Source organism: the organism of the source record quoted next, unplaced genomic scaffold (assembly GCF_019419815.1).
Source record: "Pyrus x bretschneideri cultivar Hongxiangsu unplaced genomic scaffold, Pyrus_bretschneideri_v1 Contig17, whole genome shotgun sequence".
NCBI lineage: Eukaryota > Viridiplantae > Streptophyta > Magnoliopsida > Rosales > Rosaceae > Pyrus > Pyrus x bretschneideri.
Window position 1 is genome coordinate 4,884,680 of NW_025999468.1, and position 63,454 is coordinate 4,948,133.

General features: G+C 36.1%; 7 protein-coding genes across 9 annotated transcripts; 4 read left to right on the forward strand and 3 right to left on the reverse strand.

Annotated features, from left to right (window-relative positions):
- Positions 1 to 14,010: 14,010 nt before the first annotated feature.
- LOC103928201 (SKP1-like protein 11) lies at positions 14,011 to 14,812 on the reverse strand. Its single transcript, XM_009337211.3, has one exon. The coding sequence runs from the start codon at positions 14,673 to 14,675 to the stop codon at positions 14,103 to 14,105; it is 573 nt and encodes a 190-aa protein (XP_009335486.2). The 5' UTR covers positions 14,676 to 14,812; the 3' UTR covers positions 14,011 to 14,102.
- A 2,788-nt stretch (positions 14,813 to 17,600) lies between these two features.
- LOC103928200 (receptor protein-tyrosine kinase CEPR1-like) lies at positions 17,601 to 21,472 on the forward strand. Its single transcript, XM_009337210.3, has 2 exons — positions 17,601 to 20,395; positions 20,779 to 21,472. Exons 1-2 carry the CDS (start codon positions 17,896 to 17,898, stop codon positions 21,171 to 21,173), a joined length of 2,895 nt encoding a protein of 964 aa, XP_009335485.2. The 5' UTR covers positions 17,601 to 17,895; the 3' UTR covers positions 21,174 to 21,472.
- Positions 21,473 to 37,353: 15,881 nt separating this feature from the next.
- On the forward strand, positions 37,354 to 39,089 carry LOC103928197 (tubulin alpha chain). The gene is made up of 2 exons (XM_009337206.3): positions 37,354 to 38,184; positions 38,278 to 39,089. The coding sequence occupies exons 1-2, from the start codon at positions 37,486 to 37,488 to the stop codon at positions 38,932 to 38,934; spliced, it is 1,356 nt and encodes a 451-aa protein (XP_009335481.1). The 5' UTR covers positions 37,354 to 37,485; the 3' UTR covers positions 38,935 to 39,089.
- A 25-nt stretch (positions 39,090 to 39,114) lies between these two features.
- On the reverse strand, positions 39,115 to 43,643 carry LOC103928198 (xylulose kinase 2-like). 2 transcript variants are annotated; one of them, XM_048581550.1, is made up of 11 exons: positions 43,410 to 43,643; positions 42,410 to 43,054; positions 42,161 to 42,249; positions 41,428 to 41,492; positions 41,184 to 41,239; positions 40,932 to 41,052; positions 40,771 to 40,845; positions 40,236 to 40,289; positions 39,774 to 39,871; positions 39,511 to 39,682; positions 39,115 to 39,426 (listed from the first exon to the last, which is right to left on the reverse strand). In XM_048581550.1, the coding sequence occupies exons 2-11, from the start codon at positions 42,914 to 42,916 to the stop codon at positions 39,197 to 39,199; spliced, it is 1,467 nt and encodes a 488-aa protein (XP_048437507.1). In that variant the 5' UTR covers positions 42,917 to 43,054; positions 43,410 to 43,643; the 3' UTR covers positions 39,115 to 39,196. The 2 variants fall into 2 exon arrangements, with proteins under 2 accessions (XP_048437507.1, XP_009335482.2); XM_009337207.3 differs by having other exon boundaries at positions 42,410 to 43,064.
- Positions 43,644 to 45,705: 2,062 nt separating this feature from the next.
- Positions 45,706 to 46,728, forward strand: LOC103928218 (probable protein phosphatase 2C 55). The gene is made up of 2 exons (XM_048581752.1): positions 45,706 to 46,235; positions 46,323 to 46,728. Exons 1-2 carry the CDS (start codon positions 45,706 to 45,708, stop codon positions 46,726 to 46,728), a joined length of 936 nt encoding a protein of 311 aa, XP_048437709.1.
- Positions 46,729 to 48,203: 1,475 nt separating this feature from the next.
- LOC103928217 (probable protein phosphatase 2C 55) lies at positions 48,204 to 49,238 on the forward strand. Its single transcript, XM_009337224.2, has one exon. The coding sequence runs from the start codon at positions 48,204 to 48,206 to the stop codon at positions 49,236 to 49,238; it is 1,035 nt and encodes a 344-aa protein (XP_009335499.2).
- A 1,420-nt stretch (positions 49,239 to 50,658) lies between these two features.
- Positions 50,659 to 60,677, reverse strand: LOC103928199 (protein FAM135B). 2 transcript variants are annotated; one of them, XM_009337208.3, is made up of 15 exons: positions 60,106 to 60,677; positions 59,817 to 59,902; positions 58,743 to 58,897; positions 58,286 to 58,350; positions 58,000 to 58,194; positions 57,813 to 57,867; positions 56,202 to 56,441; positions 55,947 to 56,080; positions 54,737 to 54,929; positions 54,515 to 54,574; positions 54,178 to 54,432; positions 52,965 to 53,223; positions 52,687 to 52,892; positions 52,390 to 52,440; positions 50,659 to 51,517 (listed from the first exon to the last, which is right to left on the reverse strand). In XM_009337208.3, the coding sequence occupies exons 1-15, from the start codon at positions 60,279 to 60,281 to the stop codon at positions 51,227 to 51,229; spliced, it is 2,421 nt and encodes an 806-aa protein (XP_009335483.2). In that variant the 5' UTR covers positions 60,282 to 60,677; the 3' UTR covers positions 50,659 to 51,226. The 2 variants fall into 2 exon arrangements, with proteins under 2 accessions (XP_009335483.2, XP_009335484.2); XM_009337209.3 differs by having other exon boundaries at positions 56,202 to 56,429; positions 60,106 to 60,673.
- Between the last annotated feature and the right edge of the window lie 2,777 nt (positions 60,678 to 63,454).

Here is a 63,454-nt window from a genome sequence, read left to right on the forward strand (position 1 = left end):
GGGGGAGTGGGAGGTTTTTTATTTTATATTTCATATTTTTTTATTTTTAATATTGAAGGTATTTTAACATCACTTGTAGGTGAGGCTTAAAAACAAGAGGAAAATTTGGACCTATGAAATTACATTATTGCCCATCATTTTTTTTTTGTGTGATAGAAGACTAATTTGTTATTTCACCCTCTTTTGGTTGACAAAGAGGGTTTCATTAATTAATAGAGATAAGAAATCCTAAAATAGCCAAGACTTTGTTTATACAACGAAATTCTAATTGTATGGGAGGGATTTATTATTCATAGAATACATTACTCAACTAAAATCCAAGAGAATTTCGAAATGAAGATATTTTTCATTTCTATTTCAATTTAAAAATAAAATTTTAAATTGAAATAGTGAAATTTTAAATAAAAAAAACTTTGCCGACTTTGCCGAACAATCTTGGTTTAAACGAAGAGCCAATCATAACTAGGTATCAGACACAACATTAACAATAAATTTTATCATCATTTATGTGAGTCGAACCCACAACTAATTTTATTTTTTCTTTTGATACAATGCTAACAAGCTATTATAATAGAAAACTTCATTTTAATCCCTATATAAGATTGTTTTTTCAATAATACCGTATGTAAGATTAAAAACTAAAAATAATCCTCCATGTCACATTTAATCATTTTTTTTTATAAATTTATTGCATTTTCAATTTCCCTATTTACCCTCATTACTCTCTTAAAACCAGTTAGAGAAACAAATATATAATTAATTTTCAAGAGTACTTAATTAACTAGATCCATAAATAACATGTTCCTTATAACAATAACATTACCATAAACCTCCATGTGTTATTCCAATCAAAGAACCCAGAAAACTCAGAAATCATTATCAAACAAAAAAAATCCAGATAATTCAGAAACCAAATTCTCATTGTATTCGGAAGAAAGAAGAAAAAAGGGGCGCTTTTAGATGCCAAATTGACGGTGAATCCAAAGATAAATGGAAAAAAAAATACAAATAGAGAAAATGGAATGTGAAATCACAACCTCATTGACCATACCGAATTCATCAAACCTACACATAGTACCTAACCAACCGTACCGAATGTTAGGACCCAATTGACAGTACCCAAATGAACAATTTTGTATGTAGAACAATATAGTGTACCTATATTCTCAATGCATTTTTTTTTTTATAGTTTTGGATTCAATAAATTAAAAATGAATCTAGAGATAAATGAAAAGAACAATTTTGTATGTAGAGAAAATAGAATGTGAAATCACAACCTAATTGACCATACCGAATTGATTGGACCTAAACTATATAACGTACCTAATTTATCAGACCTAGTGAACTAAAACATAAAAATACAAACTGTATCAAATCTATTGGACCTAAACTATATAATGTACTTATTTGACCGTACCTAAACTATCGGACATAAATAGTGCATTCTCCAATCAATATAAAATTTGAATAAGTATAAAATAAAAAAAACACAAAAATTAGGTAGTTATAGACAATAAAGATGACATTTTTTAGACAATGAAGATGGAAGTTACTTTTATGAGTGATAAGATGTAACCGTTACATTATTCAAATTTTGATGGTGGAGGTTACATTGTAGCCAATAAGGATCACATTCTTGTAAATAGTAGTAAAATATGTGGTTTTATGCCACTTAATTTTACGGTTTAGTAGTATTTTTCTTCACTGGTAAGTGAGAGGTCTTAGGTTTGATTCTCGTCAAGGTCGAATTTGAATCACATTATTGCTAGCCCATTGTGAGGCTAAGCTCATCCCCCCTCCTCTTAGTGTAGATAATATTGATTGTTCAGAAAAAAAAATGTGGTTTTATAATTAGTGGCATGTCATGGTGTATTAAAATGAAAGGATCTTTTTTAGACATTGAAAACCTTTCAAGTTATATTTTAAAAAATCATCTTTGACAAACCCTTATCTCTAAAAGCCTCTAGTTTATGAAGCGTATTACTTTGAAAGCATCTCCTTAACATTTCTATGTTGCTATTTAAATTAAGTATTTCAAAATACAATTCTTCAGTGGTCACTTTAATACTATTCAATTTATTTTTAAATTCCTAATTTCAGTTTTGATTTGTAAAACTGAAAAATGATGCATTATAACGTTGAGGTATAATGAATGGTTTTGAATTACAATTGATGGACTTTGAATTACAATTGTGGTTCTGCCTGATCAATCATCTTTTTAATCCTCCAACGTCCTTTTGTATTTTGTCATATATATTCTATCTTTTTCCTTGGAGTAGATTTTGGCTATTGAATTTCAAATTCTTTCTTTCTTACAAATTCCACTAGTTGAAAAGAATCCCATCATCCTCTCTTCTTTTAATTTCATGTATTCTCTAAAATGCTATTATAATTTCCACGTCATATATGCTAAAGGAAAGAAGTGAGTTGTTCATTCGATCCGAGTATTATAAGTGTACGCTTACAAGGATCATAGGTTGTTGTATCTTGGAGAGTAGGACGCCATAACCTGTTACACTGAGACATTGTCTTAGAGGGGCGAAATCTACTTTTAAGGACAGTGACTACACGCCTCAGCCTAAAATCTCGTTCTAATCAAGGATCGGCGAAAAAATTCTCTACCTATAAAGATAAGTATTTTGTTGTTAATATATTAGTTTTATCTATTTTATTATTTCGAGTGAAATAATATTTACTAATATATATATTTATCTTATGATTTGTTGTGGGAGAAGTAGCATCCATATTGCCAATATTTCCAACAATCTTAAGAGTAGGTTTTGGTTGCTACTTCCATCATTTGCCTATCATTGTTCTATATGTTGGCAGACAAAGTTCGAACTGAGCTATAAAAGATATGGTAATTGCATGTGATAATAATCTTATAACATGAGCCATGGTCAAGTGGCACGGGGGAATTGTCATGGACCAAATGAATAAGGGATACGTTTTTCTTATGGCCTCTCATTATTCCGAGAGCAAACGATCCAACCTTTGGTGAATATAAAGGATGAAATTTTGACAAGTAAGATCCAGCTTGTTACCTTATCCTCTTTGAATTTTACCGATGGCTATATCATATTGTTTAGCAATATATAATTAATTTGATCTTGTCCGGTCTTGAGGCTAAGAGATAAAACAGTCGTTGCCCTTTAATTCGATTAATTTACTTTTTATCACCTATAGGTCTTTATATTAACTTTTTGGTTGGTGCTATATTGCCTTGCCTTCAGTTACACCAATATAATTTAATTGGACCGTTTCTTGTAGAGATTTGAATAAGGAATGTTTTTGGCATCTGATATATTTTATTTTGTATCAGTTTTGATCCAAGTGATATTAGCATGCAATTTAACTCAGTTTTAATTTTTATGTAGTTTTCAATAACAACGGTTATATTTGTCTAAATTGTCCAACCTACTAGATTACATTCCAATCTTAAAAGAAAGGTTATCAGATAACTACATATCTTTTTTATAATATTCCAATTTGTGGAGTTTTCTTCTGCACTCTACTTGTGAATTATATAACTTGAATGACATCGCAGATTTTGTAAGTTATCTCGAAGAGTCTCCTTGCTCTTACTCAGACAACTCAGAAGTACAAGATTATATTACTTAATTTTATTATTGATTATTTCAGTCAATTACTTCTCTCAAATTCAACTTCAGTCGTATGAAGAACTGCAAATAAATGAATTAATATTTTTCTTCTTCCTGTTGTGAAGGCAAGTGATTCTTACTCAAAAGACTAACAACTATGTCAGCATGGAAAGTTTTTATGCAAATGAAAGTTGAAGAAACAAATAAGACAAACTGGTACCAAGGGTGATGCTATTAGCTTGCCGTCGGCTATATGGAGAGTTCCAAAGGGGTTGAAGTCCATTTCTATTATGAAGTTTACAGATAAGTGACACATTATTTTAATTAGTTATCGATTTATTCTTTTTATAATTTAAAATTATTAGTAATCTATGTGTGAATAAGCATAGTCAATTTATTAGTAATCTATTATATTATCAGTTATGTACCTCACAATCTTGCCGTGCTTATGCTGAAAAGCAGTGATGTGCTAAAGACAATCTTGTGATATGAGCTTGCAGTCTAAAGTTTGTAAGTCCCACATTTGCTTGAAATTTCCCTCAATTTGTGGTGGTTCATGGTGAGCTAGTTTTTGCATAACTTGTTGACTTTTCTTGTGCGGTATACACTTCTTAATCAAATAGCTTAAAATGGAAAACATATGCGTTATAAGTTAATACACACACATACAATCTTGAGTTGTTTCCTTAATTAGTTATGAAAGACATATTATTCATTCCAAATTCTAATGGACTATTATTTGTCAATTATATATTTGACTTGTCTGCGATATCTACAGAGTAGTATTGTGTTTGTGTTCAATAGTGAAGCTGCAACAATAAGAGTGGTCTTAGGAATGGTGGTGTGGTGCCTGTGATGACCAACACCTCAAGGAAGGCTCATTTAATGAATCATGTCACTGTTTGACCTTCATTGTGTAAAGTTTTGCCCTGCATATTGCTTTAGAAAAGATTGGGATAAAAATTACTACACCATATGTGGAAGTAGGTACAAACAATACATATGACAATAAATCAGGTATGATTTATTATTTACGTTATTAAAATTTTTAAGACTTTTCAGAACTTGTGGGGATTTTTCTTCACCGTATCTTGTGATTTATAAAAAATAAATTGGTTACTCTTTTTTACTGCAATATGATTAGAAATTGTGAGGGTTGTCATCATTTTAGAATAAATTGTGAGGTTTCCTTACATGCATTTTAATTGTGATGTTGATTTATGCGTGATGTCAATTTGACATGTATGGAACTAATGATATTGTTGTGATTGAGCCTTTGCATATAATCAGAGTAACTATAAAGAAGGGGTGGTACAATTGTGATGACCCTTGTGAGAGCTCCAAATCAAGAAGGTTCCAATCCATCGATTAGAGCGGTGCCATACTACGACTGCATATGAGATTTACTTCAAAAACTCTAAATACGGATATTGATGACATTTAAATACAGGAGATCTTAACTATAAATAAATAAATATATATAATATTAGTATAATTTAATTTGCACCCATTCATTGTTAAAGCCTATTTTACATTTAACCGATTATGACTGCAGTCGAACTATGTTAGTGCTAATTTTCAGGTCTTATACACATTCTAGAATACCATTCAAATTGTGGGAGTGGAGAGCCCTTGTACGGAAAAGTCTTTTTGCAGGTGTTGACATACATGGAATGTGGGGATAAAGCTAAGAAGGTACCCAGACAATAACATATGTAACTGTGAATTCATATGTGATGAAACACATAATTGGAGAACATTCAAAAGTCTTAGAGAGCCATATATTTCGCGTGCAAATATATGAGAGGTACTCTTTATTGATAGATAATGTATGGTGAGTTTTATCTTTCATTTATGATGATAATATTATTTCAACTATGATACTTACTTTTTTTTTTTTTTTGAAGAACACTATGATACTTACTTTGATATGTTGAGAAGCGATGTCTACAGCCATCCTAATTAGACATGCAGGCCCAATATGAAATCCAGTTGGTAGTCTTAAAGAAGACTTAACATTGGACGGCAAATGTTTTTAATCCTTTTATGTGAAAGAGATCAGCTTATCTGTGTTTATATGTGGCGATAGCTGAGAGTTTGAGCTAAATTTAAATTTATCTAGCATATATGCATCTGATATAATATTTTGAGATACATTCTGAAATCAATTTTGTTCTCACCAATTATGGTATGGAAATTATATGACCATTATGATATTAACACTCAGCTGGTGAGATATAAAGGATTTGAACAGCTGTAACAAAAAGTTCCATGGACCATTGCAGAGGCATATTTTGAGTGCTAAATATTTTGAAGTACCATATAGTATATATTAATATGAATGAGCAGTAATTTTTATTAGACAGCTTATGGTAATGTTGTATGTGCAAATGCCATATTATGTTGAAATGTCATTGGCAAAAATATCTTAAATAGACATGCATGTTCACTTTGGATTGAAACATGAGTTGACACTCGTTGGAAAAGATATTTGTTTGAGGCTTAACAACCTCTTTGTTATATCCCATTTTATATGGAAGAGACCAACTTTGTTTGAGTATATTATTGTGATATCCCACTATTTGTGGAAGAGACTAGTTGGTTCATTGTGTGTGATATCATAGATATGAGGGCATTAAGCTAAATGACATATGTATTTGATATAATTGTTTTGAGGTCAAAAATGGATCTAGCTAATCCTCTGACAAATCCACTAAGCTAGATGCTTGTGATGATTATTAAATCGAGGGGGATGAAACTTATGCCTATAACATTGATCAAGAGTGATGGTAACCCAACCTATGTGAATGGAGATCCCAAGAATTAGGTTCATATGGGTAAGAACAAGTCACTTGTTGATCGGGCTTGCACTATTGTTTATATCGAATGTTATTATGAACGAGAGTATATCCTTATGGTGTAGATAGTGCTCTTACTGCAACGTGTGAAGTTGAATTTATAGCCTATATATAGGTGATGTGCTTGACTGCAGTGCACACTTGATGGTTTCACCTATTTGAGTGTGGAAATGGGGCTGCTTCCTATAAGAGCTTAAGCAGGTTATCTAGAGCACTCATGAATATCCAGGTGGGCGCATTGTCTATTTGCGCCAACCTGCTAGAACAAGCTCGATTCCGAGGATTCAATATGGATGGTTAGTCCTATGATTCACACAAAGAAATCTTGGTTCATAGAAAATTAAATTTTCACCAAATTTCTGTGAGTTACGACTAGCTCATCCTAAGGTTGGTTCATAGTCCAAAGGACACCAGTTCTGATGCGTTGGATTTTCACTTTCCTTTGGTACTTCCTTGTCCTTTCATTATACTTCTGTTTCTCTAATTCCCTTCTTCCTGTGAGTCGATTTGTATTTTGAAATATGTGAGGGATTGTTGGAATTTAAATCGGGTATTTCAAAATACAATTCTTCAGTGGTCACTTTAATACTATTCAATTTGTTTTTAAATTCCTAATTTCAGTTTTGATTTGTAAAACTGAAAAATGATGCATTATAAGGTTGAGGTATAATGAATGGTTTTGAATTACAATTGATGGACTTTGAATTACAATTGTGATGCTGCCTAATCAATCATCTTTTTAATCCTCCAAAGTCCTTTTGTATTTTGTCATATATATATATATATATATATATATATATATATATATATATTCTATCTTTTTCCCTGGAGTAGATTTTGGCAATTGAATTTCAAATTCTTTCTTACAAATTCCACTAGTTGAAAAGAATCACATCGTCCTCTCTTCTTTTAATTTCATGTATTCTCTAAAATGCTATTATAATTTCCACCTCATATATGCCAAAGGAAAGAATTGAGTTGTTCACTCGATCTGAGTATTGCAAGTGTACGCTTACAAGGATCATAGGTTGTTATATCCTAGAGAGTAGAGCGCCATAATCTGCTACACTGAGACATTGTCTTAGAGGGGCGAAATCTACTCTTAATGAAAGTGACTACACACCTCAACCTAAAATCTCGTTCTAATCAAGGATCGGCGAAAAGCGTTATCTACCTATAAAGATAAGTATTTTGTTGTTAATATAATAGTTTTATCTATTTTATTATTTCGATGTGAAATAATATTTACTAATATTTATCTTATATGATTTGTTGTAGGAGAAGTAGCATCCATATCGCCAATATTTCCAACATTCTCTACATTCCAAAATGTGAATACACCCTCCAATGTCCACAGCAACACCAATTCTATATTGCTTCATATTCCATCCTATAGAAAACGATTACATTGCAAACAAATGAGAGAGAATTGACCATCAAAATCAGACTTTATTCTATCCTATAAGATATAAAGATTATGAAGAATATTAATTTTCTCAACGCAGTAGGACGCGGCTTGCCGCAGCATGAAAATGATCTTCTAATTAGACGTGTGTGGTCATTTGAAGGCCTTAATTACAACTCTGATTATCTCAATTTTCAATTTAATTACTTGCTTCAACTAATTTAATTAGCCACTCAAGCATGAGCATCTGCATCACTCTTTAGAAGTGGTTGTCAATTTGTCACACACCAAAAAGAAAAGCATGTCCAATACATTATATATAGGTAATGCTAGATAAACCAAAATTTCAAACTAAATTTATAAACCAAATGATGTGTCATCAATAGGAAATAAGCACGTTAATAAACACTTAAGTAATAATTAATCTAATCATTAACAACCACATCAACACTTAAGTAATAATTCAATCATCTTCTTAGCATTATCCTTATATATACATATATTGTTGGAGAACCTTAGCATGTCCAATACTTGTAAGTTGTAACTAAAGCATGCAGTTGTTATTGTGCGCTCATGATTCAGGCGCACGTTAGCGTCTCCACCAGAAGAAAAATAGACGAGTATTGGCCATAAAAAGCAAAAGCAGCTTGTTAGGCATTGCCAACTCAGGTTTTGCTGAAATTCCCAACTGTAAAAGCTTTATCGAGAGTGGGGGACCGGGGGTATCTAAGTATCTTTGCTTTGCGGATCATCATTGAGCACTCGTATGAATGAAATGGTCCTTTATATCCCAACTGGGATTCCCATCAGCCATGATTATTCATTTGGGTTGTGGTGGTTGTTGTTGTTGAAGAGGCCTCTTGATTGGGTTTTTGCACTAAATTAATAGCTGCCCCATTTGAGTCGAGCATGCATGCATGCTACATGGCACCTCTAATTACACACAGATATATATGCCTCTGTGTGTTTGTGACCACACAAAGTGAATGTTTTGACAAAAGAAAGGTGCACATTTTAGTTGCTAAACATCATATCTTGAAAAGTATGAGGCACTTTAGTTTATATACATACCTAACCTAGCTAGCTTCCGCCTTCATACGTTCAATTGAAGCTCTTCGAAATTCCTCATTTGACTTGGCTAACGCTTCCTGAGATAGTTAACGGATAAGATGTTGTTTGAGTTATAATAAAAATAAGGCCTGTTATGGTCTATCTATTTTTATGTACGCAAAAGTCACACGATTCCAACCCACCAACTTTGAAGTCCAAATCAGGGATTGGATGACCATCTCATTTCTATCTAACCTGTCCGAGGGTTATACACGGTTCTCTCCGAGGCACGTTTACCACGTGTCATTTCGCCCTCATAAATGCATACGCGTCATCTGACACGCTGAGGTCACTACCAAGATCGTGCTAACCTCCTCAAGATAAAACTGAAGGTCACCGACTAGGAATTACAATCACTGTTAGTGCCAAATAATCGATCTACTCCAGCTCCAGCCCATTGGTATGATCAAGGTTGCTTCATCTCCCCTGCCTTTAAATAGAGCCATAAGCCTTCAAGATTAGAACCTTCGTCAAATTCAATCATTACAATTAAACAAAATCCTTGAGTGATCCTTCAATCAACCCAACTACTTTTTAGCATAAACTCAATTGCTCTTTAGCAAAAACTCACTTAGCTCTTTAGCTACAATCTCAAAGCCTTCATTCGAAGAAAATACTGCCTACCATCATGGAGATCTAAAACTTTTATAGCTCTGCCATGGTATGATTTGGTTGATGTACAATTCCAACCACCATAACTTTCTCGATGAGATAAATGTTTTGTACTAAGCTCAAACTGAAACTAGTGATTTCGGCAGGCTCCTTTAGCATTATCTTACCCTTCATGGCCTAAATCTTGCTAGACTTTTACTATTTTCATTACATTTCAAGTTATGAAGCTCAGCCCATCGACCTAGATTTTACTTTTGTGAACATTTGTAATCTTGACTCCATCATGAGATGAATATATTCTTTTGTCATTGAGTTTCTATTTTGCTTTTATTTACTTTTTTGGCAAGTATACACAGAGTTACACTGAAATTTTTGTCCTTATTCGCTAGAGGCACATAAAAGAACCTAACTAAACCAACATCGCACTTAGTGCACAATCATTTGATTAAGAACTTAGATTAATGCACATCTTTAACATGCACTCAAACACATTGTTTATTGGCAGCTTCCAACAGTGGCAAGCTTGTATAGACATAAATTAACCACATCTAATAGGAGAAGGACACATGGATTATATGCTAAACATGACGGCTTTGCCCTTGACATTGTGAGTAGACCCCCAAATTACCTTAAGGAAAATAAGACATAGTCTGCCCTAAGGCAATGAGCCTTTAAGCCATAACAAACTGTGGCCTCTCTGAGCCGCCTATGGTACAAGTCATGAGCTCTCCGAGTATGATATAGGCTTTCTGAGCTTCCCATAATAGGTTTTGCCACCGGGCCATACCCGGTCCAATGGTGGTAGATCACCAACTCTCCGGAGCCTCCCTTTAGACCAAAAGCGACACTCAAGATACATGCATGTTGAACTCAGTCCAAACTCCTTCCAAGTTTTGACACCAACAAATGCCATGTTGTGTTCTTTTGCAAAGATTAAATCAATAATTTGCTTTATGATTATTTTCTGCTAATTACTGAAAGGAAGCACATTTAAGACTTAAAAAAAAATTATCAAGGTATGCATACTATATGCATTGATTTTGGATGTTTATAATTTTGTAACCAATTAAATACGTTTTCTATATTTTCAGTTAAAATTGAAAACATCACTTATTAAACAACCTCGCACATTCTCACATTATAGAAATGCACAATTCTATTTGTCGGTTTTTTTTTTTTTTTCTTTTTCCTTTCTAAAACTATCCTTGAAAAATCATTCTTTAAGACAATACCGGACAGACCATATAAAGTCAAGGTGAAATATTCTGTGGTCACGAAGTACTATAGTATAATGGTATTTATTTTCACTTATAAGTGAAAGGTCTTAAGTTTAAATCTCAAGAATGATAAGTTTGTAACTAATTTGTTCATCCACCCTCTTATATTGTTGTATTAAAAAAAGGTTAAAAAAAGGTAAAGGAGAAAAAAAGCAGTAAAATAAAAAAAAATCGTAAAAAGTTTAGGTTTTATGTATCCTCTTGGTACCTTAACCAATTGGATTTAGAGTAAGAGAAGTCTCAACAAAGAATGAGCCTATGTGAATAGGCTAATAAGCGTACACAAAGAACAAGCCTATGTGAATAGGGTAATTTAAGGACTGGTGACAAAATTTCTAAATCAAATTTTGTAAACTAAATGATGTGGATGTTTATGATTGAATTATTACTTGAGTTTAATTAAGGTACTTATTTTCTAGTACTACACGTCTTTTAGTTTATGAATTTAGTTAAAAATGTGGCTTCCTTCACATTATTCATGTGGATATTGTAAGACAAATTACAATGGTGCACTCTCTTGGTGCCGTTTATCTACTTTTTTGGGTGTGAGTTCCCCTAACACAATTTTGTAATTGCTGTAATTCCAACTTATCCACCTCCATCCAGTTAGGAATATTTGAGGATTATTATTACTGATCTGTGCCACTAAGACAATGATCCATATAAAAATTCACTCGTTAAAATTCTTTACCCTTTTGTATTCATGCGTAGACAGTAGAATATTCATAGATTTTGATTGGCCTAAAACGGTCACTTGAAAAAGGGTGGTTTGCCATTATGTGCTGCTTTTTTTCTTCCAACAACTGTTTCATTGCCTTAATTACTAATTAAGGCACATATACTCTTTGCCAATTAGCTGGAATGATCAAGTTTTGATACGAGTAGAAATTATCAATCGTTATTATGTCATTGTTATTGTGCGGTTGTTATGTCATCATTGTGTAATATAATTTGTATGCTATTATTGCTAAATACCGATCATTTTAGCCACCAAATATCAAAAATTGATCATACCAACTAGTTGCCTTATGCTCTTTTCCCTTTGCATGATGAGGAAAGAGTAAAATTGTGTCCCAATTCCATACACTGGTATGCACAAAGAGGTACAAAATTATTACCATACCGAATATATACTTACTGTTGAATTTACTAAATTCTTTCTTTTATTTGAATTCTAGTAATTGAAAACAGCAAAAAAAACACCCAAAAACCAACTGGCAGAATCAGACCAGCTGATGCTTAAGCAGTAGGTGTGGTTAGTCCATTATTTATTAACTTGACTGTATCTTAATATTTATTTATAGCTAGTGTATCAGCATATTTAGTGCAAATATTTTGTTATTAATTATTAGCTATTTCAATTCCCATAAAATAGAACAGATTGTGCTACAATACGTAGTATAATTTAGACTCCTAAGCCTCGTTTGATGTTTAGGATTTGTTTGGCTTGGACAATTCACTTAATTCTATGAATGTTGATATAAATATGGATGCCAACTTGTATACGTTGTTCAAGTGAAGGTAAAAGATGAAATCATGAAGAAAATATATCTAATTCACACAAAAATAGTAGGATTAATTGAGAGGGACAAGTTTTCTTCATGACTTCATGTTTTACCTTCACTTGAACAAAATATGAAACCAAAAACAACTAATCCTAAGCATCAAACAAGCCCAAAGATACTAAACTCTCCATGAACAAATGTTTATATAAGATCGAATCAATCCCTCGATCAATTTAGTGCAATATGTATTCAAGTATGAAAATGGCTATTACTTTGAGGCAAGGGCCATTCTATGCCTGTATTATCTTTTATTTATGAGGTGTGACATCGACATATCTTTTTTTACTTTTCACACACTCTTCTAATTTTCGACAGTCGAATCTAATGAATTGAAGAATATCAAATGACATAAATTAACAAAAGGTGTGTGGATATATAGCACACCCCGCATTATTTATTTATTTAAAATATAACTCTAAGAAGTCAGTATATATACCACAACTAGCTAAAGTGTGTACATTTTTGTATTATTAATGTAATATAAAGCATTAAAGCTGGCAAAAATACTGGAGATTTTTTGGTTGAGAGTTTTGGGAGAATGTATATCATTTGACTATGGTTAGAAGTAGGCTGAATGCCTCTGGTCTTTTCAGGTCCACTAGAAATTAGTCCTATCTTTCGAAGTATAGGATACCCATCAGACTTCCAAAAAAAAAATAAATAATAATGTAATATTAATCATATAGTGGAATGTTTGTAAAAATTGTTCCCCTACAAAGTGTGGGATAGCTAAGGCTTCGAAAAGAAAAAAAATGTAGTATTAAGCATATAGTGGACTGTTCTGTAAAAATTGTTCCTTACATCATTAATGAATTCCTCGCGGTATCAATAAAGAACATAACGTAATTAACCTTCTATATATGCAACCGTCAAAGTGTTCCACTTGTAAAAAGTGAGCCAGTAACAACATACACGAACCAACTAATCCAACTAGCAGAGAGCGAAGAAAATCCTCACATTAGGGAGAAAAATAGAGGAAAGACAAACTACCACAGGCCTTTGCCTTTGACTGTAGGGCTGATAGTAATCTCTCTTGGTCTGTTCCCTTCAACCACTCTTTGTTTATTCTATTTTCTATCCATCTCCATCTCCTGGGTTGTGATCGTTTGTTGCTCTGTTGAGAAATTTTCTTTAGCAGCTATGACCTACTGCTTAACATCAAACCTTAGTGCAGCAACTGTTGTTCAAATATGAGATCGTGATTTTTGTGCACTTGAAAAAGATTATGAGGATGAAGTTCGATCCGTAATTCATAGCAATACTTTTTGTTGATGGTTGTAAGATCATCAAAGAGTGATGCGGTCTTTTCATTGTGCTTTCTTTAACTATAGGTCTCTGACTTCTAAATTTAGTACTCGTTGATGCTACCATGTCATTGATGCTATCATGCTCTTATTTGTGCTCCAGTATCCACTAGTGGCTCTTTACCACAGTAGTAAAAGGCTCCAGTATCCATTAGTGGCCCTTTACCACAGTAGTGGAAAGGAGTCGAGCTCTTGTACAACGGCGTGAATTCGAACCTCATCGGTGACTAATCTAACAAAATCTATCGTTTGACAAGAAAAAAAAATCCACTACCAGTCTTCCTCTTTTAACTTACACAAAATAAACCCTAACCCTAAATTCAACGACAACAAGAAACTGTAACTTTCTAACAATATATGATTTAATTTTCAGTCTTCATCGACTCCTTCAAAAGCCCATGCATACTCGTCGCGAAGCTTCTGCTCTTCCTCGGGCGTGAAATCACTCTCGACGCCGAACAACTGCCTCACGTACTCGACGCTCTTGTTCTTGATCCGATCAGCGACGCACTGGTTCAGCACCTCCAGCATTTGATCGACGTTCAAGTAATCGGCGGCCAGGGTCAGCTCCATCACGTTACCGGTGGTCTCGTCCTTGACGAAATCGTTGTTGAATTTCCTAAGCTCCTTCTTCGACACCTCCTCGTGCTCCGCCTTCCGATTCAGATCTAGGCTTTTGGTGCAGAAATCGATGATCTTGACGAGCTCCCCGCTGTGGACATTCGGGACCGGCATCACCATGTCGCGTGCCACGCTCTCATCTTGGAAGAACGCCTTGACAGTCTGGAACTGCATCGCGACATTCTCGTCGATCTCGAAGATCTCGCCATCGGAGGTCTTGAGGGAGATCTTCTTGCTTTCGTAGTTTTCCGTCGCCAACTGTGCCTCTTCCTCAGTGTCAGTGGCGTCAGGAGCTTCGATATGCTCTTTCTCGGTCGACATGTCGATGAGCACGGTTCACGAATCTACGTTTAGGGTTTAGGATGTAAAGAGAAGGGGATTATATATATAGGTGTTGTTTGGGATTTTCCGAAAGGAACTGAGGTGGGATTAATTCATTCCCAATTAGGATTAGGGAGAGTTTGTGTGTGGCTTTAATCGTTAATGTGTTAATCACACGTTTGGGATGGGAATGAGAATCCTTGAAGGATTTGGAGTTCCTGCGGAAAACCAGGACTTTCACATTTGACATGTTTATATCTTTGATCATGTTGCCAGCATCGTTCTAAAAATCCCTATCTAGCGCCGCCTAAGTCCCGCCTAAACGTTAGGCGGCTAGTCATCGTTCCGATTAATGCCTAAGCATTTGAAAATTAAGAAAGAGCGCTAGACCTGATGAGGCGCCCGTCTAGACCGCCTAACCCGTCCAGACCCACGTAGATTACGATTTACTTAGACAGAAAATAGATAACTTTCATTTTGTATTTTATTTTATTTTTCAAAAAATTGTAAGACTTGTTGAATACTTAATGAACACACATTATATGCTTGTTCCCCTTGTTTTCATTATGTTCCAATACTTCATATAATATATATATATATATATCATTCTATTTTATAGTTTATGACGTAATTAATTATATTTTTAAGTATAAACATATACTTATTTACATGAAATATAATAAATTTACTTAAATCAGTCTAGTCCGTCTAAGTGCCCACCTAGGCGCTAATCCCCAGTTTGCCGTCCGACTAGCGTCTAGCGTCTTTTAGAACCTTGGTTGCAAGTGGCCCTTTATCACTGCGGTGGAAAAGTATTGAGTCATTGCACGACGGCGTGGGTTCCAACCTTGTCGGTAGCTAACCTAGCATTTAATCTAACAAAATCTATCATTTGATAATATCTTTGATTATCTCCAATGAAATTTTCTTTGATTTTCTGTTAATAAAAAACATCAACAAACCAATATATCTAAACTACGTATTAATGAAACTCTCTTTGTAATTTAATCTTCTACCACAAAATAAAATTATGGACAGTTAAGTAAATTCACACAAACTAAATTTTACAATTTTTTTTAACCTCACCCACAATTGATCATAACATCCTCTAATTTGAAAAATAAAAAATAAAAAATAAAATACAAACCTTTCTCTCCCATTCCACGTTCCTCTTTTTCTCTCTCTCACTTTCCCATTTTAAAAACAGATATTATCTTTACCAAAAAAAAAACAGATATTATCACACACAAAGTGGGCATTATGCTAGTGTTAATAAAAAAATAAAGCAATATATTTGACGAGTTTCACAACCTTCTTTAATATTGTGTTTATTGATTCTTCATGTATGTTACGAGAACTGTTTCATATTCCCTTTGATTTGCTTCTAATACATTTTCTTCGTACCTTCGAGGTTTTTGAAATAAAAACCTGTTACCATAAAAATGTTTGTAAGAATATGTGCGATTCGGTTTGATTCAGTTAAATACTAAAAATATAACCAAATCAACTAGTACTCTATAGTTTAATTTGATTCAGTTTTGACCAATACTACCACTATTGAAAACAAAACCAAACCAAAGCATTGTTAATCAATTTGATTCGGTCGGTTAAAGTCAATTCCAACGCACTAATTAAAAAAGGTCAACATTTCAAGAATTTTAATTTCTAAACATCCTCACACCTAACACATTCCAATTCAATCAAAAGACTAAGTTTAACGGAACATAAAATTTCATCAAGTTAACTAGGACTAAGTTTTAATTAAATAAAATAGCATACTAGAAAACGATTTACTAGTTATAATTTTACATAAACATAAATACAAACATATCTCCTAATTATTAATAGTCATTACAACTTATATCATGTAGAAACTCAATATGGTACCGTAAGACTTCCAAATAACCTATAATAAGTCGACATGTGCAAAATAAATAAAATGAACAATTCAAAGATATATGGTCGATACAGTTTGGTTTTAAAACTCTTTGAAAGTGCTTTTAAAATGAATAAAGTTACTTTTGGTGAAACTGATTTTGGGTTCCAAAAGCATTTTAAGTGTTTGTTGGATGAAGCACCGGATATGTGTTTTTTATAGGAAGCACTTAAAGTATTAAGAATTGGTTTCAAAAATATTTTTACCAAAAGCGTTTTCAGTCATTTTTAAAACACTTCCAAAAGAGTCCTTGTTTCAAAAGTATAAAACCAAACCAATAAAAGTTAGTTCTGTTGATGCTACATGTTTGGGATACTCCAAAGAAGCAGCAAGCATCCGTACTATGCTTGTGTAACGTGTCACAAGTTATTTATTTATTTTTTAGCAAATGATAATATCTATACTAAGGGTAATGTAACTCAAATTCGTCTTTGGCGAGAATCATATCTAAGACATCTCACTTACAAGTGAAGAAGAATACAACTAAACTCGTAGTACAAAGTGACAATGTGTCACAAGTATTAAACATTCTACTCAACATGTTCTCAAGTTTTTGAAGTCATTCATATCCTAATTGAAATCCAGTTCCATTTCCAAAGAAAGATCGGTCTTAATATCTTATCAGTATTGGTTGTTTATACGATTATCTTTTTATTATTGGATATTGAGTACGTATAAACACATGAACAGGTGCTCCAGCAGTGTACTCCTGAAAACATTATATATAAATCGAACAAAATATTACATATAAAGATCTCAGGTGCGCTTATATCTGTCTATGTCTAATTTTGTGAGTGGTATAGGAAGGGGGTGGGTGGGGTCCTCTCAGAAGAATGAGATTCATGGAGACAAATACACTTTCTTTTAAATTCTGGGCATGTGGCTTTCAATATAAAGCAGTTGGCACTGATCGATGTTATTCCCCTACTACGTGCATCTTAGTGGAGTATAAACGTAAAGCTTCTTTATGCAAAGATAGGTAGATATATGCCATCTCTCTCTCTGTCTCTCTCTCTGTCTCTCTCTCTCTCTCTCGCTCTCTTAAGCAGCACAACTATTCTGTACTGGTGCACAAACAATCCCTCCTTTTTTATCATCCATGCTTGTTGTTACTGCTACACCCAATGATCCCCTCAATCATCACATTTATAAACCGCTTCTCTTCCTCTCCTCCTTCCCTGCCACAATTCCTACCAGATTTTTAAAACTACCCTTTATTTCCCTCTTTCTAAAATCTTCTCTCCCTTTCTCTCTCTCTCTCTCTCCATCTTTGATTTTTCAAACATGGCTTCTTATAATCTTACCAGCTTCGTCCTTTCTATCTTGCTTATAATTCACTCGCTTTTTTATCCGTTTCAAGCCGTCATCAGTACAAATACTAACCAGTCTGAGTTTTTTGTGCTCATAATAAAGTCTGTTTCAGCTAACTCAGGAAACTCCCTGTCAGATTGGGATGTCACAGGAGGGAAACCTTACTGCAACTTCTCCGGCGTCACCTGCAACAATGATGGGTATGTTGTTGAGCTTGATATCTCCGGTAGGTCTCTGTCCGGCAAGTTTCCTGCAGGAATCTGCTCTTACCTGCCTCAGTTGCGCGTTCTCCGTCTTGGACGTAACAATCTCCAGGGTGACTTTGTGGACAGCATCACCAACTGCTCATTCTTGGAAGAGGTTAACATGGATCATTTGTTCCTCAGTCAGACGCTTCCGGATTTTTCACCCTTGAAATCTCTGAGGGTTCTTGACATGTCTTATAATTTGTTCAAGGGCAAGTTCCCCATGTCAGTGTTCAATCTCACCAATCTTGAGGTGCTCAACTTCAACGAAAACGGAGATTTCAACTTGTGGCAACTTCCAGATGACATCCATCGGCTGACAAAGCTCAATTCTATGATCTTGACAACGTGCATGATTCAAGGAAAGATCCCTCCATCAATAGGAAACATGACTTCTCTTCTTGATCTCGAATTGAGTGGCAATTACCTGGTTGGTAAAATTCCTGCGGAGCTTGGTTTGCTCAAGAATTTGAAACAGTTAGAGCTCTACTACAACCAACTTGTTGGAACTATCCCTGAGGAGCTTGGAAATCTCACTGAACTCGAAGACTTAGACATGTCAGTCAATAAGCTGACTGGAAATATTCCAGAATCTATTTGTCGCCTTCCCAAGCTCCAAGTCCTGCAGCTTTACAACAACAGTCTTTCAGGTGAAATACCAAGCGCCATTGCAGACTCGAAAACACTGAGCATGCTGTCACTGTACGCTAACTTCCTGACAGGAGAAGTTCCAAGAAATCTGGGGCACTCATCATCAATGATTGTCCTGGACTTGTCCGAGAACCATCTTTCTGGTCCATTGCCAACGGAGGTTTGCAAGGGAGGTAAGCTGCTCTATTTTCTTATGCTGGACAATAAGTTATCTGGGGAGATACCAGTGAGCTACGCAGAATGCCAGTCTCTTCTTCGATTTCGACTTAACGGTAATCATCTGGAGGGTTCAATACCTGCAGGACTTCTTAGTCTTCCCCATGTTTCGATCTTTGATTTGAGTTACAACAATTTGAGTGGTCAGATTGCAGATACAGTTGGAAGAGCTAAAAACTTGTCAGAATTTTTTATACAAAGCAACAGGATTTCAGGTATTCTACCACCTGCAATCTCTGGAGCAATCAGCCTAGTGAAGATTGACCTCAGTAATAATTTTCTTTCTGGTCCAATTCCTTCTGAAATTGGCAACTTAAAAAAGCTAAATCTACTGATGTTGCAATGCAACAAGCTCAACTCTTCCATTCCCGATTCACTTTCTTCACTGAAATCTCTCAATGTTCTTGATGTCTCCAACAACCTCTTGACTGGAAAAATCCCAGAGAGTCTCAGTGAATTGTTACCAAACTCCATCAACTTCTCAAACAATAAGCTTTCTGGCCCAATTCCGCTCTCATTGATAAAAGGTGGGTTGGTGGAAAGCTTTTCAGGCAACCCAGGCCTCTGTGTTAAAGTTTCTTCAGATCAAAATAATTTTCCCATATGTTCACAATCTTTGAACAAAAAGAAGTTGAATTCTTTCTGGGTTATTATAGTTTCGGTAGTCCTCCTCCTCATTGGAGCTCTGCTGTTCCTAAAGCGCCGATTTGGAAAAGAAAGAGCAGAGGTGGAACATGATGAGACCCTGTCCTCATCATTCTTCTCATATGATGTAAAGAGCTTTCATCGAATAAACTTCGACCACCGCAAGGTCATTGAAGCCATGGTTGATAAGAACATAGTAGGCCATGGAGGATCAGGGACAGTGTACAAGATTGAGCTGAGCAGCGGGGATGTGATTGCAGTGAAGAGGCTGTGGAGTAGAAAAGCAAAAGATTCTGCAGAAGATCAGCTGTTCATACACAAGGAGTTGAAAACTGAGGTGGAGACGCTGGGAAGTATCAGGCACATAAACATTGTCAAATTGTACTGCTACTTCTCAAGCTTGGACTGCAACCTGTTGGTTTATGAGTATATGCCAAATGGTAACCTTTGGGATGTCCTTCACAAAGGAGGGATCCATCTAGATTGGCCTACTCGTCACCAGATTGCGCTCGGGATTGCACAGGGTTTGGCATACCTCCACCATGATCTGATGCCTCCAATTATTCACAGAGATATCAAGTCTACCAACATCCTGCTTGACGTCAATAACCAAGCCAAGGTTGCAGATTTTGGCATAGCCAAGGTTTTACAAGCAAGTGGGGGAAAAGATTCCACCACCACTGTTATTGCTGGGACTTATGGTTACTTAGCCCCAGGTAATTTCCTGATCAAACTTTCTATAGATTGATTAAACATTTACCGTTAAAGTAAAACTATTATTTATTCTACAAACCTAAGCATAGTCTAGTTGACTACAGCAGTATGCTCCCTCGTCGGCACCCAAGTTCGAATCCCCCTCCCCATATTTTAAATTAGATTAGAATATCACTTGATACAAAAAATAAACCATTATGTGTTACCTTTTGTATCAAATTTGTTTTTTATGCTTGCTCTTAGTTGTTGCTTTTTTAGGTTAAACAAGTACTATATGCGTGATATCTTGATTTACTTTTACTAAGTAGTGTTTTGACTTAAATTAGTAATTACTCCAAATCATGTTTAACTAAATTTAATTGATTGATTTGTTTTTTTGGGACAGAATATGCATATTCATCCAAAGCAACAACCAAGTGTGACGTCTACAGTTTTGGAGTAGTTTTGATGGAGCTGATAACAGGGAAGAAGCCAGTGGAGGCAGAGTTTGGAGACAACAAGAACATCATATACTGGGTTTCAAACAAAGTGGACACCAAAGAAGGAGCCATGGAGGTGCTTGACAAGCGATTATCGGACTCATTCCAGGAGGAGATGATCCAGGTTCTTCGCATTGCCGTTCGATGTACCTGTAAGGCGCCTTCTCTGCGTCCGAGCATGAAGGAGGTGGTTCAGCTGCTGATTGAAGCTGACCCTTGCAGATTTGATTCATGCAAGTCATCAACTAAGACCAAAGAAGCACCAAATGTGACGAAGGTCAAGAACCCTTATGAGTTCTGATTTGCATGGAAGAGTTTGTTTGTTGGGTCCCACAGTCCTAGGTCAAATACTGTCATATAGCATATACATATATATATATATATATATATATGATATCAGATAACCATATAAGTAAAGTTCCTCTCAAACTGATTGGGGGACTGGTCATAAAGGTATAACTAATTATAACTCTCTTTAGTTTTTCATGAAGGTGGCTTGTAGATTCCATATCTCAATCTCTTTCTCTATTTTTCTACTTTGTAATTTTGTTTTTGTAACGATTTGAGGAATTCAGTCACTATAGCTGCTTTTTTACAGTATCCCTAGCTCATCAGCATCCATATCTCAGAGGGATCAACTAATCAAATCTTCCCTAGCTTTTGTGAATTTTGTTTTTTCCTCTTTATCTTTTGTGCTCTTTTGTATTGGAGTGGGGAATAAAAAGGCACATATATGTTAGTGAGGAGTGGAGGGTTGTGAATTGTGGGAGAGCCTTCTTTATGCATCCAAAAAGTGAGTTCCTGATTCTGATTTTAAAGGTAAGGAAGCATATATGATTCTTGTGCGGAGGAGCCACTTGAGTTAGCAACCCTTTGGGCATGACTGTCAGTTGAGCATATGTTGCAAGACGATATTTTAAACTAGTCTAATTGATAGGGAGAGATATTGGACTTAAGAGTAACAAACGAACACATTGTCTTAACCAACTAACTTAACTCGTATATATAACATTATCTCCATTTATAAGTTAAGAATAGATGAGAAGGAAGTAAATCTTTGTATTCTTTTATGTTGTTTCTATTTTTTTTCTAAATGAACTCGATTGATTTATGTTGGAGTGAGGTGTGCGCGCATGGAAAAGCACCAAGCTTGCTTCACCATAGATAGTGAGGCATGAACTTCCCACTCACAAGGTGGAAATAGTCTTTAATGATTAAAGGCATTCCAAATGTGACATATCTTTATTCCATTTCTCTCAAATTCATTTCATCTAAATATTTTATCACTACCTAGTTTTATGATGCTTTATAACTCGCTAGACGATGTTATAGACAACATCATGTTCAACCTAAAATTGATCATTTTTCAATTTTCGTTTTCCTCGATACCAAGGGTGGACTTATGTACAAGCATTTATTTACGAAAATATAATTTAGTGTGTTGTGATTAATTTATACCTTACTAGAGAAGAATGACCCATCATTCTGATAGTCACAAAAATTTTATAATTAATTTTTATCTTAATAAAGAAGGATGAACCCAACAATCTAACGGCTACAAAAATCTTCGTGTCATGTACGAATTCGTACCGTATAAGAAAAATCCTAAAGCAGATCTTAATTATATGGTAAAAGAATAATCTCATAAGAAGTGAGTCATGTCACACATAAACACCGTGATAGGAAAGCAGTCGGCCATTTGGTGCAAATAAGAGTCAATGGGAAAAACAAGTTGCAAGATAAGCATATAGGATTATATATATATATATATATATATATATATAATTCATGAACTACACGTGCGTGTGTTTGCAACCGTGTGAGAACACACACTTGCATTGCAAGTTTGTCTGCGTCTAAATTTGTGAGTAAGTGTTGTGCGGGGGGTCCTCTTAGCAGAATGAGATTCATGGGGACAAATATTTTTATTCTTTTGGCATGGTGGAGACTCCATGAGATCAAAAGCAACAAGCTTTCGACAGTTTAAGGGAAATAATGGTTCTTCAAATGAAAAGTATAGGGTATCAAGATAAATACATAGTTGGAGATGAACTTGTATGGCACAGATATATTACTACGATAGTGTCTTTATGTAAATAATATAAGGATATGTTGAGAAAAATTAACGTATGTCGTATTATTGACACAAAACATTATTGTCACGAAATATTATTGTCACTATGACAGTGTATCTATGTCATAAAATTTTAAGAGGCAAATATATGATATATGCTCCACAAGAAGTACAAGAGGCAAATCACAAAGTAGGCCACTAAATTCTAAGTTGATTCGGTCATTTCCACAAACACCTTTGCAATCATTCTCATGAGCTACCATCATTGACTTCCTTCAAAATTCCAAATTTCTTTTACATTCTTACACGAAATATAAAGGACATAATCATGACTTTTAACTGCATATAGTCCTAGAAAACGAGAGACATTTGGCCAAAAACAAGGTCCAAATCATTAAGTGTCATAATACAAATGGTTGGATATTTTAAAATAAATTTCAATCATTTGTATTACGACACTTAGTATATCAGACCGTGTTCTTAACACGTTGAAAAAAAATTAACTTAGAAAACAAAGTTGCCAATGTCTGTTTTGAAATTTAACATGATTGTACGGCATATGATTTGATTATTTGAAGCCATTCCACTGCCTGAAATGACAAAATAGTTCCGGTTACTAGGGCTACCAACTCGTAACCCGACATTTTAATATCATATAATATGATTATAAGTAAATGAAAATCACGGTGGCCCGAAAAGATAAACAAATGAACTACAACCGCATCAGTTGGGATTTAAAAGTTATGTTCCGAGCTTGCATCCTTAGGATTATTGGACAAAAGAAGCATTGAAAGTAAGAAATTAGTGATGTTTGCCTAACAATGACATGCACAAACATATAGAAACAATACACAATCATAACAATGATTACTATGTCCACAAATGAAGCACTGATGAGGCCAAGCAATGGTGGTTTAAATTTAACTGGGTTGAAAATCATACCACATGGGAATTATGCCTTTGGGACTCTGATTCTTTGAGGACTAGATTGTGGCAAGAAATAGTAAAGCAATTAAAAAACTCGACACTTCCAAACATTTTTGTTTTTTTTTTCTTTTTTCTGATAAATGTTACGAGTGTGTTCTGTGCTGTAAGCCTCGTAAAAGAGTCACGCCCATATTTTAGGGTTAAAATGTTGATGCCCTTGCCCTTAGGTTATGTCGTGGCAATGTCTGCCAAGTGCACACTAAAGCATATGTGCCAAAAAAAAGGATCCCACCCTAATATGATCAAAGTTGACTTGGATAGTTTGGTTTGGATTTGGCTTTTGGAGCAGTGTCCTATGTATTTGGTAGCAAACTCCATACGACAATATCTACCTAGTATTGAAGATATATCAACAACATCCACTTAATATGAAAACTTTCGTCGACATCAACAACAATTATCTCCATCTACTTCACCATCTCAATTCTCCACTGCCACCATCATTGAAGACATCGCAAATTCGCAACCATCACTAAAACAATTGCCACCACGATTCAGGCAACACAATCAGCCACCACCATATTGCAAATCTCCATCGTCTCCACCAATCAGTGCTACACCACCATCACCTTCGACAACATCACACCACATCTTAGATCTGACAACTTTGGGTTTTTTCCCCATCCAACATGTAATATTAATTGTTATTGTGTGGCTTAGTTGAACTCTCATTCCCCTTAGTGTAAAAATATCGATGTACTCAAAAAAAAAAGATTAGGGACCAATTTGGTACAAATAATTTTTTTTTTTTTTAAACCAAATTGAAATCCCCAAATGCATATAAGGGATCAATTTTGCAATTAACTCTAAAGCTAATCATTTTGCAATTAACTCTATAAGTTAAAAGCTAGTGTATGGACTTGGGTCTATAACGTGGACTTAAAGCCCAGCTTAGCATAGCTTGGGCCTTTTTTAAGTGATCATAGACCGGCTTGAGCCTTAGTAGTTTTTTTATAAGACAAAATATATACATTAAGGGCCCATTTGATGGGCTGGATGAAATTGAGTCTTAATAATAGGATTAGACTAACAGAGACTTGTAAGACATGACATATACCATATATATAAAGATAGGTTAGATAACTCACTCTATTTTGGACTCATAATTTATCCCATCCAATCCACCAAACGGGACCTAAGGGTGACGAACTTATATTATGTCAAACAATGAGTCAGCTAACAGAATGACGTCAAACTAATTACTTACGAGATTCATATTTTTTACTTACAAATAAAGAAAAATATCATTATATCGTAATATTAAGTGGCAATAAATTCAGTTTTCCTATTTGTATGAATTTGAAAAAGGCATCAAAATTAATACGTCAAAATGTGCAACACAAAACGCACATATTAAAACTCAAGTGTTCAAATAATATTTTTCGTTTTTGCTCAAAAAATTAAAAAAAAAAATCGTTAAGAAGTAAGAACAATGACCCATTATGAAATTCTACATTTCGAGAGAAAATATCCTGCAAAAATATAAGCATGGGAATTGGAGCGAAATATTATTACAACATTGTAAAGTCTCAATCACAATCTAATAAGTCAAACAGAAGCAATGAACATGGTTAAACAAGCGATGAGAAGAAAAAGTGTGTTTTTATCATTCTCTTTGTCAAAATCGTCACAATGCATGCAGAACAAATAACGTCAACTCGACTAAAATCACAATTAAGGTTTATACCTAATACAAATTAGGGGGCAACCCTTCCTTAGAGCAACACAAACACACTTGTAAAATTTAAAAAAAAAAAGAATTGGCTGGTGTTAATGTGAATTAACTCTCAACGCATTCAAGTTATGCAATGATGTTCATCTCTTTTTTTTTTTTTTTTTTTCCATTCATTATTGTTTTTACCTAATAAGAAATGGCAAAGCAAACAAAACAAAAGGGATCGGAAATGAACGGGGTGGCCGATCACTCTCTTTGTCGGGTTGTATGTCTTAATATATAGTCAATTCCATTTAATCCTCCACCCGTTGGAGTTTCTAAAAATGGGATGTCTCTCTTTGGTGAATGCATTCTTTGGGGTAATCGCGGTTTGATTTGGAGTCAAATGTATATTACTATCTCATGTTATACAGGAGCTACATGCGGTGGAGAGTCTATCATCAATGTGATGGAATACCTCCTGTATTTATAAAAATAAAAAAAAATCACAATTTTCAAATAAACTTACAAAGAATGAATTCACCGTCATGTATTATTTTTGACCAATAATGCATTGGACTGAGATATTACAATGGTGGTAAACGTGTTCCTGAACTTTTGAGCACGACAAGCTTGATCAAATTTATATAAAATAATTTGTCGAAAAGTAACGTAAACTAAAACTGAAACCCTAATCATTATTCTCCAAGTGCAGACAGCAGCGTAGCTGGTACGAATGTCTTGCCAGCAACCACTAAAACAGCAACACTGGTGAAAACGACCGAGTGATGAATTCGACAGATCACAGCACATCTGCCATGCAATTACAAAGTATTCCTGACGGCTGTGGCCTATGTTATTAATACCATTTATTAACAATTAAACGCTGGATTAATTACAGCCATCTACCACCTTTGCATCTGACATCCTTATATTAAACATCTATATTTGAAGCAAACAGATCGAAATCAGAAACGTAAAAAGTAAAAACATATCAAATGGGATGTTTTCGGACAACAATTCTGTGGGGCTTCTGATTTCTGACTGGTGTTTGGGTTGGTCCACGAGTTTTGCTGGTCTCACATGTGGAGAGGATAAATTAAAAATGGTACACAAATTAGAAAAGATGGTGGTGTTCATGGGGTTTCATAAATATGTACACTAGTAAGTGGTGGATTACTCTAATGATTAGGATATTTCGAATTAAAATGACGCACAACTGAATTAAACAAAAAATTACTTAGTGTTAGTGTCTAAGATGATTAGTCTCAGTTGTAAGACATACTTCATACTCATACTTTAACATAGGTCACCTCAATAAACCTTTTTTACATCACTATGTGGTTAAGGCATTTCGAATCAAAACCGACGTAGTTGAGTTCATGGGCGAAGCTACATGGGGACTTCGCCTCTCTGGTCTTCTGAATTGAACCAAAATATGTTGCGCTACTTCTTTTGCATTTTATTTTTTAAATACCTAGGTCAAAACGACGTCGTTTTGGAATTGCAATAAAAAAATATTGAACGACATATATCGTTAAGGAGAGTACGGTAAGGCTGCCATTATCCAAGAGTCTGTTAAGTTGTTTGGTAGTGTAAAGAAATTGGGTGTGCAGAGAAGTTTCAAGTCCTATGAAGCTCTATTTAAAGCCAATTATGCGCCACAATCGTATATGATGGCTGAGAGGTATTTTAATGCAATGTTGAGTGAGGGAATAGAGCCCCATAGGTATACTTATATTTATATGAGTCACTTAGTCATGCTACAAGGTGTTTGATGAAACACCCCTACTTAACTGTCTCTCTCTCTTGAATGTCACACTCATGAGTTATTGTAAAGAGAATCGATGGGAAGACACCTTGTATCTCTTCCATAACATGATATTTGATTTAAGAGGCAATGATGAAAAGCTTGATAATTTCACCATTCCTATTGCTCAGAAGACATATGCAAGGTTAAGGCACTCACATATGAGAAAAAAAATACATGGTTGTGTTATATAGAAAGGTCTCAAAGATAATTAATCTAGGTCACCTCGATAAAACTTTTTTCCCCTTACTGCCCAATGAAGTTTCAAAGTCATGTCTCTTGAAAAAAATGAAGCCTTCATTTTTTTTTCTTTCAATTTTTTGGAAATTGAAGAACTTTTTTAAAATTATTATTAAGGGGAGGGAAAGTGTTTGAAATTATTACAATAATTTAAGGAATGAAGTTTTGAACTCATAACGGATACGTGGAAATTTAACACCATATTAGTTCACCTATTTGCAAACTGAAAAACTTGTTTGGTAATTGTTTTCACTATTTTAAGAAAAATGAAAGCTAAAAACAAAATTGTTACCAAACAAGTTTAAATCATAAACATTTGATAAAGAATGATATCTAGATACAAGAGAATTTGAAAATGTATAAGATTTTCTCCGATAATAGATCTCTAAAATTTAAGACATTAAAATGGAATAACATTAGGGAGCTATTATTGACAATTCAAAATAATTATTGTGCACTCTAACCATATAGAAATACAAGAGAAAAAAAAAACACACTTGGAAAGAGTGTCGAATAACTTTTTTAAAACGTCAATAACACTATATAATATTTTTCCAATCATGTATTGTCAACCTCTCGATCCATCTCAACTAAAAACACTCAAAAATGGAGGTACAAAACATATTATTGAGTGCATCTGTCCAAACTACACTAAAAGATGAAAATACTACATCATATTTATCACGCATGGATGATAAAAGATAATTGTAGGGAAAAAAATAACAAACTCCAAATAGAGGTAAACGAATGTGACAATTCATATATCTATGGATGGCCAACTAATCTCCCTTTTCATACAATCTCTGTACCACATAATGCGAGTGCAGTTGTGTATTTTCGGTTTCTAAGTTAAATGGTACGTTAAATTAGAGCCGATGACGTCAAAAAATACATTCTAAGATCTCAAACTCAAAATTTGAGTTTTAAACTTTGCTCGTTTTCCACTAAACCAAACCTATGTACGCAAGTGCCTTAAGTGGCTTGGCAGTTGGCATTCAAAACTTTGTACACAAGTGGTCGAATGGCTTGGCAGTTGAATTGTTCAGAACTTCAGTGGGTCACTTGGTGCCTTGCACTTCAACTCCCACCATTTTATAAAGTCAAATTTTTCGTTAGCTCTAAATACTTTATGTTTTTTTTTAGAGTCTCTTTCTAATTTTTCATAGGTCTTTTTTCCCCTTGTGCTCTGAGCCTCTATCTTATAATCACATTTTCTAACCGAAGCATCTATAGGTCTTTGATTCACGTATCCAAACCATCTTAACCATTTTCTCTCATCTTATCTTCAATTTCAACTACTTCTACTTTAGCTCGGATATCCTCGTTCATAATCTTGTCATTTCTTGTGTGGCCGCATATTTGGCAAAGTATCATCATATCCACTACACTTATTTTTTGCACGTGTTGATACTTAATCGTCTAATGTTTTGTACCATAAAGTATTGCTGAACTTATTGTTATCTTATAAAAAAATTTCCCCTTAACTTTATTGTCATATCCCACACAACATCTGATGCACTATTTCACTTTACCTTTCCAATTTATATTCTATGGTTGAAATATCTATTAAATATAAAGAAAAAAACTCAGATCTTGAATGACATGGTGCTCTGCAATTTTATAACAAGGTGTATTGAAAACAGTTGGATCGTATTAAATGCCATTCTGCAAAAACTTTTGGGTAGATCGATATAGACATTCTGCGTCAATGAAAATGTCAGGTCGCGATTTTGACGTCGATGCAGTCTTCTGGTAGAAAGTCTCTTTCCACCTGTTACAAACATATGAAATATTGGATTCTAGAGACACTGTGATTTCATTCGTTCATCATATATCGTGCAATCAGTTTTCGTTAGGTACTATTCATATTTAATTTTAAATTTTAAATTTAAAAATTATTTTTGACCGCATGATTTACGATGAACAGATGAAATCATGAAATTCCTAAAATTCCTAGAAAAAGAATCTAGCGAAGACCCTTTTCCGAAATATTGAAATATTCATGCTCTCTTAGCCGAGTAATGACACACTTGCAACTATACTCCACAAAGAGGGTTTTCTTGCGAACTTAAGGGTTCTTGATTATTACTTAAAACATTTCAGTTATCACCGAAGTGGACGTATGCATGCATGTTTAGTTGAAACATGTGCATGCATGCGTTTGTAGGGTGCGTGATGCTATTTATTTTGCGGTTTTGTTGATTCTGTGCGTTGCTGGAGTCCGTCGATAACAAGATCTATGGGGACGTTTGTATAACATGTTGAGAGTATTAATTTTACATCGAAGAAAGAAGGAACATTGCATGTACTTATAAGTAATTAGACTTTTCTTATATTGTTAATTAATCTTTTGGTGTAACCTTAACTTTGTCACAACAACTAGTATATGGTTTAGCCATGTTGGGCAACGATACCCATTCATGTTTGGAAAAGCGAGTGATTTATTCACTTGCAAATAATGTATCTTTATCAAAAAAAAAAAAAATTCATGATCAAAATTGTTCAATCTCTTAATCTTCATTCGAATATCATCCATACAATTGATTTATTTTGATGCATTTGAATGACTAAACAGTCTCCAATTCAAATGATTTTCTACAGGGATGATCTTCAAATGAAAATTAAGAGACTAAACGGTACATATTACGAAATTTTTTCAGTAAAGATACGTTATTTACGAGTTGATAAATAAGCTCATCCAAAAAAAGAAATGCATACACAAGTATCATCCGCTTTTATTTATGAATAAGTTTATTATTTTTGGATTCACGTTAATCAATAGTCAATTTTTCTTAGGGTCCAATTTTTGTCAACATACCTTAGACTATCCTCATTTCTACCACCAATTTCTGTGGACAGAAATTTTAGCGGACTCCATGAGACAAAGACAAAGTGTGCCAAGCCAAAAGGCGAGAGGGGTTCTAAGGGCTTAAAAAGTGCAGTTGCATAGGTTCCGAATTTTTGAGGGCCTCAAAGATTTTTATTCTACTATATATATTATATATAAGTATAATTTTTCTAATAAAAAAGTTTTTAACTAAAAATAATCATCATCATTTGATTTATCTACATTACAATTGATTAAGTGGAGCCTATACTTAATTTATTAATTTTTCACTTTTCCCTAGAAGTAAAAAAAAAAAAATACTTGTTTTCTTCCACTTTCCTTTAGCAATAAAAAACTAACTTGTGTATTACTTTTTTTTACAAACATAAACGTATTTTAGTATCTCTTTTTTAGTCGAGCTCCATTTTTTCATGGATGAACCCTAAATCATGATTCATTGCAATTGAACATTATTCATTTAGTAAAAGTGAGATGCCAATTTCATTAAGTTTGAATATTAATTGATGAACTTTGTATGAATATATTGTCCAAAATACTATTATGTTTTTAAATAAGGAGGGATTTTTATTTTTTTATTTTTTTATTTTTTATAATTCGCATAGGACCTCTAAAATATCAAAAACAGCCATGCCAAAAGCAATGGGTAAATTGCGATTCAAATTGAGTGCAGAAATAAAATTAGAAAATACAAGTATTTAAAAAATAAAAAAAAAAGTTTGGGGGATGGATTATAATGAAGAGTGAGCGGAAAAATAAGTGATTGGGTACCAAAAATAAGCATAACTCATAAAGGATCATTTTTGCTCACTATAAACTTAATTATTTGTCATAACGCTAGTTAACCTTCACATTAAATATTATTTTTTCAATTTTGAAAAAAAAATCAATGTTAAGTGAAATGAGACATGACAAATGATTAGATGTATGTGACCATACACTAAAATTTAGAGTGGTGAGCGAAAATGCGTCTAGTAATTAATAGTCAATTGTTTTATGAATTGAATTTTTGTTGTGTTGTCATATACTATTTATTGTATCAACAAATTTATCATCTATGGATTCATGTTAATGAATACTCATTTCTTTTTTCTGTTTGCTTTTTGAAATAAAAAATTATTGAATTTAAATTCAATACTTTCTCCAACAAAAAGAGAGTAAATATCAATTGTTCTTTACTTGTAAGTAAGAGATTTTAGGTTCGATTATAACCAAAGGGAAATTTGAACCACATTATTGCTAGCTTAATTAAGGCTAAGTCCATCCCTCCCCTTAATGTAGATAATATCATTTGTTCAAAAAAAATATGTATATCAATTGTGTACACGGTGGTCATTTATTAATAGTCGATCTCTCTTTCAATATATTTTGACTCATGCTATAAATCAATTTTCTTGTTGGGTTTGATAACCATTTCATTTTTTTAGTTTTAGTTTTTACTTTTTTACAAGACTCAAAATTTGTTTGATAACAGTTTTTAGGTTCAAGTTAAAAATAAAAAATAAAAACTGAAATTCAAAACTAAAGTTACATTTTAAAATTTGACTTTCAGTTTTCCTTTTTTTACCACTAAAAATTAAAAAAAGTTACCAAACAAGTTTTTAAACGCAAGCTAAACCTAAATGTTATCACATGGACCCTAATTTTTTGTGGTGTGAAGGTGTTTATCATCTTTAGATTTGTTTCAACTTCTCTTTTTTTTTTTTTGTTTATGTGGACAAAGATGTATTTTACATTATGAGGAGAGGAAGTCGACTAAACTACAAAATGAGTTAACAATAACTTGGTTCAAATTTGTTATCTACAAGATTCGAACTTAAAACATTTCACTTACAAATGAATAGAAATATCACGAGACCGTAATACTATTTAGCAACTTCTTTTTTTGTTATTAAATCCATAATTTGGTGTGAAAAATTATTTTAGAGGTGTAATATTCACACACCCTATTTTACTTTTCAAATTCTTTTAATTTTCGGCCGTCAGATCAGATGAATTGAAGAAAATCAACGGATAAAAATTAACAAAAAATGTGTAAGAAATAAAATGAGATTTGTGGATATCACATTCTTTATTTTATCGCATCATAAAGAAAAAGAAGACAAAGGGGTGAGTGTTTGTAAGGAGAAAAGGAACGAAGAGAAAGTTGAAAATGGCACTTCACCGGCCTCCCCAAATCCAAAAACCGTAATGCTTTCCAAAACATAAAAACTACCTCCCCCCAACCAATCAAATTTGCCATTATAGACCACCAACAACAGCCCACCCTCCTTCGCCCTCTCTCTCTCTCCTCTCTATCCACTCTCTCTCTCTCCCAAAACCCCACAACAAAAACCCAGAAGGAAAATAGCTTTTATAAAGGACTCAAAGAGGACAGCGAAGGGGAGAGAGTGAGAGAGTTGTCTGTGCTCGCTTGGCTTGCAATGGCTGTGAAAGACATGTCGTCCTTCTCCTTTTCGCCCACTCTGTGCAGTGACCCAGTTGCCCTTGAGGTGGAGGTATTTTCTCACCATGCTTTGGTATTTCGAGGGACATTTTCGTGCATTCACAGACTGAGAGCACTACAATGTAGCTCTTTCTCTCTGTAAAACGACGAAAAATCCAACCTTTATTGGTTCGGAAAAGGCAAACAGGATGGAGCCAGGCAAAGTTCACATATATTTTCTCAAAAAAAAAAAAAAAAGTAAAAAGTAACAAAATTTCATACCCTCTTATTTATTTTTATGGGGTTTTCCTTGTGGGGGTTTTTTCCAAATTTATTTGGGAAGTGAAAGGTCCTTGAAATTTCAGAAATGGAGGTGGAACCTACTGTTCTTCATTTTTCATGGGTACTGAAATGTCAAGAACAAGACTCTGTTAATGTGATGATGATGATGATGATGTATGTGTAATTTCCCCCAAATTTTCCGTACATCTTATAAAATATAGCGGTATAGTTTATGTGGTTTCCCCTTTGTGCTATTTTATTTTTAATTTCTTTTAATTTGATTTGCTTAGCAATCATATGAAAAATCATCTGAATGTCTGTGTGCTGCTTGTTGAAGTGACTAAGGGGTTTAATGATTGCAAAGCAGCCTGCTTGATTAAGAAATTACTATCCGTCTGTCTTCATGGACCGTTTGATTTGAATCGGTTATCTTTCTTTTTCACTGGTCTATTTACAGATGTGTGGGAGTTGGTAAGGTACAAGACTTCATTCAATGCATTGCATCATAGATGTTATTTTTTTTACCCTGTGTAGGTTTCCTAAGCTAATTAGTTGCTGAAAGTTTGTGTTTTAAGTTATGAAAACACGATTCAAAACGCGAAGGATCGATGAAGCAGGTCCAGGATAAACTCTATGTCTGTAGTGTTGTCGATCTGCCTTCACGATTTCTTGCCATTGCGTCTCATGAAACTTGAAATTATGAGTGTTTTTGTTGTCTAAAATCAGTAACGATGGAGGAGAAACTAGGTTTCTGTCACCGCAACATTTTCCTTCTTTTGCCCTTCTCTATAGGGTCAAGGTTGTCGACCGTAGAGGATCTAGTTATAGATGTCGGTAAGGTCCAAAATACATGGTTGAAACTTGCTAATGGGTGGAAGGGATTTCGGAAATCATGCTGAAACCATGTTGAAAAAAGAATCAAAATTTGGTTGATCATTCTCTGTTACAATTGCTGTGCATTCTGTGTTTTGAGTCTTGCTTCAGATTGTCAATTTCGTAAACTGTTTGTTGGTATAAGTACTTTGTCTTAGACTGTGCAAAACTTTTCCGTCCTCATGTCTATCCCTCGGACAAAGCAACTTACAGACCTCGTCCTAACAGCCCTCGAACCAATTTCTACACATGGCATGACCGAAACTTTATCAGAGTCATACTTCAGTATACCTCAGTTGTCTCCTTGTTTGACATGCAGTCTGCTTAAGGGTCATCTGCATATATTCTCCCAGCTGCCGATACATTATAATTCTTTTATAATCATTGCGGAATTAGCCTAACCATTTTCCAGTTTACCTGCTGAATGTCTTCTCAGATCGTTCAGAAGCGATCATTAAGTGCCGTTTCATAGTCATCTGATACCGTCTCTGGTTACGCAATATAAATTCTGTGTTGTGTAAATTTCTGCTATGCTACTTATAATATACCTCCCAAAAGTTAGTCTTTAAGTTTGCCTTAGTCTCTAACATGTTTAGGTTCTGTCTTGAAGCAATTTGCCTTTAGTCTCTAACATGTTTAGGTTCTGTCTTGAAGCAATTTAAACCTTTTACTTACAAGCAGTTCTTGTCAAGTATTCACTCCGCGGTTATATTTGCTAATCCGACGGGGCTCTAGCGCTGCTTGTTGAATATTCGTATAACACTACAATTTACAATTGCTTATTGAATGATTATGCGATTATTAAATCTGTCGTTCCTGGATGATTGGACAACGTTTACATACATAGGACATACATGTTCAGCAGAGAAGACAAAGATGGCTGACCTTGGCCTGCTTAGTAATTTGAGATCCTACAGCAGGCCTCGATCAGCAAGGTTTTTGATTTAACACACTACATTGCCACATATTTTTGGCATTATTTCTGACTTGTAGCTGCAGAGCTCAATGGATCTTCTGCAGTTTGTATTTGTTTGTTTGCTTGTTTGCTTCTGCTTTGTCTTCGTCTTCCTTCTCGGATTTCCATATGAGCATATTTTTACATGTCTCTGTTTTGATCATGTTCTGGTACGACCGTAGGAATTGAGGTGATGCAATAACGTGCTAAACCTAAACCCTTCACACCTACAAAGTTCGTCATTGAAAAATCCGTAGATTTGAAATGTCATCCATGAGATTTAAATTCAGGTCATCTTCGAGCAAAAGGAAATGATAAATACGAACTCTTTTTTAGTTTCTCACACTCTTATTTATTTTTGTCGTTGTTTTTGTTTAATTTGTTCAATCCTATGGCTAAAAATATAAATGAGCATGTGTAAAAATTTAAAAATGATATGCGAAAATCATCTCTCGCGATCAAAATCGTTGACGACCTAGTCCTTATTTAACATAATTTTTCACAGAAGAACGAAAATAAATGATCGTGGACAATCTCGATGATCACTTCTATTAATTTTAAATCTCAGAAATCAAGGTGAAGAGTTATACAAATCACAGGACCATTTTAACTAAAAAACCTTATTATGCAGACCATCAATTCGGTTGGTCGTCTGCATATGGGCCTACAGCATGCATTACTATTGGGCCTCAAAATTCATGCTCACCAACACTGAGATCCATCAACAGTGGCTCACCAATCCGCCGACGTTAGAAACGCTGCAATATTTTTGCCTGCCTTCACAAGATCGGCGGTGGAGTCGCCTTCTTCCTCCGTGCGAAGTGAGAGGTAGTGAGTCGGGGAAAGAGAGAGTTGAGCTGAATGAGAGCGTGGACGGAGACGCAACCCAACGCAAAATAAAATAAAATAAGAAGTGCTCAAAAAGTGATAAAATTACAAAATCATCCTTAGACCATCTTCGACTCTTAAGTTAAAACATAAAATTTTTAACTCAAAAAATTTAAGTTTTAACCTAGAAACAAGTTTTTTGTCCTAACTTTTCTGAGTTAAATCTTTAGTCCAAGATCACTAACGAATGAATTTATGATTCTTAAGGTAATTTAAAAAAAATAAAAATTTATGTAGACTATCCAATTTAATTTTATGAACATTTTAATCTAAAAAATTTAGATTCTAATAAATATTGAAAAATCACTAAACGGACACTATGAAACTCGTGAAACAGTATGAAAGAATATGAAACACATTTTTTTTTCAATTATTTTAGCTGTTGAATTTAAATGTGGACCATTAGATTTGATCATATTAGATCTTAGCTATTGAATTCAATAAATTTATAAATATAAAAGTAAAATAAAATACACATATGATGGGCTAACCCACTAACCTAGGAAAAACCCTGGACTGAATTTGTCCCAAAAATAAGTTTTTGGTTAAAACTCATATTTGGCCCAAAAAATTGGAGCAAGTTGAAGTAAATTTAGAATCTAAAATTTAAATTTTGCTCCAAAGATCAGAGTGAGTCTTAACGTCAAAGTTTTATAGAATTTTCGTTTTAAAATCAAATTTTATCCCGCAACTAAAAATGAGCTCAAATTGTAGGGTTTCCACTCAGCCCTTTCAGAAGCATTTTCGTCACTTCACAACTTCGAAAAATAAAATACAATAAAATTAGAGATCAGCGGTAACAAACCGAGCGGACCTTGGTGACAATAGGGTGCAGTAGGCAATTGACATGCTAATAGCCTAACATGTAGGAATCTGCACAAAAACCAACCTAGTAATTTGATATAAAACTCTAAGATATTTGCTAATTGAGTAATTCCCGCTCCATCAAAACCCCTAAATTGTAGGATTTTTTTTGCTAAATTAGACCTGGGCCACCACTAATTTACAAAGTAAAACTAAATTGAAATTTAAGAGGCAAGTGGCCCTCGATGGAAATAAGTGTTGTTTTTACACTATAACGTGAGATTGAATCTAATCTAACTTTTAAATTAAAATTTAAGAGAGCGGCCCAAAAAATAAACCGATTATTTTCTACTAGGGTCCAGTGCATCATGGTGGAAGTAAAAACAATCCAACCTGACCCCACCCCACCCCACTTGCCCACCACTAATTACTACTCACCCTCTTATTTTAAAATGCATTTTTTTTTTTTAATCTTTTCTTTTTGGCCAGATCTAAATTTGAAAATTTAAACGGTCTAGTTGTTGAGAGGCAGCCAGCGTGTCCCAACATTCACAGAGCTGGCAAACCCTGATTTTAACCCCACTCCGCGGTCAATATTTAACCCCGGTAAGATTTACCCCCCTTTATAATCCAGACCTAGGACTCCCCCATTTTCCAATCCAATCCCACCACCCTTTTCCTCAGGCGTCTTGGTAAACGCCGCCCTCCTCCTCCTCCTCCTCCTCCTTTCTCCTAACAGTCGGAACCCAAACCCTCCACCTCAACCTCCCGCAAAAATGAGAGAGTGCATTTCCATCCACATCGGGCAAGCCGGAATCCAAGTCGGCAACGCCTGCTGGGAGCTCTACTGCCTCGAGCACGGCATTGGCCCCGATGGCCAGATGCCCAGCGACAAGACCGTCGGCCGCGGCGATGACGCCTTCAACACCTTCTTCTCCGAGACCGGTGCCGGAAAGCACGTCCCCCGCGCCATCTTCGTTGATCTGGAGCCCACCGTCATCGACGAGGTCCGCACCGGCACCTACCGCCAGCTCTTCCACCCTGAGCAGCTCATTTCCGGCAAGGAAGACGCTGCCAACAACTTCGCCCGCGGTCACTACACCATCGGCAAAGAGATCGTGGATCTCTGCCTCGACCGCATTAGGAAACTCGCTGACAACTGCACCGGGCTTCAAGGGTTCTTGGTCTTCAATGCCGTCGGTGGCGGTACCGGATCGGGTCTCGGATCATTGCTTCTGGAGCGGCTTTCGGTTGACTACGGAAAGAAATCCAAGCTGGGATTCACTGTGTACCCTTCTCCTCAGGTTTCTACATCTGTTGTGGAGCCTTACAACAGTGTTCTCTCCACCCATTCTCTGCTGGAGCACACCGACGTGTCTGTGTTGCTCGACAATGAGGCCATCTACGACATCTGCCGCAGGTCCCTCGACATCGAGCGTCCTACCTACACCAATCTGAATCGCCTCGTCTCTCAGGTATTTCATCAAACACCTTACCTGCATAACCACTGATTCGTATTGGTTATGATTTGATGGCTGATGGGTTGTTGATTTTTTGCGGATTTTCAGGTCATTTCTTCGTTGACAGCGTCGTTGAGGTTCGACGGAGCTCTGAATGTGGATGTGACCGAGTTCCAGACTAACTTGGTTCCATACCCCAGGATCCATTTTATGCTTTCCTCGTATGCTCCGGTGATCTCTGCTGAGAAGGCGTACCACGAGCAGCTCTCGGTGGCTGAGATCACCAACAGTGCATTTGAGCCTGCTTCCATGATGGCCAAGTGCGACCCCCGCCATGGCAAGTACATGGCCTGCTGCTTGATGTACCGTGGTGATGTCGTTCCCAAGGATGTGAATGCCGCTGTGGCCACCATCAAGACCAAGAGGACAATCCAGTTTGTGGATTGGTGCCCTACTGGGTTCAAGTGCGGTATCAATTACCAGCCACCAACTGTTGTTCCCGGCGGTGACCTTGCCAAGGTGCAGAGGGCTGTTTGCATGATCTCCAACTCCACCAGTGTTGCAGAGGTGTTCTCTCGCATTGATCACAAGTTTGATCTGATGTACGCCAAGCGTGCTTTCGTGCATTGGTATGTGGGTGAGGGCATGGAGGAAGGAGAGTTCTCAGAGGCTCGCGAGGATCTTGCTGCCCTGGAGAAGGATTATGAGGAGGTTGGCGCCGAGTCTGCCGAGGGAGACGACGGAGACGAGGGTGATGACTACTGATCCTCAACTTTGATGGTTTTATATGTTTTCGTATTTGCTATGTTTTCTTTCGATGTTATGGCGACTGATTGATGTTTCTGGGTGGTGTAGCTATCCATCTTCATAGCACACTCACTTTTGCTGTGTCAGTATGCAATCTATCTTATATTTCTTGCTGGGATTTTCTGAATACAATCGATCTCAAACTAAAACTCGATATTAAAACGATTAGAATTTCCGGCTCTTGACATAAAGCAATTCGAAGCATTCCATCCCGGAAATATCAGAGACGTCCGAAATTTTCAACTAGGCGGTTCTCTATTTCGAGTCTCTTCTTCGCTATCAGCCCATATTTCGGAACTAGATGTGTGTCGGGAATCGCTGCAAGTTTGCTCTTGAGGGATGTGTTCTCCGACTTGTGCTCATACAGGCATTTGAACGGCACAAAACTGCCTTTGTTGTTGCATTGCCAACCATGCGCAGCCCTTAAGGCAGCTCCTAGAGAAGCCGAATCTGTAAGAAGGTTTGAGAAGGAAAAGAAATAATGAGTTGCGGTCTCTCGATACACATAACGCATATATTTGGCGAAACGCTTACCCGGCCCTTGAACTGTGTAAACCTCACACCCAAAAACACAAGCTGCGACGCCCAGGATGGCGCGATTTACAGACGCACCCCCGGTTGCTATTAATCGTTTTGGAGAAGGCATTCCAACTCTTTCTGCATGACCTCGCATTGACACAAACTGGCCCTCTATTACAGCCCGAACCTGCAAAATTCGTAAATTCGCCTTTCACAGGGAGAGTTGTTGTGGGGAATCCTCCACCTATGTGAACAATTTGCATGTAAAAAGTACAAACCTCAGAAGCACCATCGAATTCCTTCTCTACTTCGCGTTCATTCACACCCTCCAGAGTCTCGCCATTGAAATTTTCAAGAACGTAGCGATGGAAACCAACTGAAGGCATTACAGAAATTAAGTACTTGAAATGCAGTTGGGTATCCAGGCACTACAGAAATTGGTTGCGATGGAAACCAACATGTAAACACTTCAAAGAAGCAACAATGTAGTGTTAAAGCTCCCGGGTAGCAAACTCCCCGTCGCATCCGATCAGTGCACTTGATTCCCAAGGCAAATAAATGGACAAAAAGCTACCATTTAGATCAACCGTGTTTTATCTGCCTACAATTTGGCCGGAAACTGCGATGGCTTAACTAGTATTGTCGTTCGAAAACCAACCCAGAAAAGAAGGCAATTTGACAGGAGATCGTAAAATTGGATAAACCTCAGTCAGTAAGTGAGAGAGATTACAAGTACAAACCTGGAAGTGGGGGAAGAATTTCATGCTCCTTGTAGTAGAAACCCAGCTTCCCACCTGTACAAGAAAGTAGAAACTGCAATATGAAATATAGAAATTACGACAATAATTCCAAAAAGAAAGTATTTATTTAACCAAAATGATCCCTGAGATTGGCATAACCCATCACTTTGATCCTTGAGATTTGAAATCAACAGAAGTGGTTTCTCAATTTGTCCCCATCAATCAAATCTCCATTAAATAGGGATAAAATGACAAAAATACCCTCAATTTGTTAAATTATTTTGGCCCATTATTTATTAAATTGAGGATATTTTTGTCATTTTGGTCCTTATTAAATAGAATTTTCACAGAAATACCAAAATAATTGATGGTGGACAAACTCAAGGGCCACTTCTATTGATTTCAAATCTCAAGGACCAAAGAGAAGAGTTATGCAAATCTCAAGGGCCATTTTGGCTAAAAAGCTTTTATTTATTTACTTTTCCGGTTTATGAAAGGAAACAGAAGAATTAATTCAGGCAAGCCATGTACTAACCATTAAGAGGTAATGTATTTGAAAGCGCTTGAGTGAACCTGTCCCAACTGCTTTCCATGTAGCGGTTGCGAATATCTAATATGAAGATTGAGGTCATACCAGGAAACTAGACAGATATCTCGATTGGAACCCATAAAAATGTGTCAGCGCACGGTTTGTACCTTCACGAGTAAGTGACCCGTTCTTGTAAACCAGCATTACCATGTACCCCTTTGTGTCAACAGGGTTGGGGAAAACATTTCCTTCCAAGCTAGGTTGAAGATCATCAGCAATCCAATTCAGCTGAGCAACAGATACGAGTAAATGAGAACAGGAGATATCGGTAAGAATCCAGAGTAACTTCAATAGTAAATTACGTAGAAGAAACCATTGAGAATAGAAACGGTATCAAGAAGATCCGAATTTCAACTTACGGTGTCACTTGTGCCAAGACTGATTACTAGATCCCCTGGGGTACTTACGGTTAAACCTGCAGCTCCAACAAAACTAAATCATACGACAGCACCCTCACTATATGAAATGATAAACTACAACAACCAACAGCAGAACCATGAAGGATCTAAAGAGATTTCACCAGTTCATCAGAAATTTAGAAATATTAGCAACATATTAAGTGATTTAAAAGAGTTCGGTTATGGAAACTTGAAAATCAGGCACCTGCCACACTGTTGAGGTTGTCTCCTGTCCACAGAATAACCAAACAATTCTTGTTGAAGCGAAATCTGGAACGAGATTGAAATTTCTTATCTGTTAGGGACATATTTTCAGACAGAAAGTATACATGTAACTACAGTGGCTGCAGACTCAAATCATGACCATGGTAGCATAACTCCGTTCAATACAGACAAGTTTTTGATGACAAACTTTCATGATCATCCACATTTTCAGGCTTATTATTTGAAAAGTTATGCAGGATACAACTACCACACGACTTTATCGCTCCCTGTGTGATATTTAAAATCTTTGTATCACTTTGTGATATCATAGTCGTTTTTTCCTATTTGATAAGTAGAACTTGGATACTATAGATTAAGTTGATTTTGAAATGGGAGAAACCATAGGTTTTTAGCCTTTCAAGTACCATGTAAATCCCTAAACCCTACACAAAAGCGCTTATCCAAAAACGGCAAAACATATAAGATCATAAAAATGGACTGCGCAAACTACGGTTGTCCACTTCCTGGTTTCAGAGGCGCATTCCATTTCTTAAGAATACCATCCCATGGGTCCATTTGGTTTGCTATTTTATTTAATTACTTCACCCTAATGCAGGCTTATGTCAACAATTTTTTTCTTTTGTGGCGCACGTAGTTTATTTTGTCCCTCATGAAAATTCTAACACAGCATATAACGATCTATGTCAAGAGAATGCTACAAGAGTGCCACTGACCTGTCCAGAAAATAGGGAGCAATGTGGCCAGCAACAGAATGGGCAGGAGCTATCTTTCCAAGTTTTTCCTCCAGACCAGGGGCAGTGGCCTTCAATTAACATCAAGCACCAAGAAAATTAATCAAACTAGAAACAGTAAACTGATAACGTTACTCAGAGGTAACACTCACTCCAAGAAAAAGCGAGAAACTTAACAAGATCAGAGAAACATAATTAACAAGGAAAATTTACTCTTAAAATATGACAGACCTCTAAAAGTTTCTTAGACCAGGCCCTTTTCTTTATATCCATCAAGTTCATCCCTGCACCGTCGGACTCATCAATACAAGCATATTTCCCTATCAGAAGAGATGCCATAAACGAACTAACCAGGGAGATCCTCTCAGTGTTTTTGTAAGCTTCAGGATGTGTCTCGAATATCTTCTTAATCTGTGGGCCTGTGAATCTTTCATAACTGCGTGAACCCGTAAGTTGGGATAACTCCAATGCTCCACCAGCAACCTTCTCTAACTTTCTACACTGTGCTGTGGTGGTGCTGTCCATCCATATTGGCGATTCATTTACTGAAAATGCTCCTTTAAACTGATCCACGAATGGCTTCTTGGGGTCCAATGATGACAATAGCGAAGAACTTCCATTCTTCCAATAGACACTGCCATGTTGCTGTCCACTGCCGGAAACAGCAGCAATTTTCCCAAAATCCAAATTTGAGCTGGAAAGCTTTCTAAGCACAAGATCTAGAGCTTCCACCCACATCAAGGTGGGTGAAACAATTCTACCATTAACCGAAGGGTCCCGGTAGACTCCGTCTTTGGTTTTGTAATGGGGCAATTCAGTGTCAAATTGGACAAGCTCTGTAGTAACAACGTTGAGATTGGAGTCTAGCACAGTTGCCTTCAGAGACCTTGTAGTAGAAAGTTAGAAACCAATAACAATTACTAAAACAAAATCATGTTTTACCCAATTCAGATTACCAAGCATCCAGAGAATCATATTCCCATATGAAATTTAATTTCACAGTAAGACAATGAGAACCCACAAAACATTAACAAGTAACAATCAAGTTTTACCCAATTCAGATTACAGGGGATACTAATTGACTTATCATGGACTGCAGTAAAACAATGAAAACCCACATCTATAACCATGTAAGAATGTGAACTTGTGATGTGGGTAATTCTGATTTCATGAGCAGCATCAAGAAAGATATGAAATTGGAGGGAGAAAGAGTGAGGGAATGGTAACTTACTGAGTCGAACTGTCAAACCCAAGAAAATAGGAATCCTTGGGGAGAGAGTAATCTGCCATTGGATAAGTCAAACCCAAGTCTGATGGCTTCTGCTTCAAGAAAATTGGAAGCCTCGATTGTAACAAAGTTGGTGACGAGTGAAACGGAGATTGGTAACGTAAATGTATTGAGTCGACACAAATCCGGTAAGGAAATTTTAGCGGCAAAGGATAATTAGGAGAAGAGGATTAGAGGACGATAAAGGTTACTGCTATCGCATGTTTTTTTAAAACCAATTGATAATATGAACCAATTTACTGATAAGGTTTCTCTTCCCATCAATATGAAAATTTTCAAAAGCGCGTGTGACCAATTGCCTTCATACACGTGGGACAACCTGTTCTGATACCATGAAAAAAGTTAAAATTCCACCATATAACCATCGATAATATCAGGAATAACCCAACTTATTTATAAGCTCATGCAAAGTCTTCCTCTCATCAACAATATATGAGATTGATTCTCAACACTTACCAATATGATATTTTTTTCAACGATTATTTTCAATCATCTTTCAATCACATGCCGACCCAACATTTATATTTTCAATAATATATTCTTTATTTTATTTTTTATCAACAATAATAGATAAGAGTTGTCAACATTAGCTAGTTAGTAATTTAATACGACATTAATAACTTGTAACAAATCTTAACCCACAATGTAGTCTAGGAGTTGAAAAGTTCAACCAAATCAAAACTAGTTTAGCCCTTTCAAGTATTGTTGCGAATATTTCATTATTTATCCATTCATCTATTTATCAAGTCATAAGATTACTAAGCGACTTTCAATTTTATTAAATTTTTGTATAAATGATATTTTAATGAAACCTACAATATAATTAATTTAGATTATAAAAAAATATTATAGATTAGAGTCTATAGAGTAGAGTTAAATAAATGATTAGCGCCTTAGTAAAGCACTAAAATAGACATAATTTAACAATAATGGTGTAAAAGAAAAAAAATGCATGAATTTCATTTCCTAAAAATCATCACGTGCGGGACACCCTTTGTCATGCACAGCTGCTAAAAGGTTTTCATGAGATGGAAGTGGAAGGGGATTCCAAACTTGTCATTGATGCAGTTAAGAAGAATAAGTGCGGGATATGATGTAGTAAACACCCACATTTGGTATGCTACTACGACATGGGGCCTATCATGCTTTTTAGGGACTAAGCCAGAAATTATGTTGAATGAGGGCATTTGAAAACAATAAAGTAACATTAAAATTAACAAATATGGTAAAAATCAGACTACTTAGTAGTCTAGATTACTAATATCATCGAATATGGTTACTTTTATATGTAACCATGCTATCATTTATATTTGATCTCCCATCTGTTTTCACGATCATTCTATAATTTTTGGGGGTCTTTCTATGTAGGTGGTCTTTAATCCTGAATGAGGTATTGTCAATATGACAAGATTATGTTATTTCATTGAACTGGTTTCGATTTGGGTGTATTACTTGGTGTAAGATTTTCTCTCCTCCTAATCCCCTCCCCATCCCTCCCCTCCTCTTACACTTTTTTTCTTTTCTTTCTCTCTATAATTTATAAGCATGGATGAATTAAACGTACTTTTTTTTTTTTTAACAAATGATATTGTCTACACTAAAAGGAAGGGGATGGAATTAGTCTCACAATATGGTTCAAATTCGCATTTGGCGAAAATCGAACCTAATATCTCTCACTTACAAGTGAAGAGAAATACTACTAGATCGTAGTACTAAGTAACAACCTACTTTAATTAGATAGATTAAGTCTTTGAGTTACTATATGTCAATTAATAGTAATATTAATTTATAACATTTTTTTTTTTACTTTTGTAAAATTATTAATTATCGTTTACACTTTGCATGAAATTAAATGTGTAAAAAAAATAAAATTCAAAGAGGCGTATTTTAGGCATTCAAAAAAAAAATTTAAATAGTAAAATCAAACATAATTAATAAATTTGTTAATATGAAAGTAGTCAATGAGCTTTATTTGAGTAACAATTAATATCAATTCTTATGTAAAGAATTAAATTTGAGGGGCTAAATCATATTTTGAATACTTCTTTGGCCATATATATGTTCAAGAGTTTGGTTATTTTATAGTTACCCATTCCCAGTTCATAAGTTCAAAACGGAAACATGAAATTACCAGATATGAAAAGTTATAAAGACAAACTTGCTCTCAATTGAGTTCCTCCATATTTTCCACCGTTAGTTTCTTCCCCTTCGGTCTCTATCTCTCCATTAATTTTCTGAGATGTTGATTGTTAAGAAGCCAAGGCTTGAAGACCCCCGCTTCATCTTCCCGGAGAAGCAAACTATTGGCGTGGCGGACGGAGTCGATGCCCGTGCCGGTGACTACGCAAGGGAACAGATGATGCTGACGGAAGCTACTTCGAGTTTATTAATGTTGAAGTACGTAAACTACTATGGTATCATCGACAACAATAATTGCCATGGTCAAGAAACAAAGAGAAACCTGCACGAGATGGTTTGTGGGTCGGTTTATCTTCCCAAGGATGACAAGTTAGGCGAAGACGCTCACTTCATCTGCCCGGAGAAGCAGAATATCGGCGTGGTGGACGGCGTCGGTGGTTGGGCCAAGAAATGCATCGACGCGGGTCATCAGTACGCGAGGGAACTCATGAACAATGCCTTTATCGCCGTCCATAATCCGAATAACATCAACGTACAGAAAAGAAAAAGAAAGGTCGCGGATATGATCGGAGCCGTTGATCCAAGAAAAGTGCTGCTGGAAACTGATGCTAAGACCAAGGAGAAGGGCTCGTCGACTGCTTGCATCCTCAGCCTTAACAAAGAGAGCTGAGTCTTGCATGCTGTGAACGTTGGAGACAGTGGGTTCTTGCTATTTAGGAACAACAAGGTTGTGTACCAATCTCCAACTCAACAACGCAGGTTAAACTGTCCATATCAGTTGGGGAATGGCATCAGCAGTGACCGCCCTGATTCCGCTTGGGAGGAGTGCATTCAGACAATCCCCGGAGACATCGTAGTGCTTGGGACTGATGGCTTGCTGGACAACATGTTTCCAAGTGAGATTGAGAAGGTTCTCGTACAAGGTGGTGGTGGTGATCATGATCTTGATCTTGGTTGTGGCGCGTTGGCTTCAAGCATCGCCAATCTAGCTCTCTATAACTCGTTTGATAAGCACAACAACCCTAGCCCTTTTTCAGAAAACGCTAGAAAGGCTGGGTTCGAGCACAAAGGAGGCAAGATCGACGACATTACTGTTATTGTTGCTCAAGTTGTGGCTTTGTAGTAGACTGGCTAGCATTAGCTAATAGTATTCATATGTAATTACAACTTAGTTCCACGGATGAATGAAAATTTTGTTCTTCTGTTAATCGAGATGTATGTTTTTGTTTGTTATTAATATGAATGAAAATTGTTCTTGTATTGATCAAAATTTTACGTACATTAAGTCTTTCAATTAACCTTACTTTAGGTTTTGCATGTCATGACATGCATTATGCCCGACATTTTTGCGAGACTTGACGTTTCATAATGTTAAGTCTTCCTCCATTTCTTTTGTCATGAGCCTTCCTCTCATAATTTCATCTTCTAACCAGAGCATTTATAGATTCGGTTCATGTGTCTAAATCACCTTAACTAATTTTCTCTCATCTTATCTTCAATCACGACCACTCCTACTTTAATTCAAATGTCCTCATTCTTAATCATATCTTATCGTGTGCTCACATATTTAACGAAGCATTCTCATCTTATCGTGTGCCAACAATTCATCTTGTCAGAAATAGTTTCTAAGCATGTGGAGATAATGAATTAAACGTACTTTAATTAGATAATGCTAAGTCTTTGAGTTACTATCTGTCAATTATTAATAATAGAAAAACACTCAAATCCGAAATCCTTTAAACCACGGAATGAAATGGTAGCTGATAATGTTTTCTTGAACTACCTTTTTCGGCCATCTTTTTACTACTATTTATCGTTTTGGATTTGTCCCAACTTTTTGCAATATTGATCCACTAAACCCTAAAGAGAAGGAAACTCTAAGATTATGTATAAAAATGCTAAAATTACGAAGCAATAACTTGCTGTGGTGTAGTGGTTTTTTATTTTATATATATATATATATATATATATATATATATATCTGTGTGCAAAATATTACTTACATATATATGTAAAAGATAATTTTCTTGACTTAATTAAGTATGTATTATTACACACACGCGCGAGCGCACACATACACACACACATATATATATATATATATATATATATATATTAGGCATGTTTTATCTTTATATATTAAGCAATGAAATTATAACATTAATGTTTTTTTTCTTTTTTCTTTTTGTAAAATCATTAATTATCCTTTACAATACGCATGGACTTAAATGTGTACAAAAACATTCAAATAGGGTATTTAGGCATCCGAAATTTTTTAAATATGTAAAATCATGATGTGGAAGCAAAACAATAGGTTTTATTTGAGTAAATAGTAATTTTTTTTTTATATATAAAGAAAATCAAGTTTCAAGTCATATTCTGAATACTGATTTGCTATATTCATGAGTTTGGTTATTTTATGGTTTCCCATTCCCAGTAGGAAAAGGAAACCCATTTCCAGTTCGAATAGGAAACTTGAAATTACCAGTTATGAAAAGTTATAAAGACAAAGTTGCTCTTAGTTGAGTACCCCATATTTTCCACTGTTAATTTCTTCCCTCTCTGTCTCTCTTTGTCTCTATCTCTCCATTATCTAAGATGTTGATTGCTAAGAAGCCAAGGGTTGAAGAACCTCGCTTCATCTGCCCGGAGAAGCAAACTAATGGCGTGGCGGACGGCGTCGGAGGTTGGACCAAGGGAGGCGTCGACGCCGGTGACTACGCAAGGGAGCAGATGATGCTGACGGAAGCTGCTTTGAGTTCGTTAATGTTGAAGTACGTAAACTACAATGGTATCATCAACAATAACAATTGCCATGGTCAAGAAACAAAGAGAAACCTGCACGAGATGGTTTGTGGGTCGGTTTATCTTCCCAAGGATGACAAGTTAGGCGAAGACGCTCACTTCATCTGCCCGGAGAAGCAGACTATCGGCGTGGCGGACGGCATCGGCGGTTGGGCCAAGAAAGGCATCGACGCGGGTCAGTACGCGAGAGAACTCATGCACAATGCCCTCATCGCCGTCCATAATCCGAATAACATCGACGAACAGAAAAGAAAAAGAAAGGTCGCGGATATGATCGGAGCCGTTGATCCAAGGAAAGTGTTGCAGGAAACTTATGCTAAGACCAAGGAGAAAGGCTCGTCGACTGCTTGCATCCTCAGCCTTAACAAAGAGAGCGGAGTCTTGCATGCTGTGAACGTTGGGGACAGTGGGTTCTTGCTATTTAGGAACAACAAGGTTGTGTACCAATCTCCAACTCAACAACGCAGGTTCAACTGTCCCTATCAGTTGGGGAACGGCATCAGCAGTGACCGCCCTGATTCTGCTTGGGAGGAGTGGATTCAGACAGTCCCCGGAGACATCGTAGTGCTTGGGACTGATGGCTTGCTGGACAACATGTTTCCAAGTGAGATTGAGCAGGTTCTTGTACAAGGAGGTGGTGGTGATCGTGATCTTGATCTTGGTTGTGGTGAGTTGGCTTCGAGCATCGCCAATCTAGCTCTCTATAACTCGTTCGATAAACACAGCCCTAGCCCTTTTTCAGAAAACGCTAGAAAGGCTGGGTTCGAGCACAAAGGAGGCAAGATCGACGACATTACCGTTATTGTTGCTCAAGTTGTGTCTTTGTAGTAGACTAACTAGCATTAGCCAATAGTATTCACATGTAACTACAACTTAGTTCCACGTATGAATGAAAATTTGTTCTATTAATCAAGATGTATGTTTTTCTTTGTTATTAATATGAATGAAAATCTTGTTTACATAAAGTCTTTCAATTAAACATACTTTAGGTTTTGCATGTCATAACATGCATTATGCCCGACATTTTTGCAAGGCTTGGTGTGTAATGACATGCTTTCCGACATGCATTAATTTTACGATGCTTGGCATGTCATGACATGCATTTTGCGACACTTTGCGAGGCTTGGTATGGTACTGGCATGTCATAACATGCATTATGCCGACACTTTGCAAAGCTTGGTATGCCATGGCTTGCATTCTGCCATCATTTTTGCTAGTCTCGAAATGTCACTGAGATGTCCTTGGTCTGGCATTGCGTGTCATAGGGAAGCCGTTGGCGTGCCATGGCATGTGAGAGAGTGGTCTTGTCATGTCATGGGGAAGCCGTTGCATGTCGTTGGCATGTCATCTCGTGGCATTGGCATGCCTTCGGCTTGTAATATTGTGGTTACTGGCATGTTACGGGCATTTTTAGCTTGGCCAAAGCACTAACAAACACTGCTTTCTTAGACCATGAAATGTTTCGACATGAACCCCAAGATTTTACATTAAGCCTTTGAGTTCAGATTCATGCTGCAGAATGCATTCCTGAAAATGTTGGGTTCCATCCAAATTGGGAAAAGTTTTACTTACTTATCAAGAGTCAAACAATACCTCTACATGAATGGAAACAAGGCTGAATGTAAGGCGTAAATAACATTATCAAGGAATATGCCATTAAGAGACTGCATGAATTGATGTCTCTCCACGTCGAATGTTCCATCAGATGCATACAAGGCCACAAATCTGGCTCCAAATAAGCTCATGCTCGAGAACTTGGAAGTTTGTGTGCTAGTAACATGAATGAGTTAAAACAGTTATGCGTAGGTGACTTACCGGATGGATCTCTAGGCAATCTGACGTTTATTGGAAGTGAACAAGCGTCGCACCTTTGCGAATGCACTTCTCCATTCAAACTTGTCCGATGGGCTCAAATTGGAGCAAACTGTCATGGGAAAATGCAGAGAGATGAAACTGGAGGATCTAACGGCACTGGGAAAACATATGGAATGGCACCGGCCAACACGCGAAGTTCCATAATCTTAAGATCTTGACAGTTGCATGGTGTATCAAACTTAAAAGCATCTTCACAGCAGATGTGTCTCGGTGTCTTTTGCAACTGGATCAATGCTGGCACCATAAAACGAGTTCATCTAAACGGAAAATTTAGCCTCAAGTATTAAATCACGAGATTCGTAACTCGGAATATAAGTACATAAATTTCTCAGCACGGAGATAATGATGATGATATCAAAGTGTCACGACAAGATGAACAAGAGAAACTGCAAAAGGATAATAACTGTAACATAATCTTACTACTGCACAACTAGTTAAATTTTGCAAGTTCCATTCCCGGTCGCTACTGCCTGCTTAAAATACACGATCCTTTGACGGGAACTGGATCAAAAGCAAAATTATAGAATCTCATTAGCCTAGAATATGCATAATGCTTACAGCTTTCTCTACTTTTCTTAAAACTCACAAGCAGCCTCGCTTGGATACTAATAAGATAGTATGCTCCACGGGCTATTGGCATTCCTAGAAACTTCACATTGAGCCAATGGCACAACTTCTACCCGTAAATTGAGTTCTAAAGCTGAAAACTTACAACAGCCCATGTCTTCAATCATTTGCTCGTCCTCAATGTGGCGAAGGACGTGATGCTACCATGAGAAGGATGTGATGCCAATGGCACAACTTCTACCCGTACATTGAGTTCTAAAGCTGAAAATTTACAACAGCCGATGTCTTCCTCACATGGTCTTTCCAGTGGAGGTAGTGAGATAACCACATAAAGAAGGGCAAGAGAAGAAGCTGCATTGCCAGCAACGGCTGCTCTACCGAAATAGGTCAGGGAAAGACCACATGATGAATCTTGCAAAAATGTCGGACTCCAAAAACTCAATATGAGCAGCCCTTCCTATGAAGGTGTTCAAGTTCTTTCCATACAATGAGGTATCAAAGTTGATGTCACAACGCATGAACACTCGATTCTCAGACTGAGGAGCCCGTATCTGGTCCAAGCAATCATTCAGCATTTCCAGAAACACTTTTCCCTTCCTTGAGAAATCCAATGAAGCAGCCTGGCACATATCTATTCTAGCAGAATGGTAGGGAACATAACCGTCCTACAAAACACAATTAATAATATTATGGGTATCAGAGAAAATTATAACAAATTATTAAAGAAAATTTCTTTTCTGTTACAAGAAAAAGTTTCACTCTCCATTGGAATAACATAGATATCATGAAAATAAATTTTCCTCAAAAAACCATAATTAGAATATGAAGAGCAAAGAAGTTTCATGAGATTCTAGCTCTTCCATTTTGGTGCTAGTAAATCACTGCATTTTCTAAGACATCGACCTTTGTAAACTGAAAGGTACCCTTCAATACAAGTGTTTCTATGACACGTCAAAATGTACAAAGAAACGAAAGTGGTATAAAGAGTTCCTCCCAAGAAAACATTAAATCTTTCAGCATGAAGAGCAAAAGCAAAGAAATAGTGCATGTTGTCTTCATAATGTAGACCATGGTCATTATGAAAGCATGAATAGTTCAGTAATGTCAAAATCTAGCATAATGATCATGTTTTGGAGCCACAGAACGAACTACAAAATAGGGTTTTAAGAGTCCTAGTTCACCAAGGTCCATAGAGTACTGCTCACATGAATGATGACTGAATGAGCACATTGAGTTTTTATTAGTTGAGCACTAGGATAAAAGTCTACAGGTTGAGGATGGATGACAAACAAGTCTATTCTTTTTTGGTCAGTATAATAAGCGAGTAAGATGGCAATTGATTTTTACGAGATCGTAGGTGCTCAAACTGTCAAACATAGTGGCTCACATGAGAATTTAGGGTCCGTGGATAGACCAATTGCATGTCTCACATTAAACTTGGTGGAAAACAGCAGAGTTGAAGCAACCAAAACAATGTGTCAGTTAAGTTTAATTAAGTAAACTAGGTCATGAAGCCCCAGGGAAGAGATCAAAATACCTGTGGTGAAGATAACAGGACTATGTGCTTGAAATTCTCAAGTGTCTTCTTCTGCAAAAAGAATTACTTCAGAACATCAGCAAAAATAAACACATCACATTTGTCAACCATTTTTTCTTAAACCAAGTTATAATTATAAAAATGCAGAAGTCATGTTTGCCTCGACTTTGAATCACAGAAAAATGTATCGAGTATGCAATGTCATGATTTGCTTACATTTCCCAAGATGATGAGCAGCTATCAGGCAAACACCTCAATGGCTGAGCTAAATGCATTAAATAAAGGAATTCTCAGTACCTTACACAGCTTGTAAAAGAACGTATTTTGAAGATCTGGATCATCTGTGAAGGTAAGCTGATGAATGCACTGTGTGTTCTTGAGCTTCTTCAAGAGCCACAACCCAGAGCTGAATAAAGAGTTTGAACAGTATAGATACCCCAAGTGTGGGCCCGATATAGAAAGATATATGTACAGGTATCTTAGGAATGGTTCCATAATGCTATCTGCAAAAACAATGGCCAATATCTTACACCAACTGCATATAATGGGAAAACATGATGTCAATAATTTAATACCTGTTAGTGCCGTTCTTATGATAACATTCCCAATAGAATGTCCCACAAAGCTAAGCTTAATATCAGCTATGCTTCCGGATCTCGAAACTTTATCCATTTTCTTCTTGAGGAAAGAAACTACTTCCTGGGCCAACCTTTGTCCCATTTCTCTGAAGTCACCAGATGTTTTGTCTTCATTTGCCTCTGACATTAGAAACTCTACCTTGGGATCTATCAATAGCCATTGATTTCGAATAAGCCGTAAATCCAAGTGATGCCCCTGTAGTGTGAGAATTGAAATAAGCATCCACTAATCTGTCTTAATAAGGTTCTAAAAGATGCTAGGCGCTAGTTGGGCGGCGGGCTGGGGCCTAGCGCCTAGACGGCTAAGCAGGCTCCTAGGCAAACTAGGCGGATTTAAGTAAATCTACTATATTTCTTGTAAAGAAGTGTCTGTTTACTTTATACTTAAAATATATGCAATTTCATCAAAAACTACAAAATAGAATGCTATATATATTATGAAGTATTGGAACATAATGAAAACATGGGGAACAAGCATATAATGTGTGTTTATTTAAGTTTTCAACAAGTCTCTTACAATTTATTGAAAAAAATAAAATGCAAATGAAAGTTATCTATTTTCTTCTAAGTGAGTCACAACCTAGGTGGGTGCCTGGGCGATCTAGGCAGGTGCTTCAGCAGGTCTAGGTGCCCTTTCTTAATTTTCAAACGCCTAGGCATTAATCGGGACGGTGACTAGCCACCTAGCGCCTAGGTGGGGCCTAGGCGGGGATTTTTAGAACAGTACAAAGTACAAATGAATAGACTTATGCAGCTGTTCGATCAACAAAACTGGTATGAAGTTGTAAACTTGCAGCATAAAACATGAATGACCAATAAATAAATATATCAACCCACAAATCACTAACGTTTAACTATCTTTAAGAATCGAAATATATAAGACTAACACAACCAACAACGTCTAAGATCACTACATATGCAAAGTATTGTGAACCTCCATATACATAAGTTATTACAAATAAATAGCAAGTTTTAACCTAAATTCAAATTGATACCTTGACAAGTTCAAAATTGTGAGTATTTCTACTTTAAAAAATAAAAATAAAAAAAAGTCCATCACACATGAAATACTGGAGGGGAGCAAGGAAAGAATAGAGGAAACGACGAAATATAATAAAATTAGGGGAAGCTATAAGAGAACAAAACTAGCCTGAAAGCCATGCACAAAGACGACAAGCTTTAAAACACGGCCTTTCTTTGGTGAGATAAAGTCAGATTTCTTGTTTATGGAGTCAGAGCCAGATCCAGAGAGTAAGCCAGGAGAGTTAATCACGTCCAAGTTTCTCAAGTACGAATTTTCACTAGTTGTACGCCTAGGCGCATTCAACACACGTTCCACAATGACAATAGGAATTCTTGATGGATCTCCAAATAAATGCATGTCTTGAATTGACCGATTGTTAATCTGAATTTAAAATTTTGGTTTAGAAAAAAAAGAATCCAAGAGGACTGACAATACGGCACTTCATCTGAAAGCAATGACTCACCTTCATTTGCGCAATACTTCGCCGATGAAGCTCAGCACGGGTAGCAGCAGTCTGGGCAGGCTGTACAGAACACAAGTCAGATCCATAAAAGATCGATTGAAGAATCTAAATTTGGCTCATAACTGAACTCTGCACAAGGTACATGGAACACCCCCTTGACATTTCTTAAAACATGTTGGACAATTTTTCTTTCATAACTAAAAAATCATGTGGAATACTTACATCATCGGTTAATTTCCACATAGGTGAAAGTCTTTTATGGCCACCATTGTGGGAAGACTCTTCACCCCCACTACTATTCAGAAAATGATGAGGCATCTCAACCTTAGAGTAAACCATCCATATTGACCACTCAGCTCTTCTATCCTTCGCCCACGTGTCACGCAAGTATTCCAGTATCTTTGTTTTGTTAAACCTGCAATGAATAAATATCACCATACAAACGTACAGAAGATCTGGAAATTAGACCAGAGGAACTAGCCCTCCTTTTTTTATTGTGGGTACAAATAGGAGATTAATCAATCAACATCAGAGAGGACCCGAGCCATTTTTATTGAACAGCTTAGACGAATTTGGGCCCTTCTAAAGGTGATGCCTTTTTTTTTTCCCTTCACCCGCAGATTTGCAATAACCTGTCAATACGTAATGACAGACTTCTGACAGGTTATGTTGACAATAAGAACTTGTTGGTATTGCACGTCCAGATGTCCTTCAATTAGGCATCCACTCTAATTCACCCTCATATGGGGGCCCTTTTACTCTAAGAGAGGATGCCTGTTTCAGTATACATATATGATAGATATGCATATGGTACCTGTGGTTTGCTACAAATGTCAAAGTCAAATTCAGTTGTGGTTTCAAATTCAATATTTTCAACTTGGCCATTTTTCTCAAAATTCTTAATTCTTTCAATCGCACTAACAAAACCACAGGTATGATGATCTTTCAAGCAGTCTGATCAGGGAGGGGTGTAGTGGCATTGCAGAAGAAGAGGAGGGGGGTGGGTGGGAGCTGGGATGAGACTGATTTGGGAGGTCTGTGGGAGGAGTGGTGGCTGGGGTCGGGGTCGGGATAGATCAGGGGCAGTGGGATGGGGGTTCTGGGCTGGCTGCAGGAGGGGAGATATTAGAATTGGTGTTCCAGGTGGACTGAAAAGACTAAATACCCTTATTCTGACTAAAATTGGCAACAAATATCAACCACAAAGGCCATATTTACAAAATGGAAACCACGTTACTAATTGACAATTATAGCAAACCACAGGTCCATTTGACACACACACACACACATATATCATGTGCATATGTAAATCTATACAAAAACACACATGTCCATGATTGGGACAGTCATCTAGTATTGCATCGTTTCAATTAAAAAAAAAACCAATAAAAAACCCATAATAAAGTAATAACATTATCAAATGAAAGCGAACCTGTGGAAGTTCAAAAAAGTGTTCCATAAATATAAAATTTGATCGCCCAACGAATGAAAAGAATTCTGAAGGGCACCCCTTGACAAGTGGCGTACGGCCTCACCACTTCCAAACTCCGATGTGCCATTTAATTTCTGTTCAAAAACATATAAAGTAAGAAAAAATACTAACCTTAAAGCATACAAATTCAAAAAAAAAAAAAAAAAAAAAAAAACAAGGGATAAGAACATTGTGCTGTATGAAATAAGGAAGGACCTCAAGACCATTTTGTGGCTTGCCTTGTCCTGAAACTTTGTCATCTGCTGTCACCCAATTTTCTTGCAGGAAATCAAACTTTGTGTCGTCTATTTTAGATATAAAATCGGTCAAATCAACAGCTTGGTCAATAGCCTTGCCAAGTTTCTGGAGTTCTTCAAGCAGTATGTCACGAGCATTTAACAATGATTTAGCAAGAATAATGTCATTCACATCTGCAGCAGCTGCCTGTGTTGATGCCTAGTCAATAACAAATTTTAAACTGTACACATATATAGAACAGCCTATGAAGAAGAAGGCATATAAAACGCAAAAAAATAGATTAAGCATATTAAAAACCTTTATAGTTCAAGAGCATAGCCAATTTTGAATTTTTTTTTTTTTTATTCAATTACATTGATTCGACCACCCATCTATATTTTATATTGTGCTCAGTACTCTTTATTCTCAATGTACTTCTCTTCATAAGTTTAAAACCTTCTAGTGCTAGGGACTTAAGAAAGATGTCTGGTTAAAGGGAACTGATATTGCCATGAAACTTTTGCTCTAGGCATTCAGACTTAAGCTTTTCGAGTATTAAATTATTATATAATATAAGAATATAAAATAATGAAATCAGTATTCATTGTCATTCAAGCATAATGACCAATCCTCGAATGGTGCCATGCCTCAAGGTGTGCCACACCTCGCTCTCTAAAAACACTACCAAATCTTGTGTATCACAGAAGGGTTTTTTTTTAATTCAATCACCCTTTTCCAAAATGCATGGTTTGGTTAGTAACTATTTGGTGAGAACAGCGGTCAAGAATTGTTTCTCAACCTTAAACAAGTTTATATGTTATTTTTCAACATTGATGTCACTTTGCAGACAATAGATGTGTATTTTTCTACTTTCCAAGTCAGGTTATTTGTAATTCCATATAATAACCATAATGTAATTACGTATTAGCGCTTCTCAGATTATGCAATCCCAAAAAGGTAGCTATAGCCTGTAAATTAGTCAAGTCTGCTCAGTGTATTTGTCTAGTCTTTTTTCCTCCAACAAAAAGTCATTAACTGACATTTATATAATATAATGTGAATCCTAACATAATGTGAAGGACTTCCACTGAATGGTACCCTGATCTAGCACGAAGAAATTTCAAATGAGTGTTTATGACATTTATATAATAAACAAATGCTAAGGATATTCTTGAGAAAAGAGTCCCAAGGATATTGAATATATTAGGGATAGTGAAAGTAATTTAAACTGTTGTAACTAAGGAAATGACTCATAAAGCCCTCTATTACGAAAAATATAAACTTAATGCTACTACAAAGTGAATTCCTTCAAACTGCAATGTGTAGCCATAGGGCCCACAACCATGCAGAACTTTCATGTGCCCAATCATTTGATGTTTGTATGTTCTGGTATTGTGTAAATGCCCTTGGAAAGCACATGTGCATGCACAAGTTATTGATATTGTCATCAAGTACGTGAAAGAGAAAAGCAAAGATGACAAACACATCGAAATACACTGCTAAACAAGATAAAATATTCAAGAGTGAACAATGTCAAGCTTCCCAAGGGCAAGAAAAAGATCTAGTAGAATTTAATGGGTAACAACATACTTGATTGGACCCAGAATCACCTTCTGTACCAACATTTTCAGGAGTGGAAGAATCACTGAAATAAATCAAATCTGAGTTAAATTTACAAATAAATTATGCACAACAATTAGTTTCCAATATCACAAGACTACTAATTTCCTCAAAATGGAATGCCAAACTATGTTATAGACTAGAATATGTGACAAACCTGGGTACCTTCAATGGGTGTGTATAAGAGACAGCTTTCAGTAGACTGATGTGTACACTAACATCAACAAGTACTGCATGGAATACATCAAAATGAACGGGGCAATATGAATGCAAACCCAGAAGAGCTTTAGAAGGAATTCGAAATTCATGGACAGCAGCAGGGCTAGCACCTAGAGAAGCCTGCAAGTCAGACCTGCAATTATACAATACAATCACCAACTACAATTTCAATTGCGAACTTAATCATGTAAGAAAAAAAAAAAAATGAATCATGTCAAACTCACCTATTTCCCAATATGGGGGCATGCAGAAGTTCAAACTTCAAAATAATAGGAGACGATGATATACCCTGAAAAGTATATACTATAAACATGAATACTTTATAATTTATATGAACATTTCTACATTCTACTGGGCTAAAATAGATTATATAATCCTCAAATTATAACACATACTTAGCCAACAATGACAGTCTTCAAAAAGTAATCTAATCTCATTTGCAAATCAGTATTTATTTTTTAAAGAATTTGACCTGCTTGCCTCTAAGATATTAAGAATGCAAATGGGAAGACCAAACAAATTAAGCTAGTAGTCAATGTTATGACGGAAGTAGGTAGCCAACCCAGATACCAAACATGTTATGAGGGCTACCATCTTCAATAAAATCCTTATAAGTCACAAATGCGTGCATACACACATATACATGCACACAGAGCAGGAAAGCGAGAGAGATTATAGTACCTCAAGTCCAGCAAGAGATAGATTGAACGATATCATGATTGATAAAAAGACATCCTGCCTGGCATATTTGATTCGAAACGGCTGACTTGAGAAGCTGTTGTCAGTATCATCAATCCTCCATACTCCATATACATCATCAGAACCCAGATCAGAAGCTGCCAGTCAAACAATTTAATTATCTCTAAATTCTTGCCCTTAGTTTATGAAAACAGCATTACTTAAATTCCACAAGCTTTTAACTGAAGCAAAACATTGCTCTGTAAATCTTAAAAAAGTGGTCCACCCAATGGTCACTATTTATATTTTTAATTTTTAGAAAGAGACATTTTATCGCAAACAAATGGAATAAAAATACAAAACGGATTCAGGGGTTAAGGGGACCACTACAAAAACAAAGAAACGAAAGCAAAGAGAACAAACTAAGAGGCTCTCCCACAACACCACCCAATGATCAATATGGGGAACAAAGAAACCGTGGGTGGATTCTTCTATAGTTTTCTATTAATTACTTTAACTTTGTTCAAGGATTATTTTTAAACCATGAGAATATCCAACAATCTGTTATAAAAAATAGTTGGACCTGGGTAGGTCATGTAAAGTTTTGACTCTACACTGTCTATTATTTAGAATATGAACGAAAGAAAGAATAACACTACAAAACAAAATATGAAAACCTAGCTCTTAAACAACAGCAACCAACTTGTGATAAATTGAGAAAATTCAAAAGGAGAAACAATTGACCATTGAATGTACACACTTTCAATGTAAAAGGGACTTGCCAAAACTTCTAGGGCAGTTTATGATATTTCAATGCCCAGGTTCCAATTTTACTTAAAACCCATCACTGCAACACATAACAAGGTAAGATTTGTAAAATTATACTGCATTATAAAATTTTGTCTTAAACCATGAGTAACTTAGCAAAAGATCTCATACCGTGAGAGTCGAGCCCCATATTTATATATACTTACAACTTACAAGCAAGGAACTTCACATGTATTTATGATTGTACTTTAGCCTAGAAGAGTGAATAAGTAGAAAGCAGCCATAACAACTCCAGTGAAAATAAGTTACCTTCATATTGCACAACTCTTGCTGGAGTCCCCACAGAAGTATATTCACTGTCCTCCCATCTCACTGTAATCTTAATTTGGTACCATCTAAACGAGCAAAACATAAATAAGTTAACAAATTCCCATAAATTCAACTAAGCAAAAAACAATCACAAACAAGCTCAAAATACACCAATTAACAGCAAATGGTCAATTGCCCCTAGTGGGTTACCGCCTTCCTCTAAAACCCACTGCATCCCGGGTTCAAACCCCACACCCAATCCACAAAATGCAGATAGAAACAAACATACCCCTGCTGGAAAAGGTCGAGATTGTGAAATCTGTGAATGTAAATAGCAACCTCTTGAACAGCGTCCAACATAGCCACCGGCTTAATCTTAGCCGGGGGAGGCTTGGCATCTGGCAACCTCTTTGCCGATGATGATTTATAGTTCAGACCCACAAACCACCCCAAATGCGGAAACATGCGTAACCCTAATCCAAAAAATTTGCATCCCTAATCCTCAAACACTTCCGATTTCAGCTCCAGCTCCAGCTTCCCGCCTAATCCTCATCAAATATCACCATCTCAGAAGCTCCATTTCATGGCGGAATTGACCCGATTGTGCTGCCGACGACGAAACGTAACAGTGTGGGGGAGTAGGAAATTCAATCAGCGAGCGATTGTGACTGCGATAATTGGCAATCTTGAGACGATTGTGTGCTGGCAGCTAGGGTTCGTGGAATTTGGGATTCATCATTTGAAGTCGGAGTAAAAAGTCAGAGAAGGGAAGAAAACATCAGGGACCTCACCAACGTGCAATCCGCTAATTTTGTTTGCGCTCTTTTACAATATTGTCCTTGGCGACGGAAACCAATAACCGCTAAAGAATGTCGATCAAATTGCAATTTCTGTCATCCTTCCGTCTATTTTCTTTAACATGTGAAAAGTTTCCTTTGATGTCGTTTCAGCCGGTTGATTTTTTTTTTAAGCAAAAGCGTTGGTTAAATTATTAGTTGTTAGGTGGAGATTGAACATTCACAAAGTGCGGAGTTGTTACGGGAGAGAAACGGTGGAGATTGAACATTCACAAAGTGCAGAGGTATTATTACTTTCTGTCACTACTCTAATACCATATGCATCTCATGCCACTTGATTGCCTCCACCAATTGCCACATTGGCGTGGAGTTTCTTTCTTTATTTATAATTGAAAATAAAACCAGATCTCCCCACCCACATTAGGTATAGTCAAAAACTTGCAAAAGAGATAATGATCGTGAAGACTTGGCAGCAGTGTGGAACCGGCCAAAACCTCTCCGAAAATCAAATCAATATCGAAATATTTAGAATTCAAGCCTTGGCTAGTGAGCAACGAGTGGTATGCAAAGTGCAATGTGTTGATACCTTACATGAACTCTAGAAGGATCCATTAATATGAGTTAGGAGGTGTCCTATTATGGATATTAGTTTGCATCTCATGTTGAAGTAATTCTTACAAACATAGCTTGATAAACAACTACTCTGGCTGAAGATTTTTGATATGGATCTTCAAGTGGTTTTGAGGGATATCTTCTTCTATTGAACAATTAGTAGAAGTCGATAGATTCCTTATTGGGTATTCATGTATCTCCATATCCATACATATAATTATAAACCCAAGTATCACACTTATGGGCACTGCAAAGCAATGAGGGTTTTAAGGTGAAATCAAATTCATACCTACAAGCACAAGATACTAATGATGCCTTAGGTATGAGAACTATTTGCATACTATAACCTAAAGTTTTGTAACGTTTGATAAGCTTTGTAACCTCATGTCAATGTTCAGTGAACTTGTTCAACAGACAAGCATATGTTTATCCACCACAAGTGAAAAGTTGCAATTTTTAATCAGTATAAGGACTTTTTTAAGCGTAAAAATAGTTTAAGAATTTTTTTTTTTTTTTAACCTAGTCGGGGTGGAAAGCACGTGATTGTAGAGAGGATGGTTATGCTTACTCCTACAACTGTTATTTATTTCAGGTATCATGCACAACAATTGAACGAAATAAACTATAATCGTGTGGTGCTGCTACTTGTGATCCTGCCAACTCCTTTTTCGTGGTTTGATATTATGGAAAAGGGATCTGGAGAGGATCTCTTTCCGATATTATGTTAGGTTAAGTGGTTTTGTACAGTACTTTACTCATTCTTTAATTAGCACCTATTTATCTATTTGTCAACAGACTAATGATCAAAGATAAGTCATTGCCCATATTGAGGCAACATGATACGTACTAGTTTTTAGAGATGTTCAACGCCTAAACAAGTCTTCTATGACTAGGACCATATTAGAATATATGACTTACTCACACATGTTGAACTGGATGTAATGGCAGGATCTAATCTCGAAATGAATGATGTTTCCAGTGATATATGGTCATTAAATTGTTGTCTTCGTTACATAATCTAATAATACAATTTGAGTATATGAATGTTACTTTCAATTTTTGTCAAAACTTTTGAGATGCTCAAGTATAGAACAAACTTTGTGTCCAACTTTATTTTGCTACTTGTGCTAACTCTCAAAACTGCGAGGTCAACAAATGACCAGTATGGTCAACTTTTGATGGGTGTAGTGGTAAAACAAGTATGAGAGCAATAATATTTACGTGGTTCACCAATGAGGATGGGCTACGTCCACTGAAGAAATATACTATTATTTGCTAGGAGTTATAAGGGTGCTCAATGTCCAGTAATAAAATTCAATACTTAGGGTACAACTCCTTCGGAGGAGTAATACTCCCCTTTATATAGGCCTCTCTTTACCACAGAAAGTGTTAGGCCTAGGCTTGGCAATTCCTGACACAATCCGATAACCCGATACGACATGATACAAAATTAACAGATGTTTGGGTCGAAACGATAACGAATTGGATTGTTATCGGGTAACTCAAGAAGCACCTGTTAAGATAACAGGTTGGTTCGAGTATACACTTGGGTAACACGATACACGATTAACAAAATATTAATTTTATAACCCTAAAAAAATACTATAATAATTATATATATTAATTTAACAATTTTATACCCCTAAAAACTATAATAATTATATATATATATATTAAATTTAAAAAATTGGTGACCATTGGATCGGCTGAGATTTAATCTCAGCCGTCCATTGTGCATTAGGTTGGACCTATCTTCTCTTCTCTCTCACTCACTCTAATCTATCTAGTCCAGACTTATTCCCGCACCGTCTCCTTAATCTGCATCTCTCTCGCATCCTCCTCCTCACTTCATTCAACTCGACTCCGGCAGCCACAAGAAAACCACACGCAGGCAAGCGCACGCTAAAGGTATGAATTTTGTATTTTTAGGTATTCTGTGTTTTTTTTTTTCAAAAACTAGTAATTTGGGGTTTTCATGAAAATTAAAACTATTTTGTTTTGCTGTACTAGATGCAATGTCTTAATTATTTGTCCCAAGCATTGGCAATTGGCAAGCATGTCGGTTTTTTTTTTTTTTATTGTGAACGCCGCAAGTTCATTTGTATCTATGTTTTATGTGGGGTCTATTTACTTGAAGTTAATAAGTGGGGTCTATATTTGTTTTCCAAATTTGGAGATTTGGAACAAGCAAAGCAATTAAGCAAGGTTGCAACCTGCAAGTGAAAGGTA

What these genes read in the sequence shown, in the direction of transcription:
- LOC103928201 (XM_009337211.3), bottom strand. Translation starts at nt 14,675, where the DNA reads ATGTCGACCGAGAAAGAGCATATCGAAGCTCCTGACGCCACTGACACT.
- LOC103928200 (XM_009337210.3), top strand. Translation starts at nt 17,896, where the DNA reads ATGGCTTCTTATAATCTTACCAGCTTCGTCCTTTCTATCTTGCTTATA. An exon ending in TTATGGTTACTTAGCCCCAG is followed by an intron (nt 20,396 to 20,778) that starts GTAATTTCCTGA and finishes TTTTTGGGACAG; the next exon opens with AATATGCATATTCATCCAAA.
- LOC103928197 (XM_009337206.3), top strand. Translation starts at nt 37,486, where the DNA reads ATGAGAGAGTGCATTTCCATCCACATCGGGCAAGCCGGAATCCAAGTC. An exon ending in TGAATCGCCTCGTCTCTCAG is followed by an intron (nt 38,185 to 38,277) that starts GTATTTCATCAA and finishes GCGGATTTTCAG; the next exon opens with GTCATTTCTTCGTTGACAGC.
- LOC103928198 (XM_009337207.3), bottom strand. Translation starts at nt 43,468, where the DNA reads ATGGCAGATTACTCTCTCCCCAAGGATTCCTATTTTCTTGGGTTTGAC. An exon ending in GGGTTTGACAGTTCGACTCA is followed by an intron (nt 43,065 to 43,409) that starts GTAAGTTACCAT and finishes TTCTACTACAAG; the next exon opens with GTCTCTGAAGGCAACTGTGC. An exon ending in GGTCTAAGAAACTTTTAGAG is followed by an intron (nt 42,250 to 42,409) that starts GTCTGTCATATT and finishes TGTTAATTGAAG; the next exon opens with GCCACTGCCCCTGGTCTGGA.
- LOC103928218 (XM_048581752.1), top strand. Translation starts at nt 45,706, where the DNA reads ATGTTGATTGTTAAGAAGCCAAGGCTTGAAGACCCCCGCTTCATCTTC. An exon ending in AAGACCAAGGAGAAGGGCTC is followed by an intron (nt 46,236 to 46,322) that starts GTCGACTGCTTG and finishes CTTGCTATTTAG; the next exon opens with GAACAACAAGGTTGTGTACC.
- LOC103928217 (XM_009337224.2), top strand. Translation starts at nt 48,204, where the DNA reads ATGTTGATTGCTAAGAAGCCAAGGGTTGAAGAACCTCGCTTCATCTGC.
- LOC103928199 (XM_009337208.3), bottom strand. Translation starts at nt 60,281, where the DNA reads ATGTTTCCGCATTTGGGGTGGTTTGTGGGTCTGAACTATAAATCATCA. An exon ending in GAAGTATTGCGCAAATGAAG is followed by an intron (nt 54,433 to 54,514) that starts GTGAGTCATTGC and finishes TTTTAAATTCAG; the next exon opens with ATTAACAATCGGTCAATTCA. An exon ending in CATAAGAACGGCACTAACAG is followed by an intron (nt 52,893 to 52,964) that starts GTATTAAATTAT and finishes TTGTTTTTGCAG; the next exon opens with ATAGCATTATGGAACCATTC.